General features: G+C 41.2%; 1 long non-coding RNA gene across 3 annotated transcripts, besides 5 other annotated features; it reads left to right on the top strand.

Annotated features, from left to right (window-relative positions):
• Window positions 7,997–8,046: an enhancer, noted in NCBI's record as "active region_26486". NCBI's record gives its function as "activates an Ori minimal core promoter by ATAC-STARR-seq in GM12878 lymphoblastoid cells {active_cell/tissue: GM12878}" and the evidence as "EXISTENCE:reporter gene assay evidence [ECO:0000049][PMID:35858748]".
• Window positions 8,155–37,091, top strand: CTB-30L5.1 (uncharacterized). 3 transcript variants are annotated; one of them, NR_187788.1, is made up of 4 exons: window positions 8,155–8,248; window positions 15,320–15,452; window positions 33,842–34,054; window positions 35,858–37,091. It is a non-coding gene; the product is annotated as an uncharacterized CTB-30L5.1 (long non-coding RNA). The 3 variants fall into 3 exon arrangements; NR_187786.1 differs by lacking the exon at window positions 15,320–15,452 and having other exon boundaries at window positions 33,842–34,038; NR_187787.1 differs by lacking the exon at window positions 15,320–15,452.
• Window positions 37,812–38,777: an enhancer, noted in NCBI's record as "NANOG-H3K27ac hESC enhancer chr7:106208671-106209636 (GRCh37/hg19 assembly coordinates)". NCBI's record gives its function as "activates a minimal SCP1, AML or CMV promoter by ChIP-STARR-seq in naive H9 embryonic stem cells {active_cell/tissue: H9 hESC(naive)}" and the evidence as "EXISTENCE:reporter gene assay evidence [ECO:0000049][PMID:30033119]".
• Window positions 38,778–39,743: an enhancer, noted in NCBI's record as "H3K27ac hESC enhancer chr7:106207705-106208670 (GRCh37/hg19 assembly coordinates)". NCBI's record gives its function as "activates a minimal SCP1, AML or CMV promoter by ChIP-STARR-seq in naive H9 embryonic stem cells {active_cell/tissue: H9 hESC(naive)}" and the evidence as "EXISTENCE:reporter gene assay evidence [ECO:0000049][PMID:30033119]".
• Window positions 39,744–40,709: an enhancer, noted in NCBI's record as "H3K27ac hESC enhancer chr7:106206739-106207704 (GRCh37/hg19 assembly coordinates)". NCBI's record gives its function as "activates a minimal SCP1, AML or CMV promoter by ChIP-STARR-seq in naive H9 embryonic stem cells {active_cell/tissue: H9 hESC(naive)}" and the evidence as "EXISTENCE:reporter gene assay evidence [ECO:0000049][PMID:30033119]".
• Window positions 53,832–54,131: an enhancer, noted in NCBI's record as "active region_26485". NCBI's record gives its function as "activates an Ori minimal core promoter by ATAC-STARR-seq in GM12878 lymphoblastoid cells {active_cell/tissue: GM12878}" and the evidence as "EXISTENCE:reporter gene assay evidence [ECO:0000049][PMID:35858748]".

The raw sequence follows: 62,911 nt of genomic DNA, 5'->3' as shown, positions 1-62,911 counted from the left end.
CGTGGTGGCATGCGCCTGTAGTCCCAGAAACTACTTGGAAGGCTGAGGTGGGAGGATTGCTTGAGCCTGGGAGGTGGAGGTTGCAGTGAACCAAGATCACACCACTGCCCTCCAGCCTGGGTGACAGAGTGATACCCCGTCTCAAAAAAAAAAAAAAAAAAAAAAAAAGGATAACACTAAGTTTTTTGGGCTGAGCCACAGGATGGGGCTAGTTTCCATTTACTGTTAGACATCATAGGAAGGTGAGTTTTAGGGAAAATATTAGGAGTTGGTGTTTTAACTTGGTGATTTTGAGATGCCTATCATACACATCTAAGCCCCATTTGGGTATACAGTTGGATATAGGAGTCTGGAGTTCAGAGGGGAGGTTTACATGGGAATCATCAGTGTTTTATGTGGTACTTAAGCTGTGAGCTTGAACGAAATCACCTATAGAGTGAGAGCAGTAGATGAGGAAGAGAAGTATAAGAACTGAGTCCTAGGAAAGATGCAGAGAAACCAGCCAAGGAAACTGGAGTAGGTGGAGAAACTCAAGGAGGAGGAGAAAGAGAACTATCAGGAGGGAATCAATTCCTGAAGTCAAGTGACAAACAAGTTTCAAGGAGAAAGGGATCAAATGGGTCAAAGGCTGATGGCAGGTCAAGTAGGATGAGGTCAAAGGAATGGCGATTGGGTTTCACAATGTAGAGATCATCAGCATGTGACAGAAGCAGTGTCAGCAGTGTTGAGGAAAAGCTTAATTGGAGTGAGTTCGACAGAGAATTGGAGACAGGCACTATATACGGTGGGCGAGACAATTCTTTCAAGGAGTTTTGCTAGAAAGTGAAGGAAAATGAGACAGTGGCAGGGGGTGGGGATGATAATGAGTTCAAGAAGGGAGTTTTTTAAGATTTGAGAAATAATAGCATTTTTATATGCTTAGGGAAATAATGATATGGGAGAGTGGGGAGATTGCTTGCAGCAATGGCCTTGAGAAGGCGAGAATGCCTCAAGTCTAGTGTTCAATGAAGAGTTAGCACAGAGAGGGATTCACCGGTCATCCGTATTAACCTCAGTGAGAGCAGAATACATGGGAATAGATGAGGTGGGATGGTAGATGTGCTGGTGGGTGATTTTGCAAGTTCTCTTCTCACTGATACAAATTTCTCAGTGAAATAGTAAGCAAAGGTATCAGATGCAGGCTAACGAAGGGGTTGGGAATATTTGGAAGCTTGCAGAGAAAGAAGTTGTAATATAGTAGTCTAGGGCTGTGGGTGAGTGAGTGAGTGGCTTAGTGACCTCACTTAAGGTCAGTGGCCTAGAAGTAAGGGAAATTTTTTTCCAATTGCATTTGGGTGTTGATACCGATGAAAGGGGAGTTAAATTGAACTTCTTACAGTTCCCCACTCCTTTACCTTTGCACAGGCTGATCCATGTGCCTAGAATGCCCTCTTAACCTTGATAATTCAACTTCTGACCCAACTGCCACTTACTTAAGTCTATCAGGCAGACTTAATTATTCCCTTCTTGGAACTAAGGAGGTACCGTGTGCATCCCTCTATTGTGGTAGTTGCCGCATTATAATAATTTGCTTTTCTGTCTCCCCAGTTAGTCTAGCCACTCCTTGGGGAGTGTTAATTTAATAACCTCAATTCTTAGCATGGTGTTTGGCCTGTGGCTGACATCCATTAATTGCCTATTGAATTTCATTGAATTGAATTCTATGCAGAGAATCAGCAGAAAGAGTTGGCAGGCGGGAGAAGTAGGATCCAGAGAAACAGCGAGGGTGACATTTAGAAGTAGGCTCGGCTGCTCTACAAGGAAGGGAGCTCCCATCCCTGCAGGTGAGTAGTATAAATGCTTACTCAGCTCTAATGGTGGAGTGAAATGGGCCCTGAACCTGAAGTCAGGCCTGTGTAAATTGGGTCAGTAATACTTCTTTGGAGTTTTCTTTGAGGATAAAAAGAATTCATAGACTTGGAAGAATTTTGTACAGTTAATGAAAATGTACTATACAATGTAAGATGGTATTTTTGTAACACTCTATGGTAAAATAACAGAAATGTGTTGGATTTGTATATTTTATTAGAGCACAGGCTATATAACACAGAAAGAGGAAAATGGGTTAAAGATAAAAAGAAAGATTATAGCTGTAACCTTCTTGTTGATATTTCTAGTCTTAAGTCTCTACAGAAGATGTTATCACAGTCTCTTTCAGTTAAAGCATGTTCCAGGGCCTGTCATTGTCTGAGCCAAGAGCCCTCTCTGACCTACTTTGTTAAGCCAGGTGGTATCATAGACAGACAAAAGTGCCAGCAGATTCTGCAGGAAGTGGAGGATGAGGAAACTGCTGATCTGACAGTTACCATATGACTGGCTGATGTCGTAATGCACAGGTTTGGGAAACTAATGCACAGGTTTGAGTACTCAGAAGAGACCAACCTTCTACAAGATTCCAATACTGAAAGGAACTTTTTAATGCATTGGCAATACTAACAATTCCAAAGCAACAGAATGTGGGATCCTTGATGTTGAAAGAAAGTAATATTGCTTTAACACAGGTTCTGACTTTTACTTGTTCATGTCTACTTGTCTTAGTTCTCTCTTAAGTTTTAAGTTTCTTAAGGACAGGGACCATATTTTATATGTGATATCCTCTATCCACACACCTACTACAGTATTTTAAGGGTACTCAATTACCATATGTTGTTGATGGGGTTGTTTTAGCAGATGTCAGGCAGCTTTCATGGTAGCCAGGTACAGTCAGATCATAAAGAGGAAGGCAAGAACAGAGATTTTCATTTTATTTTTTTGAGACAGGGTCTCGCTCTGTTGCCCAGGCTGGAGTGCAGTGGTGCAAACATGGCTCACTGCAGCCTCAACCTCCTGGATTCAAGTGATCCTCCTGCCTCAGCCTCCCATGTAGCTGGGACCACAGGCATGCACGGCCACACCCAACTAATTTTTTGTAGACATGGGTGTCTCACTTTGTTACCCAGTCTGGTCTTGAACTTCTGGGCTCAAGTGATCCTTCTGCCTCAGCCTCCCAAAGTGCTGGGATTACAGACATGAATCACCATGCCCAGCTAGAGCAGAGATGTTTTTAATGGTATAACCCACAAATTACTTAAACTGAAACTGGGAATATAGGCTTTCTTGCATGAATGACTGTCGGTTTAGGACACTTATTCTACTCTTTCTTCCCAACAATTCAAAATTATCTGTATTTCTGTTTATCTTTCACTCTTAACTTAAAACAATTTGCCTTTGAAATAACTGCTCATGTGGGATTTAAACTCATAAAAGAAGCAGCTCTAGAAAACACATGACTGTGTGCTTTGAGGTACACCAACAGGCTTCCTTATTTATTGACTTTGTAGGGTAGATTGGATTATGCCATCATTTATCTAGGAGGATCTTTCTAATGCAAATATATTTCTTCGGCATAGTAGCATGTTAGTTCATTATCATTGCTATGGCATGAATATTTGGCTTGGTTGTTTGGCCCCGCCAAGTCTCACATTGAAATTTGATCCCCAGTGTTGAAGATGGGGCCTGGCGGGAGGTGTTTGGATTGTGGGGGTGGATCCCTCAAGAATGGCTAGGTGCAGGAGTGAGTTTGTTCCCGTTCTTAGTTCCCATAAGAACTGGTTGTTGTAAAGAACCTGGCACCTCCCTCCCCTCTCTCTCTTGCTTCTGCTCTCCTGCCATGAGATCTCTGCACACAGTCCTGCCTTCACCTTTCTTTTACCTTCTGCCATGAGTGGAAGCAGTCTGAGGCCCTTGCCAGATGCAGATATTGGCACCATGCTTCTTGTAAGCCTGCAGATCCATGAGCCAAATAAGCCTCTTTTCTTTATAAATTACCCAGCAAGAATTTATAGCAAGAAAAATGGACCAAGGCAATTATCTAGTGGGAAATCTAGTTTATTCACAGCAGAGCTAATTATTAGTTTTTCATTAAGGAAATAAAAAACAGGACAGATATGTTGTAATGAGAAAAGGCATCATAGCATTCTGCGAGTGTGGAGTGATACCCACAGAAACACAAAAAATAAGAGCACAAGGCTAGGGACACAAATCAAGAGTCATCCTGGAAAGCTAAATCAAGGCACCAGAAGAAAGAGCAAAGATAAAGACTGCCTTGTTGGAGAGGGTGCTCCAGTATGAAGAAAACTCCAGAGTTAGGGAGAGGCCAGTTGGTATTCTACAGACTCCCCATCACCACTCCAGACCATTATCTTTCCAACTCTCATGCAAAATGCCTTTCCATTTTCCCTTGAGATTCCTGCCTCCATCTGCCTCACTCCATCTACTCAATCTCTGGGCACACCCATTGTTCACTGGAGTCTCTGCAACCCCATTCCTACTCTTCCTCTCACTCCATTCCTGCCTTTATTGTGGGTAACTTCAGAATCTTGATACAGTAAGTTCAATATGCAGCTTTAAAGTTATTTAACTTTTCTGATTCCTACAACCTTAACTTCCAGGTCCCTTTAGCAACCTACTTCCATGGCTGCACTAAAACCTAGGCTCTGACATCACCCCAAAAAAGAGGTCCAACTCAGGAATCTCAAAGTAAACACCCTAGTCTCTCAAAGGAGCCACACCTGACCACTACCTTACCCCACAATTTCTTTTCTTCAGCATGATGTAGACTTATAGTCTTTCATTTCCTCACTCTCATTTCTCTCAGTCTTGTCTCTTGTGGCTCCACCTCTCTTCCTAATCCAATCTATACCCATTTGTCACTCTGTGTCAGAGCTTCTTTGTCCTCTGCTGAATCCGCCTTGTGGATCTTGATGAGTTCCACTGTCAACCCCCTCCTTGTTCACACTCAGCCCACTGAACTGCTAGAGGGAATCATACAGACACTGGGGTCACTGCCATTATAATTTTATTATTGCCAATGTCAACCAGACCTTTTGGGCTCCTCCCCTTTTCACTCTCCACAGCAGCAATTCCAAATGCCCATCACTGTCCTCAACCCACCTTTCTCTTGGGGAATGACTCTTACTTCCTAGATGAGACTTAGACTGCAGATACCTTCAAACTCTCACTTAGCCCTTAATAACTACAACTTTTGACACCGTCCAATGGTTCTACCTAAGTCTAAGAAAAAGAAGTGTTTCTTCTCCCACTCAAAACTTATTCATTCATTCAACAATCACTGAGTGCCTATCACATCCTAATAAACACTGTGCTATATGCTGGGGAAACTAGAGAGGAAGACGTAGATCCTACCCATAAGGAGCTTAACATCATGTAGGGGAAACTGATCTGTAAAGGAAAAATAATTTGACGTGCATTAAGGTATAATGATAGAAATAAACACAGAACATTACCAGACTGTGGGAGGAAAAGCCACCTAACTCAGCCTTCATTGGAAGAAGACAAAATGTCATGAGGGACTTTCTGGATGGAAGGTTGCTTGAGCTAATTCTTAAAGAGGGAGTAGGCATTAATTAGGCAAAATTGTGGTAAGAAGGAGACGGGAGACTTGAGGATTGAAGAGCAGAGAAAAGAGAGATTGAGTATAGGAAGAGATTATAAGTGAAATCATGAAGTTGGAACTCACAAGTAACCTCAAGCTCCACACATTCTCCCCAGGCTTTTTCGTCCTTTATTCTTTATCCAAGTATATGGCACCCCTACCAATCTGGTCACTAGAAATATAGATTTCTTCAATTCCTCCTGTTTCCTCACCTCTGTCCTTCAACTAATAACTAACTTCTGCTGATTCTACTGCATCAACATTTCTTGTGTGCCTATCCTTTCTCCACCTTCACTCAGGATTAGTGCCACCGTCTCCTAATTGGCCTCACTTCCATACTCCTAGTAATCTCTCTAACATGCACAACTGATTACATCACTGCCCAGCCAAATACTGGCTGTTCCAGGATGATAGAAAAGACTTTTATCATACAGCCACTGCCCCCACCTCTGCAGCCTTATTATTCCCTTGCTATTTGTCATGCCTCAAGAACTATCAGCAATTTCCCCAGTGTGCTCTATTATTTCTTGCCTATGTGTCTTCCCCTCAAAAGGCACAAGAACATTTTGATGCAACATCTTAATATGCTCATATTTTAATGCAGTCTAAAGTAGTAATCAAACATTTAGCTAGTCTTTATTTTTCTTTCCTGAATAATGACTGTAATAGACATTCTTAACCCATTCTTCTACCCTTCCCTTTTGATTCTCTCCAGGATGATGATGACACCAATGACCTTCAGCTGATTGGCTCCCCGTTTTAATCTGCCATCAGTAGTCTTAAATTATCTTAAGTGTCCTGCTTCAAGTTACATTGTTTCTGCTACTTCAAATGCCCTCTATTTTGCTTGTCTTCAGAGGGCACCCCATTCTCCTTTTATTACCATTGCCACCACATTCCTCTCTCACCTCTCAGGAAATCCTTCCAGTTCTGCATTTTAGTCCCTGATTACAATCGACCACACCGTCTCTGTGCCCTGTCTCCAATTTCTATATTCACTCCTGTTGACACCTCTTACATTTTTATGTCCCTCCATAGGAAATAATCTCTCTGAGGACAGGGATCATTCATTTTCCTGGTTTCTAGCACTTCCTACAGCTTTGGAACAGAACATGTACTCCCTTAATTGACACCAATGCATAGGGAGAGCACAGTAAGGACCACAGTAGATCCAGGGGATGAGGTACTGCCCTTCATTAGAAGCGAGGGCCCTTGGTGTGCCCCCGTATGGGAGGAGGGTTTACGAGAGGGCAGACAGTGGTGGGGAGAGAAAATTGGAATCCGATTTATAGTAATGGAATCTCAAAGGAATGCTACTATCTTATTCGTATGCTTCCCTATTATATGTATCCTAAGGAAAATTAATATTTTTTTCTCTAAATAGTTTTTTAAGGTAATATATATGTAGTAAAAATTCATATAGTATAAAAGGATATTCAATGAAAGTAAAGCTCTTTCCTACCCTATTCTCCATTATTCTTTCCCAGAGGTGACCACCAGTCTCAGTTTCTAGTCTTTTCCTTAAAAACCTTTAAGTATAGAAATGCATATTACATATACATTTATAACACACCATGCAAATATATCTAAATCCAAACCTAACTGTACATCTATATCTATATTTTAATATACAGTTGGTAGCATCCTATCATCAAGAGCTCTCTATTTTAGCTCATAAAGACATTATTATTATTTTAGTGCAGTAGGAACACATAACTTGAGGTCTACCTTCTTAGCAAATTTTTAAGTGTACATGATAGTGCACCATTATTTATTAAACTGCTACATTATATTACTACTATAACTGCATGATATTTAATCAGTTCCCTATTGATAAATATTTAATTTGTTTTGGTCTATTACTATTTCAAGCACTGCTGTAATGAAAGTCCTTGCACGTATGTGTATGAATCAGGGTCCAGCAGAAGCAGATGGCACATCCCAAGCTTACCTGACGAGTTTAGTCATGGAGGTACTATTTACACAGGTGCTGGCAGGATGAATAGAACCAGCAATAAATGGCTAAACATTCAGGAACTCCCAACAGTGACAAGCCTTCACCACCCCAGGCATGAAGGGATAAGGGGAGGGAGCAGTGTTACTAGAAGCCAGTGAGACCATGGCTGTGGGAGAGAGGCCAGCCAAACGGAGCTACAGCCACATGGTGAGGAATGGAGCCAGTAGCCAAACTGCAGCCATCAGAGTAGGAGCAAGAGGAATAAATACCCTGACTGCTATCTCCTTTTGCTCTCTGGTTTTCTGCTGGTTCTTCCAGCTGCTGAATAGAAGTGGAAGTCAGAGGTTGGGGAAGCCCAGGTGATGCAGTCCATGGAGGTCAGTCTGCAAGGTACAGGGTAGGCAGGGAGAGGAAGGATAAATGGGGAATAATCAGTGTAATATGTTGTTACACAAATGTGCCATTAATCTAGTAGAAATTTTCCTAGAAGTTGAATTGTGGTGTCAGCAGGAAGGAAAGAGCTGGCCACATGTCCCTCAATCTCCCTTCTCCTCCTCTTCCATGGTAATACAATGCAAAGCTGTGCAAATGGCGGCCCAGAATTAAGACTACATTTCCCAGCCTCCTTTGCAGCTAGAGCAGTGGAACGGGAAGTGTCGCGTGACAGCTTCTGAAAAACTTCTCTGAGAGACAGATGACAAGTGCCTTCTGTCCTCTATTCTTTATTCGTTTTTGTACTTCACATGCTGCCTAGGGCCACACCCTTTTGGTGGTGAGTGGGGAGCTGGAAGGAGCCAGGTTCTTGAGGACTTTATAGGGTAAGAGCTGCCCTGCCAGTTCTAAGCTATATACCTCCAGATTTTATTTATTTGGGAGAGAAATTAACTTTTACCTCGTTTAAGCAACAGTTATTTTCTTTTCTATGTCAAGTACCTAAATCTAATCCTAATGAATATAATGGGTATAAAATTTTTGAATTTTTATGGGTGTTGTCAAGCTTGGTTTATTTAATTTAAAAATATCTAATTGACAGATAAAAAGTATATATATATTCAAGGTGTACAACATGTTGATGTGATACACATATATGTACACTGGATACTGATTACTACGATTACTACAGTCAAATTAATTAACACATCTATTACAACCCGTAGTTAACATGTGTGCGTGTGTGTGTGGTGGTGTGGTGTTTTAAGTTGAATTTTCCAGACTTTCTGGGTTTGAATCTCAGCTTCTCCATTTACTAGACATGTGATCTTGAACAAGTTTCTTAATCATTTTGTGCCTTAGTGTTCTCATAGTGATAGTGATAGAAACTACCTCATTTGGTTGTTATGAGGAGTAAATGAGTTAGAATATCTGAAACACATAGAACGTCTATCTGACATAGCTGATACTCAAAAAAAGTAAGCTATTTATATTATTATTACTAGTATCATTTTTAATTGTCCTCCAAAGAAGATGTACCAATTTGTCTATTCACTGTCTGGAAGTGTCTCTTTCTCTCCTTTCATCAATACTGTGCATTAGCAAAGATTTTTGTCCAGTAAATGAATAGTGATATTTCATTTTATTTTAAATTACCATCTAAAATTTTAAGGTTGAATATCTTTTTATATTTTTATGCCATTTATATTTATTTTCTGGTGAATTTTCTGTTTGTGTGCTCTGTTCATGATTTTTTTTTGAAATAACTCTCGAATGTATAATGAAAATTAGCCTTTTGCATGCTATGGGTGGGGCAAATATTTTCCCAAGTTTTTATTTGTCTTTGACATTATTTTTTCCATACATAAATTTTAACATAGTAAAAATGATCCTTCTTTTTCATTATAACATCTGAGCTTAATGAGAAAGGTCTTTCTCACTCTGGAGTATAAAAATAATTCCCCATGTTTTTTTCTGGAAGTTTATAGATTGGTTTATATCAAAATATTTTTCCATTTGGAATTTAATTTGGAGTAGACAGTGAAGAACGAGTTGAAGTAATTCTTCAGAAAGCTTGGTTGGAGGGTTGACAAAAATGAGCTATCTGACATATAAATCCTGCAGAAGTTATAGCTTACTGATCCGCACAATAGGTATATTTTAAACAAGTATGCCAGTACGCCCTGGCCATCGGGCATGCAGAAGTTTGCTGAGTTTGCCTCTTCAGCTTTCTCTTCTTTGTGGGAAACACATGGGTTGTTTGTGATCATATCTTGTGTTTCTAGAGTAAGGTCTTGCCAGGTCTAGCATAATTACTTAACCAGTTTGCAAAACTGCCTTTCACACATCATATCACCTGGTTCTCACGTCCAGGTAGTACACAATTTCTTCTCCTGCCAGCAGGGCCACCTTGCTATTCGTTCACAGGATAAATAATAATGCCACAGTATGTCATACCTGTGCTAACAATGACCCATCTGTGGACATGACAGTCAGGGACTACCTATGCTTCACAGCCAAGGAGGGATGGAGCCCAGCAAGCTGCACCAGGACCTGCCACTGGCCTTCATCTTTGTCTTTTTTCCAGGTAGTTTATGAGAACACAAGCTCTAGAGTAAAACCATTTGGCTTTGTACTTCCACTCTGCCGCTTTTGAACTATTGGTCCAAGCGCCAAGTTCACTTCGCCTTTTTGTGCTTTAGTTTCTCATCTGTAAAGTGGGGATTATAACATTGTGTGGGAATTAAATAAATAAATATATGTAAAGTGCTTAAAAATTGCTTGGCAACAAGTACTTAGTAAATATTAAAAGGGCTTTTCCCCAATCCAGAATATAAAATAATTCCTTTATTTTTTTCCTAGGACTTTACAGATTCATTTATATTAAAAAGTGCATAATATTTATAATAAATGTAACTATAATAAATGTATAATATTATAATAATAAAACATTGGTAAGAAAAAAGTGTTATAACTTTATGAATAGAATCACTATCATTTGAAGAATGCATTTGCTTCTAAATGTCACCTTTGTCATAACTGAATTTGCATATGTGTTTGAGTCTAGTTCTGGATTCTCTATCAATTCATTCATCTAGCTTAATCACAAATGCTTTATAATATGTTTTATTATCTAATAGGGCTTGCCTAATTCATTATGCTTCCTTTGTAGATTTTTTTTCTGGCTAAGCTTGAATTTTGATATTTATACAAAAGTCTTAGAACCAGCTGCTCTTATATTTAAAAAATCAATTAATATTTTATTGGGGTTGCAACAAATTTACATATTCATTTAGAAAGAATTGACAGTCTTACCATATTAGCTTTTCCTATTTCAATTAAAAATGCTCTTCATTTGTATTCAAGCTGATTTTGTTTTAAAATGTCTCTCGGAAAGTTTTTTGAAAGTCTTTTTTTTGTGTAGTTACTGCACATTTCTTAAGTTTACTCCCTCTCTCCTTCCTTCCCATCCTTTCTTTTTCTTCCTTCCCTTCTTCCCTTTTTCCTCCTCCTCTTCTTCCTCTTCCTTTTCCTCTTCTTCTTTTATGGTAAATAGCACCAATTCTTTTATTATGTTTTCTGATTACTTCTTGTTTGTATAGGGAAGAACTATCAATTGTGACTTTGTGAGTTTGTGTTCCACAACTGGATCAGAAAAATGAATGAAAATCATCTAACCTCACCTCCCTCGTTGCAATTACGTATAATCATATGTTGGAAGGAGATAAACTGAGTCAAGAAAATAGCTGTTTTAGAAGAGAGGCCCCAGAAGGGAGAGGCTAGAGAACAAGTAGGGAGGGAATAATTGTGACTGAGAAAAGGGCTGACTGTGAATGAAGTGATTGGAGCAACCCTCCACAAGCGCGTTGATGAGTAACAGTGCAGATCAAAAATGGTTGCATGTGCCCAAAAGTGTACATAGGCAATTCTATGGTGTTTGATGCTTCCTATTACTTTAAATGATTGAATTAAAACTAGATAAATGAAGCATTCTACTCAACAAGATAGATATATAAATCAGACATTATTTATAAAACTAATAGCATTAAGAGATAAATACTGGCTTGTTGGGGAAAAAATCCAAAACAAAATTAATAAAATCAAAACTAGGGTTTTTTTTTAAAGAAACAGAGAGAAAATTCAAATAAACAAAAGAAGTAAAAGGTGATTACAGTATAAAGCTTCTTATTATTTAAAAATATATGCCAATAAAATAGAAAATAAATGAGTTTTGAGAAAATGTACATAACAAATTTATTATGGAAAAGTAGAAAACTAATTTACAAAAAACCATGGAAGAAATCTGCTTAATCAAGGAATTTCCTCCAATAAAGATTCTGGGGTCAGCTATTCAAGTCATTTTCTTAATACCAGTATAACCCTGATGCCAAAGAGGCCATGTATAAGACCCGAGTGCCAGATGGCCTGGTTTGGTTCTATTTAACAAACACTTGATTTTGTTCTTACTCAGTGCCAGGCAAGGTTCTGAGATTTCACAAGTATTAATTTACACATTACTCCTAAAACCCTATGAGGGAGGGATAACTATTATCCTCATTTTACAGATGAGCAAACTGAAGAAGTGAGAGGCTAAAGAACTTGTTATTCAGTGTCACCCAGGTGACACATGATGGCATGGACAGGTGGCATGAAATAGTGCCCTAAAGCATGTCCTCCAGCACCAAACTACCTGAGTTCAAATCCTGGCTCTCCTATGTTCTAGTAGTATGACCAAGGGCAAGATATTTAATCCTTTTCTGCTTCAGTTTCCATAGATGAAAGACTGAGAAATAAATAAAATAATTATTTAAAGAACTTAGAACAGTATCTGGAACATAGCAAACATTTAATCCTTAAACATAATGCTAGTATTATTGTTATTATTACAGAGACTACATAAAAAGATATCATTACAAATTATAAATGCAAACTGAACTGAATAATGCAGTAAAGGAATTACCATGGCCATGGCCAAATTGAGTTTAACTGAGGAATACAAGGATGTTTTATTCATCACTTTAATATATCCAGTAAGAAAAAAATATATAAATATATAATGCAATCATCTCAACAGACCATTGTAACACTATTTCTAAAGCAAACAAATAACAAATCTTAGGCAACCAAGAACACCAAATTTTTCCTAAACATGATAAAGAATATCAATATTAAATAAGCCAACATCATATCCATGCTAAATTACCTGGAACTGAGGGGCGGGTCTCAATCTCTGAACATAAGCATCACCTTGGGAGTTTTTAAAAATTACTGTTGCTTGAGACCTACTCCAGACCAATTAAATCAGAATTTCAGGGGGTTGGGACTCTGGCAACAAAGTAGGAATAACTAGCCTAAAAGAAAGCTAATTAAAATCAAGAACTAAGTAGGATGGGTACCATGACAACTTTTATGTAACATTATTTTGGAAGTTCTTGGGCATACACCAAAACATGAAAAATTCTGACAAGGAGGAGAAAAAAAAAATCATCATTTGTATCCAGTGTGATCATGTACTTGGGAAATGCCAGTAAAATAGACTGAAAAACTTGGAAAAAATTTTAAGATAATTTACTCATCTATAAAGGTAGCTTTCCAATGTATCAACAATACAAGTTAGAAGATGTAATGATAAAGATTTCATTTAGATTAACAAAAAGAAAATAGAACTAACCAAAAATATGTGGAACTTAGATTAAAGTTATAGTAAAACTTAGTTTTAAGAATATATCCTGGGTCTGTGGTTTTCAAACTGTGCTTTTGGGAGTCCAGGGCAAAGGTGACTTGATGTGCAATGACAAATGGATCTAAGAGGACCACAGAACCCCTACCCCTGCTTTAATGGAAGCAGCTCTGTTTGTTTTTTTTTTCAGTGTTGACCTTCTGCATGCAATTGTACTTGAAGGAAAGTTTGGGCTATGAACAACAGCTTAATGTTTAAAAACCTTTAGCCTAAATAAAGTGTTTATTAAGAATATCTGGTTCCCTTTGGTATCCATTCAGTCACTTGTTCTATATTTACTGAAGATCTACAACATACAAAATTTACATTTGTTGAGTACCAGCTAGGAGCCATGACAGTGTTAGCTTCTTTATGTATTTTATCTCGTCTAATCTTTGCTGGTACCATGGGTGGAAGGTATTATTTCCATTTTGCAGCTAAGGAATAATGTTCAAAGTAAGGAACTTGCCCAAGTCTCACAAATAATGGTAACTACAGCTATAATTTGAAAGTATTTCAGCCTGGCTTTAGAGCTGTTTTTCTTTTCCCAACAGACCACACCATTTCTTAGCAAGTAGGAAATAGTGACGGCATTTCAGATCGTGGTAATAATTGCACTGGTGTTCATGACCCATTGAAACATTGATGAGGATGTTGATGTTGATGGCTGTGGAAAAGAAAATGAAGGAGATGTTGATATGAGTGAAGGTGATGCATATGGGATGTGTGTCATTCTGGTGGCAGAGGTGGAGCTGTTCTCTCTGATGGCTCATCTGTCTGTCATGGCAGGAGCCAGAATTGGCTTGGACTCCCTGGGCCAAACACCTTCTGTCCAGAAAAGTAGGTCTGACTGTGGGTCTGGAGAGTAAAGGACCTATTTGAGGGAGAGGTGTTAAAGAAGAGGAGATGTGGAGTGAGGAGACTCAGGTTGAAATTGAGTCACCTGCAAAGATTGCTTGGGCAGAGCAGGTAGCATGCCTAAAAATACTTTCTCCACCTGTGGCAGTTCTCAAAATTACCGAGTTCCTACACTGATTGCACTTGTGCCAGTAGACACACACCCTGCCATGTGCTTAAGTGGAAAGAATGAAAGCAGGTGGTATTCTGACCACTGATTGTATTAGTCTGAAACTTTGGAATTAGGTCAGACATGCTTTGCTTAGTGGACACAAATGTTCTTATTCAAATAGTATCTTTTGTTGTAATTACTGACATAGAGTTTGTGCCAAGGTCTGATCATTTAAAAAAATTATCCATTGAAGTTATAGGTTCACAGAACTGAGCCAATAAACCTTAGTCTGTAGTAACTGAACCAATGCAGAGGACCCCAGAGTATCCTCAGATCTTGCTTAAAGCAGCAAGTCCTCTTATCTTCACTACAATATGACACAAGCAAATTTATGGAACACCAACATGTTCTGATTAAACAACAATATGAAATAGAAAACATGATGTCATAGACTCCATGAAATAAAAGTTCTCATTTTTAATGAGATCTGTGACCATTTCAGACCTACATGAAGTTGAAATAAATATTATGGAAAACTGTAAGTAAGAACTAACCAATCATGGTGTGAGGAATCAGAGGTGACTAGATGATTTACTTGTATCTCAAGCAACATAATCCTAATTTAATAACTATTCACATACTCCAAGCAACAGAATAAATGCTTATTCTATGTGACATAGTGGTTTTTTCTATGCAAGTGAAAACGCAGCACACACACACAAATTTTGGACTGAAAATAGATTATTAGCATTATAATTTATGTAAATTATGCTCTATTCATGTGAAGAAAATTGGTATCTCTTAGTCTTATGCTAATTATTGCATAGATTATAAATAATTATGTAAGATAATTTCATTCTCTAGCTAAAACTCTATGTGTTTAAAGGTTTACTATTTTATATAAAACCTAAAAAGAATGACTCATATAAGTTCCAAAGCTTTGAAAATAAAAACCCTGCTTGGTGTTCTAAAACTTTTATTTCTTAGGGTTCGATAAGCCTAAGATATCATTAAAATCCAGAGCAGTAGTTTCCAACATTATTGGAATGTATTAAACGTGCTTGTCCTCGTGGTACTCCTCAGGAGGAAGAATGGGTATAAATATCTCAAATGTGAGTGTGCATCATGATCACCTGGGGAGCATGGTAAAACACAGATTGCTGGGCTCCACCCTCAGAGTTCCTGATTCAGTGGGTCTGAGCTAGGGGTCAGTAAATTCGCATTTCCCAGGTGATGCTGATGCACTTGGTTCCAGCGCCCTGCTTTGAGAAGCAAGACTCAAGAGAATGGGTATGGACTTGGATCTGGAGGTCTGGAAGAGAAACTGGATTCAACAGGCTTGAGGGGCCGTCTTCCTTGGACGGTGAGTGGGCACAGCCCATGTGGAGGGTCTCTGGTGCTTCGTCTTTGCTTTTTCCGGGTTTTTGTAGGGACCTTGCCAACCCGGGACTTCTTTCATGCTCCTTTATCCAATAGTTGTTTGCTTGCTCCAACCTGGGCAAGGGAAGGTCTGTGTTTATGAATTCCATAGGAACCTTTTGAATTCCAACCTGGACCCAGGCCAAGACAGGCAAGTTTCTATGCAGTCTTCCTGTGCCAGTGGATGGAATTTTTTCTAGTTGCCTCTTTCCACTCAAGTTGTACTTCTTCAAGGGTTCTAGCTTTAGATGCAAGTGTTTTGTTTTCTGTTAATTTCTGCTTTTTTTTGTCTTTTTTTTTTTTTGAGATGGAGTTTTGCCCTTGTCGCCCAGGCAGGAATGTAATGGTGTGATCTTGGCTCATTGCAACCTCTGCCTCCCAGGTTCAAGAGATTCTCCTGCTTCAGCCTCCCGAGTAGCTGGGATTACAGGCGCCCACCCAGCTAATTTTTTTGTATTTTTAGTAGAGACAGAGTTTCACCATGTTGGCCAGGCTGGTCTGGAACTCCTGACCTCAGTTGATCTGCCTGCCTTGGCCTCCCAAAGTGCTGGGATTACAGGCATGAGCCACCGTGCCCGGCCAATTTCTGTTCTTTATAACTTCCTTCACTCAACCTTCATTGGATTTCATTTGCTTTTCTTTATCCAATTTTTCAACATGAATGATCAGTGCTTTTTTTCAGCCTTGCTGCTTTTCCAATACATTTATGTTGGCATTTAAGTTTCAGCTTTCTAATTGGAGCTGGCTCAAGGCTTAGTCTTGTTTTTCTGAGTGGCTTTTAAAACCCAGCCTCCTTGGTTGGGATCAGTCAACTCGGTAGGCCAGACAAAGCTATTAGGGCTTATCTGACTTCCTTTGCCTTCAGCTTCTTCCTGTTGTTTTCACTCCTAGGAAATTCCTTCTCTTTCTCACCAGCTCAGATTTGCTTTTACAAGTCTGCTTGTTGTTCTTGATAAATCAGTTCTAGATGTTTTGCAGTAAGAGGCTTTTTGGGATATCCATTCTGTCATATTTCTAGAAATGGAAGTCTAGAGATGACAACACTGAGAGATTGTGAGAATAAAATAATGCCTGTAAAGCCCTTAGCTCAGTACTTGACACATAGGAAATTCTTGGTAAATTCTAGCTGCCCGTTATTACCATTATTATGTTTGCATACCTAGATCTCAATGGATTACCAGCAGCAGAGGTTAAAAAATTGAGTCCTAGGCCAGGGGCAGTGGCCCCTGCCTGTAATCCCAGCACTTTGGGAGGTCGAGATGGGTGAATCACTTGAGGTCAGGAGTTCAAGACCAGCCTGGCTAACATGGTAAAAATCTATCTCTACTGAAAATACAAAAAATTAGCTGGGCATGGTGGCACACACCTGTAGTCCCAGCTAATCAGGAGGCTGAGGTGGGAGAATTGCTTCAACCTGGGAGGTGGAGGTTGCATCGAGCCAAGATCATGCCACCACACTCCAGCCCAGGTGATGGAGCGAGTTAGGAGGCAAATCCTGCCAGGAGGACTAGTTAGTGATGGGAAGGGAAGGGATCATGATAAATTCAAATTTTAATGAAGATTGTGATAACTGGTTGAGGATATATTATGTTTTCCGAATAGACATAGAAAATAGACTCGATAAAATTCTTATGCAGACGGAATAATCCTGGAATCAAATTTGGAGCTACCATATACAGCTGCTGAGGCTCAGTGAGCACAACTCTAGAGGCACCATTCAATAGACCAAGATGTCACAGTGACTGTGACCAGACTGAGGACATGCTCCTCCAAAATGTGCTTGGGTATGCATTTTGGCAAAGTTAAAAAGGAAGCAAAGATGTGGAAATGAGCTAGACTTTTTTGTAAGGGAGTAATTAAGAGTGTTCTTGCTGCCTCACAGGTACACACCCTATGTTTAAAATAATGGCTGAAAAGGAATGCTTAGTGTAGTTTTCTGTTTGTTTCCCACTGACATTGCTTTATCTCAAAGCCCTAGGAGTCCCCTCATGAATCAGGTGGGTACAATCAAGTTGTATTCAGGCCATCAAAACCACGTGAGGCGGAAGAGCTAACTACGGGTTCCTGGCGCCATGTGGCTCCTCTCCTAGCTCTCCCCTTTGTCTCTTCTCTTGTTGCCTCTCTGCTGACCACTTTCTCTTGTCTCCAGCAGTGAACACCAGCCCCTTCCTGTACCATGTCATATGGCAGGCAGTTCTTGGAGCAGCTGTTCTCTTCAATTCTGGCTGGCCATAAGTCCTTTAGAGCTAGGCAGGCCCCCACCTTTTAGAACTAGGTATCAGGCAAATCATCAAGACGGGGGAACTAGGAAACAGGTTGAGCCTGTTCACCATCATGTGGAAGCCAGTTATCAAGATGAAGGCACAAGGCTCAAGTAGCAAGAACAAAGAAGCCGAGTCACTCTATCTGTTGTTGCATAGACTTCTTAGGTTTACCCTACCCAGGTGCGGGACTGTCCCATGCCTGAGCATGGTGACGGCGAGGAGGGGAGGGGTCTGGCTGCAGGAATAGGAGGGATGCAGACCTAGGAACTGGCAGCCATTCCCAGGGCTCTCTGGCTGGAGCATCATGATTCTCTCTTCTGCCCTGGACTGAGTTAAGCAAGGAGCAGAGGCCTCGATCTCTCCCCTTGAGCACCTCCTCTAACCAGAGTCAGAGGAAGCCCAGGAAGCTGGGAGGGAAAGCCCTATACAAACTGTCACCGTGGTTCTGCCGCACAGAGCTATGGGTCATCTGGGAGAGACTGAGTCTTCCTCTCCTGAGAACTTCAATGTGAAGCCTTTCAGTAAGGAAACAGCTTTTCTTTGAAGTCAGAGGACAGCTATCACCCAGTCATTTGTGAAGCAGATGAGAGCCACATGCTCCAAACCCTCTGGGCCTTTGCTATAGGAAAGGAGGAAAAGCGAAAGACTGATTAGCATACTTGAAGATGCCAGACCTGGCCCGCACTGCCACAGTTAGTCCATTATCTTTCTCCTTCTCAGTGCTACACAGAGTCAGCCAGTGAGACAGTTAGGTGACCAGGCTTGGAGCTCCATGTGACCTTGGAAACACAGGCCAAGCCAGGAGATAGCCCACAGAGGAATACACACGGCCATCCTGTGAAGACCTCACCCCCAGGATGGCGTTACTACAGTCTCACAGATAAAATACCCTCATTACTCACCTGTCCTGGTGCTGCTGCTTGCCTACCCGTTTGCCTTTTTCAGTAGACACTGGGAGTCTAGAAGTTTGAGAAAGAGGATGGGGCAGGTGCTGGGGTCCCTGGTAATTCTGTTCCAGTCTCTTGAGGTCCTACTAATAGCACATGAACTATGCAGGAAGAAAAGAGAAGGAAATGCATAGGCAGGCCCCATCCAGGGTCCTGGTCAATAAATACTGTGAATAAAGGTTTTTAAAAGGAGAAAGGAATTCTACAGTGTATTCAGGATCTAAAGATTATGTTCATCAACAAAGCAATCAGATTGCAAATTAGTTGTACTGTTAAGTTATACACAGGGTAATTAAAATTAATTTTTGTAGAGCATTTTAGCGAGCCACATACTGTATTTGATGCTCACAATAACTGCCATTTAGAAAGTGTTTACTGTGAACTCGGCCATTTATGCAAATGATCTCATTTAATTCTCACCATCTCTCTATGAAGAAGGCATTGTTATTATCCCCAACTTTATAGATGTAAGAACTGAGGCTTGTAAATGGCAAATAACTTGTCCAAGGTGACACACAGCAAGTAGTCAGAGGTGGAACTCTAATCCAGTTCTGAGTTTGCCATCCAAGCTTTTGACCACGATGCTAAACCACTGCACAGCAGACCTGGCAGGTGGAGACTAATAGCTGGATTTTCTTTCATGGGAATGGAGATCGTGGTTTATAGTAGGTTGAACTATATGAAGTGGCCGACGTTCTACCATTTTTGACTTACAAAAATGGCGATGTCACATGCTACAACTTAATAGATGTTAAGTGAATATCATCCCAGGCAATAAGTGTCCTCTTAAGACCCTAAACTCCTATTCTTTCTGCTCCTCCACTCATTCTAGGAGTAAATGTCTGGGAGTAAACAGCCCACTTAGTAGGGGTGGGTTGTTGTGACAGACACATGGTCCCATTTATAAAGAAGACCTCGAGAAGAGTCTTTTTGATTTTTAGATAAGGCTCTCTGAGATTGTAGAGAATATTCCTGGACAGATCAGGAAAGACTTCCAATCCAGACTCTAGACTGAGGGAGTAGCTCCCACAAAGTCACTGAGGTAAGGAAGAGCTGCGCCTTCAAGGGGCTTTAGGTCACTGGGCTTGGCTAGAGCATAGGACTTTGATTATAGCATGTGGGAACATTGTGGGGTACATCACAAAGTGCTTGGAATTATTAGAGGCTGGATTTTATTTCCTACAGGGCAGCATTTAGATATTGTAGGCGCTGTGGTGACACACTCAGATCTGTGCTGAGAAGACCCTCCCTGCATGTGTGTTCAGGATGGGTTAGAATGGGATACCTACAGCAGGGACACCAGTTATGAGAAATCCAGGCAAGGCAGGAAGAGTGCCTAACCAAAGAGGTAGAGGGGACAGAAGACAGAAATGATTTGGGACTATGTAGGAGGCAGAATTGAGAGACCCTGGTAACTGATTGGAAGCAAGGGATAATCTATAATTGATGGGCGTGTTTAGAAACTACAGATAGATCCTCAGCCTCGCCACATCTTATAAACACTGTCACTCAAACTCCCAGAAGAGCGAAGGATGAATCCTCTACAAGAACGAGCTCCAGGCCAGTAAGAGTTATGTCCTCTTTTTAAGAAAGATGGGAACACGGTAGGAATCTTCCAACCTGGACATTGATTACCAGAAGAAATCTTTCCACTCACGACATGGCCAACATTCTGCGGTATACACTGAGCTCACATAATGGCCAGCCTCCATTTTTATTGCGGATTGCCATGCTTTATAGGTTATCAAATATTTTGATCACCATCCCTGTGTTTGCACCAAGAGGACAAACTAATCGTATTGATGTGAGAAGTACTATGCAAGGATATGTACATTCTTAATCCTTAGTTACTCAGTGGAAAACATACGTTTGAATGTCCCTAAATCCTTGGGAGGAAAGGATGGTTAGGCACCGGAATCTAAGGGCAAGGTTTGCTGGATGATATAAAATGCCCAGGGAAAAGAGGAAAGTTCAAGAATAGCTCAGCAGGGTCTTGGTTCTTATTTGATTTCTGAAAGAGAAGACAGGTCTAGCTCTGCTGGAAACAGCCTAGACACTGTGCATGCCAGTTGCTGTGAGGCCCCTGTGTAAGGAGTCACCCTGGACCTGTGCAAACTGTTTCCAACCTTAAGTTAGTGTCTGCAGTATTCCAGCCTCCCCACAGGAAGTGGCAGGAGACTTTATGGATGGGTTTATCTCACTGCCCAACAATTTAGTGAAACACAACAGAAAAAGCTATTTTGTATATACCTAAAGGAAAGTTCTGGGGAACGTTTCTTGGGGTAGTCGAAATCAAAACCCAACCTCCTGAAAGAAACTTAGTCTGCTTATAAAATTAAACACACACAAAATTCGCCACATAGCCCTTCCCTATTTGAAAGTGAGTTAGAAGGAGGCTATGTTATCATTCGGCATGCCCTTTAGCCAGCTAGCAGAGCACATTCCTGAAAGGTAGACCAAAAAAGAATTCAAGCCCATTTAAAACCTATTCTTGGAAACCTGTATTTCTCTCCCTCATATGGCTTATATAGCCTAATACAAATTTTTAGAGAGCTTGAATATAGGAAGATGAATTTTTAACCAACTCTCTCAAGCAGCCTAGTAAAAAGGTTTCCAAGGCTGGGAAGACAGATGCATTAATCAATAGCTTTCAAAGTTGCAAGACTCCCAGCGATAATCAGAAAAGACATCTGTCAGCAATGGTAAACCGCTTGATGGGAGCGGGAAACAACGTCAACTACCAAATTAAATCATTTCAAAGATTTCTGTGTTGGAAATGCCTCATGGTCCATGTCCCCCATGATTTAGATGCCTATGAAATGACAGAATCTAAGTGCTTCTGAATTTTTCACATTTCACCCTGTCTCTGTCTTTGTCTTGCTCGGCTCTTCTGTTTCTTGGTATCTGTGTTTCTGGAGGTGTGGATGTGTTTATCACACACACAGGCAAGAATTCCTCAGGTAAGCCAATTGTGGACTTGGTTAAAGACTGGCCTTCATGGGAAGCCTTTGAATATAGTAAAACCTGGAACTGGGGAGGAGTGAAGCCAAAGGGTGGCTCCAGGTCCCAGGACAGCTCGACCTTGCCCTTCATGTGCCCTGTAAGTATATTTAGGGCTGTGTGGTCTATAGAAGTGCAGTCCCTCAACAAAGATAAGATGAGGTTAGAATGTGTCAGAATGTGATCTTGATCTGTCATCCCCCAGTGGGCCCTGTGTTCCCCAATTCAGAACCTTAGAATAGAATGACTAATGCCCTAGAAAAGAAGATTTATTTTCTTGGATGCAAATGTACGGCACCCTCATAGTCCCAAAGGGTCCCCTTTCTCTTCATTCTTTCCTGTTTTAGGAGGAACTTTCCTGCCCCTGAGATACATAATCTGTAGTCATTTGGAATGTATTTTTTTTCCCTTGGACTGATGGAATAAAGGATCATTGAGTAAAAATGAAAATTATATTTCAAGGACATTGTGGGCTAGAATAGGTTGTATTTATTGACCTAGGAAGATAGCCAGTCGAAATGTTTGTGAGAAATTGCTTTCCAGATTACAAACAGCCAATATATAAACATAATTGGGAACCGAACTCACTGGAAAGTTAAGATGTTACTACTGTCACATAGTAGAAACTTATCACATGATATTAAGCATTCTATGACAGAGATTGCTAGTTGTCTTCCAAATGCCATAGTAATTGAATTTAAGCTGAGCAAATGGCCTCAGAGATTCCGTTTCTGAGCCTTCCTTGCAGCTGGCTGTGTTAGCTAATTGGTTGAGGTGATAGCAGTAGCATTGCTTGCCTTTTCTTCCCCCTCCTTTCTTCCATCCTACTGTGTGGGATGCACATGCTGCTATCTTGGCTCATGGGATCAAGGCCACCTATGGCAATGCAACCAGATAGAAGGACCCTGGGCTTCTGGCATCAGGAGTCAACGGGTCTTAACATTCTTCCTAAACGTTGATGTAAGAGAAATCAACTACAACCCTGTTTGAGCTACTGTCATTTAGGTGATGGAGTGGAAATGGGGGGTGGGGAGGCTGTCTGTCACTCACAGCTGAACCTCATTCTAACTAACAAACATTGGGTCTGCCATTTTGGTATTAAGTCATGATATGGTTTGGCTCTGTGTCCCCACCCAAACCCCATGTTGAATTGTAAATCCCCAGTGATGGGGGAGGCACCTGGTGGGAGGTGATTGAATCATGGAGATGGATTTCCCCCTTGCTGTTCTCGTGATAGTGAGTTCTCATGAGATCTGATGGTTTAAAAGTGTGTGGCCCTTCCCTTTTCGCTCACTCACTCTCTTGCTCTGCTGTGATACAACATGCTTGCTTCCCCTTCCACCATGATTGTAAGTTTCCTGAGGCCTCCCAGCCATGCTTCCTGTTAAGCCTGTAGAACTGTGAGTCAATTAAACCTCTTTTCTTCATTATGCAGTCTCAGGTAGTTCTTCATAGCAGTGTGAGAACAGACTAATACAACTCACCACCTAGATTAAGTTCCTTTTGTTAGCCTTGCATATTTATGTGTGTGTATACTCTTTTTATATAAAGCAGTTTGGTGAAGTCTTTTATTAGCATGCATGTATAACACCCATATTTCTGTTATCAGTTGGTAGGAAGCCTGGAAAGAGTCAATTCTGCAAGTAGACTCATTCTTTTTTAGCGATTTTCAAAATCTGTGTCAAGAAAGGGATGAAGACTTGATTCATTTTCCCCTTTGGATATTCTCCAATATGAAAGTAATTGAGGGACTGGTTTGACTGAGGGTAGAATGTAACTGTCAAAGTTATTGACCAGAGTAGAAAAACAGCTTTTCAACATTCTGTGAGTATCAGCTATTTTGGGGGCTCTCTGGTCTAGGATGACGTCACATGTGTGGTGGTTGGCTGGCTGTCAGCTGAGTCAATGGGTGGCTAGACCATGTGTCTTTGATTATCCAGCAGGCTAGCCTGGGTTTGTATATATAATGGGGGCAAGGTTCTGAGTGAGAAATATGCAAGGTCTCTAGAGGCCTTAGCTCAGAACTAGCATGCTGTCGCTTGCATCACATTCTATGTCAAAGCAATTCACAAGGCTAGTCCAGATTCAGAAGGTGGGGAAATAGACTCCACTTCCTGATGGTAGGAGCCACAGAGTTACATTGTAATGGGTGTGGATACAGGGAGGGGTGGAGAAATGCAGCCATTTTTGTAACCAGTCTAACACTCTATGATTCTTGCATTAAAAACTCTTTGATCATGCGGATCAAACAAGACAGGATACTCCCAAGAAAGCACATCAATTCTTTTGTGGATTAATGAAGATACTAGAATAGTTGTGATTTCTTAGTTGAAAATCAGGGGATTACAGCTTCATTTCTCAGGTTCTCTATCAAATCACTATAATGTAACTCAGTTTCTAATTTAATCTCATTTTACCTTAAACCATACCAGCCAGATAATGACAATCACAGGATATGTGTGACAGTAGAAGTAGTCATTAAGTAGCCTTTACCGCTGAACCCTACTACTCATTCATTGATAAAATTCTAGGCTCTTTGCTAGGGGGTAGGGATGCAAAATGAGTAAGACTCAACTCCTCCTGGAGCCATTGTCTAGTTAGAGATGAAACCAACTTAGAAGAATACACTGCAGTAGGTAAAAATAACAGGTGCACATGGGGCAAGGATGACATAGGAGGGTTGTCTCTGGTGGCAGAATCAGGGATGACATTCCCAGTACCCGCCACTATGCTCACTTTCCTAACAGTCCCCATGGCCCCCCAGGGGCTCTCTCACACTAGGCCACATTGTGCTCCTAGTTGCTACTGAGACTGTAAACTCTGAATATCTGAGATGGGTCTCAGTTAATTTAGAAAGTTTATTTTGCCAAGGTTGAGGACACGGGCCCATGACACAGCCTCAGGAGGTCCTGATGACATGTGCCCATTGTGGTCAGAGCACAGTTTGGTTTTGTACATTTTAGGAAGAAATCAGACATCAATCAACATATGTAAGATGAACATTGGTTCGGTCTGGAAAGTTGGGACAACTTGAAGCAAAGGCAGGACAACTCAAAGCAGGGAGGTGGCTTCCAGGTCATAGGTCATACTAATTTGGGGGGCCCAAGATTTATTTTACTTTCACAAGAGCAAAGGCACCATGCGGTGCCTCTGTCTGGGCTACTCTGGCAGCTCCTGTGGCTGTTCATTCCCAGATAGCAGAGTTCTCTCTTTTCAGGGTTGTTTACGAGGCTTCCACCAGGATGGGCTTGTCTTCCAAGTGCCTTACAGCAAACCCGAGCTTTCAAGTTTTATTTTTTTTCTCCAAGACCTTTAGGTCTTTCATATTCACCTTTTTCTCAAGAAATGTGATAAAAAGGAAAAAGGATGTAAAGCTCCTCTGTGGATGGATAGCATTTGAAAGACCAAACAATACCACTCCTCAAAGTAATTCCTTTTCTTCTTTCCAGTTTTTATTTTAGGTTTGGGGGGTCCATATGCAGGTTAGTTATATGGGTAAATTGCATGTCATGAGAGTTTTGTGTACAGATTATTTCATCACCCAGGTAATAAGCATAATACCCGATAGGTAGTGTTTTGATCCTCTCCCTCCTCCCACCCTCCATCTTCAAGTAGACCAGTGTCTACTGTTCCCTTCTTTGCATCCATGTGTATGCAATGTTTAGCTCCAACTTATAAGTGAGAACATGCAGTATTTGGTTTTCCGTTCCTATGTTAATCCACTTACGATAATGGCCACCAACTCAATCCATGTTGCTGCAAAGGACATCGTCTCATTCTTTTTATGGCTATGTAGCATTCCATGGTGTTTATGTACCACATTTTCTTTATCCAGTCCTCCACTGATAGGCATTTAGGTTGATTGTGTGTCTTTGCTATTGTAAATAGTTCTGTGATGAACATATGCATACATGTGTCTCTATGGTAGAATGATTTATATTCCTTTGGATATATACCTAGTAATGAGTTTGCTGTGTCAAATTGTAGTTCTGTTTTAAGTTCTTTGAGAAATCTCCAAATTGCTTTCTACAGCTCCTAGATCTGATAAACAACTTCAGCAAAGCTTCAGGATACAAAATCAAGGTGCAAAAATCAGGAATTCTTATTAGCAAGCACTTGGTGACCCAGGATGAACGTAGCCTCAAGATGAGCTCTCCCCATGGTTGGTGATACCCTTTGTCATTTTCCCATTAAAGAGTCCTTGGCTGGCACAATAGACCTCTCCAAATCCTTTGAGCCATCTCTTCCAGAGACCACCCAGACTCTCATACAAATGCAGCCTGTGACCATTCTACATCTCCTGAGGTGGAAATGCTGATTGGGTATCCTGTTGTCACCCTCACCAAATTTCTCTTGTAGTTAGATTTCTCAGTGTTTATATGATAACAATTTTTAAAATGCAGTCTGCCTTTAGATGAGCCAGAAAATCTCACCTTTCTAAATAAAGGGTCATAGCTAAATATACTGCCTATAGTGGGGGTCGGCTTGGAGCTGCTGTCTTTTGATTCTGGAGACTGAAGTTAAAGCCAGTAGCATGGAGGTTCAAATAATTAGTAATACAATTTTTCTCTTATGGACAAAGCTTTTCAGGAAGATATTAAAGGATAGAATTAGGCTTTTTAATTAAAAGTTTTGAGGCAGCATCTTAACTCTGTCACCCAGGCAGGAGTGCAGTGGTGTGATCATGACTCACTGCAGTCTCAACCTCCTGGGCTCAAGCCATCCTCCTGCCTCAGCCTCCTGAGTAGCTTGGACTACAGGTGTACACCACCACACCCATCCACTCTTCCCCACCCCTTCCCTATAGAGACAGTGTCTTGCTGTGTTGCCCAGGCTGGCCTCAAATTCCTGGGCCCAAGAGATCTGCCTGCCTCGGCCTCCCCAAAGTGCTGGGATTACAGGTGTGAAACTACATTCTAGTGCATGCTCATTAAGCACTTACAGAGAGGCCTGCTGGACTCTACACTAAGTACCTTACCCACATTATCTTACTTAATCTTCACCACAATCATGCAAAGTAGAAACTATCATTATATAGGTGAGGATTTTTTTAAAAATTTTTTTGAGACAGAGTCTCTTGCTCTGTCACCCAGGCTGGAGTGCAGTGGCATGATCTTGGCTCACTATAACCTCCGCCTCACAGGCTCAAGCAATTCTCGTGCCTCAGCCCCCCAAGTAGCTGGGACTACAGGCATGCACTGCAACACTCAGCTAGTTTTTGTATTTTTAGTACAGATGGGGTTTCGCCATGTTGCCCAGGCTGGTCTTGAACTCTTGCTCTCATGTAATTGCCTGCCTCAGCCTCCCAAAGTGCTGGGATTACAGGCATGAGCCACCATGCTGGCCCAGATGAGGAAATTGAGGTCATGGAATCCTGAGTGGTGACGCAGGAATGTGAACCCAGGGAGTCTGATTCCAGGTCTGCTTTTCATCTCTTTGCTGAAAGTTCTGAATGGTGGCCAGCAGACAAAACTCGGCTTACAGAGGTTTTGGCTTTGGCTCACACCGATGTTTCACGAAAAAATAAATATGTATTTCTTGAAACTCTCTAGTTTGCCACAGTCCCCCCTATTTCCTATTCTTTCTAACCCAGCCTGCTTCTTTCATGGACCTGTCTGAAGGCATTTGGATTTTGATTTCTGTGCACTTTTAACACACCTTCCTCCTAGGGTAATTCCACACACCTTTCTCATTTCTCAGTTCCATTAACTGCACCTCAAGTAACTTCTCTATTGCAAGCAATTCCCTCACTCTTACTCTTTTTTCTCCTTCTTGTTTCTCTTTAATTTCCTGCAAAGTTACTTCAGTGTCTCTCAAACTTTCTTACTTTTTCTTTTTTATTTTTTGAGATGGTATTTTGCTCTTATTGCCCATGCTAGAGTGCAATGGCACGATCTCGGCTCACTGCAACCTCTGCCTCCCAGGTTCAAGCGATTCTCCTGTCTCAGCGTCCCGGGTAGCTGGGATTACAGCCATGCGCTGCTACGCCTGGCTAATTCTTTGTGTTTTTTTTAATAGAGATGGGGTTTCACCATGTTAGCCAGGCTGGTCTCAAATTCCTGACTTCAAGTGATCCACCTGCCTGGGCCTCCCAAAGTGCTGGGATTACAGATGCGAGCCACTGCGCCCGGCACCCCCCCGCCCGGCTTTTTTTTTTTTTTTTTGTGACGGGGTCTCACTTTGTTACCCAGGCTGGAGGGCAGTGGTGCAATCATGGCTCACTGCAGCCTTGACCTCCTAGGCTCAAGTGACCCTCCCACCTCAGCCTCCTAAGTAGCTGGGACTACAGGCATATACCACCACACCTGGGTAATTGTTTAAATTTTTGTAGAGATGGGGTCTCACCATGTTGCCCAGGCTGGTCTCGAACTTCTGGGCTCAAGCAATCCTCCTGCTTCAGCCTTCCAAAGTGCTGGGATTACCGGTGTGAGCCACTGCACCTGGCTTTCTTAATCTTCTGTTTTAGATTGCTGTCCTCCATTGGCTATGAATGTGGCTGATGTCCCTCCCCTAAGATTATTGGCAATAATACTATATGAATATAGCATGAAGAACAAAGAAGAACGTGAGCATGGACAGAATACAATAAGCTAATTCCCTTAAAGTCTAAAACATTTTTGAAAATCCAATATATGTTTTCAGCTCTCAGTTAAAACTAAACAGAGTGATTGGTTAAGCCTTCTGAGCTTTTCTTCTCCATTAAAATGGCATTAAGGAGAAATACCAAGTTTTGATGTGTTTGTATTTTCCTGTTTTGTTTTAACCTTAGTCTAATTTTGCCCGGGAAGCAAATCATAGTTTATAACGTTTTTATGAAAAAAAAATTCAAATTCCAAACAGTTGGCTGACAAATGCAATTTTGAAACAATTCATTTATGTCTTTCTGTGCAGAGTACTTTAGAAGTTGAACCTTCTTTTTTGTTGAACTATGAATTCCTTGACATCTTCCATTTAATATTCTGAAATCTCTGTGTGATATACAAATGCAGACATACCAGTTATAAATTCTTATTTTACTAATTGTACCTATCCTTTCTCCTAGTATTCCTGTAATAGCAGCCTCACTGAGGTGAGTTCGCCAAATAGTTGATGATAATTCTATTTCAAGCCATTCTAGGTAAATTCAAAGTACTACTTTCTTTTTATGTTAGACTAAGCGAGATGAAACAAGATGATCTTTTCCAGCTGCCAGTGTTAAAAAAAATATTCAAAGTAGCCACTAACCATATGTAGGTATTGAGAACTTAAAAGGTGACTAGTTCTAATTGAGATGTGCCATAAATGAAAATACATCCCAGATTACAAAGACTTAATAAAACATGTAAAATAGTTATAGCTTTATATTGATTGCTTGTTGAAATAGTTTTTTTATATGTTGGGTTAAATGAAAACATTAAAAAATTTAAGAAATTTGAACATGTTGGGCAGGTATTTGTAGATGAAGAGCAATGAAGGTAAATTCTTGACACAGTATGTACAATTGAGCATCTACTCAGCAAAGTAGATGAGTGGTTCTTTGGTTTGTCATAGAGTAAAATTGACAGGAGAGAAGGAATTTTGCTCTTTGAGCAGAACGCTTTTAAATTCAACCTTCGTGTTGTAATCATGAGAGAAGGCAAGAAAGAACAAACACTGATTGAGTCTCTCATGTTGCTAGTGCTGGGAGAGTAATGCACATCCCTAAGAAGGGGTGCTGATAGCACACTCCCCTTCCAAGAGGTGGGAGTAGGCAGCCCTTTCCAGGTTGCCATCCACAAAGGGTAGCTAGTGTGGCTGCAGAATACTTCCAGGTATACATTCCTTCTTTCCCTCCGTGTATTTTTTCCTCACCTCTATTCAAACAGTCAGTCCACTCCGTGTTCCTTGCCTCAGAAGGCATGAGGCAGATTGGAAAACAGAAGTGGTCTTGCTGACTTTTGTTTTCCAAAAGCCTAATTCCTAGTGGTCTGGGAAGAGGGAAGAGGCAGAACAAGATTTTCTGATATAAACAATATGTAGAAGAAGCCAATGTTAGATTGGAGCTTCACTCTGGATAAAGACCACCCCCTCCAGAGTTAGGGGGAGAAAAAGAGGACTGTGGGTCCAGAAACAGCAGGGATACCTTGAGGTAGCAGGACCCTAGAGGCGAGGCTGCATAGTGTGTCTAGGCAGAAGGGCTGTGGGCAGCCTGGCCAAAGAATTCTGTGGAACACCAGCAGTGGAGACCACCAGACTATGACGCCTTGTGGGCCTGGACAGCAGCTGCCTCAATGGTCACCTGGAGCACGTGGACACTCCCACGTCAGAGAAGTGGCACTTTGTAGGACCCCAGAACTGTGGCACATCATGGGGAAAAGGGAATGTACCCTAAAGTTAAATTTTCTACCACTACAGTGGAATGTGGCTTTAGCCAGAAATTAATTCAAATCAGAGACAATAGACAGCGATATTTATTTTGCAGTCTGTTTATAGACTTGAAGAATTGTCCCTACTACAATAGTGACGAAAACAGTTTGGAGCCATGAGCTCCTCTTCTCTCTGCCATGTATTTTCCCTGGATATCTCCTCTCAGTACATAAACATGTAGGGGTACAAGGTAAGATTAGATTGTCCTTTCTTTTGATGTTGTGAGTTTTGCATCTCTAGGAACTTGCCATTCACATTGCTTCACAGCTTCCCCTCAGCAGGGAATCTGGTGAGATTCCCCCCACTCCAGTATGGGTTAAGGGCCTGCATCCTGAAGGGATCATGCCCAGTGAACTAGGACATATTACTGCTTCAGACAGTTTTTCTTATGATAGTAAAATGATGTCTTTCTTTTTTAAAATTGTATTTAATTTCTTTAACATGTACATACTTATTTTTAAATGGACAGATAAAATTTTATACATTGTGTACAACAAGATGTTTGAAGCATATAGACATTGTAGATGTGTTTTCCTTTTTATAAGATATAGTTTTACAAATTGGAAAACCAGGGTGATTTTAAAAACTTACCTACATGCCACTTTAATGGGCAAAGCTCTTATTTAGGGAGACAATTATGCTCCATCCCTAGCACAGCTGATCAACTCACCCCTGTCTCTCTCTCCCTATGGTAAAAGTTCCTTCAGAATAGAAAATGCCAAGCTGGTGCCTTTAACTGTATTTGGGAACATTCTTATCTTCTCTGTCTTTCCTGCCATGTGTTGTGTTCCTGTGTTCTGCTTTTCTCTCCCAACCTTCCTTCCCTGTTCTAAGTTCAGTGGAGAAAAATGTTAAAATATTATTCTTTTTAAAAAATACATACTGCTATTTGCTTTCTATTAGAAGGAAGGAAAAGCAATAATCAATATTTAAACTCTTAATATCCAGACCTTAGAATGTGTCAGGAAATATGGGGAGATTAAAAAGTAGAGGGGAAGACAATAGAAGAATTTCCATTCCTTGGTTCAGGGAACAAATAAAACTTTCAATGTGTAAATGTTATATTGGCACATTAGTTATCAGTTGCCTTTGACAAATATAACATTGCTGGTGCTGAAGAGAATCTAGGTCTCATTAGCCTTTTCTAGCACTGCATCCATATGGCAAGTTCAGGGGCTGAGGTCCGAGTTCTTTGTTCATCCCAGGCCATGCATGTCTTGTGCCAGGCAGGCACTTAGTGAATGTTTGCTGATGTTGCGAACTATTCCCATCCTACCACAAGGGCAGGAATAGCCAATGCAGCATCCAAACCCAAATTACATAGAATAAAACAATCACAGAGCCATGGTATTCTCAAGTAGAAAGGGTCCTTGGAGACAGTCTGGTATAACCCCTTGATTTTACAAAGAAAGGGAGGCCAAATGAGGTCAACGGACATGTCCACAGTCTTATCACTGGTTAGTGCTAGAGTTAAGGGCCACAACTTCTGATACTCAGCCTTATGTTCTTGCTGTCCAATTAGTTAATAACTTGAATGACAACTATGGCTTAACCAAGCCACAGAAATGTAGCAGAACCGAGCACATCAAACCTAGTGGTGGACAATGAGAAGTTGTGGGCCTAATACGGGCAGTGCCTGTCCTGCCTGAAAACGTTCACATTTCCCTCTGTATGAGTTTCCTAGTGATGCCATAACAAATTACCCCAAACAATGGCTTAAAACAACACAAACCTATGATCTTACACTTCTGAAGGTCTGAAATCCAAAGAGGGTCTCACTGGGCTAAGGTTGAGGTGTTGGTGGGGCGACGTTCATTCTGACGGCTCTCAGGAGAGTTTGTTTTCAGCCTCTAGAGGCCATCTGCATTCCTGGGCTCACAGCTCTAGCTTCAAAGCTGCCATGGTCAGCAGTGACTCTCATGGTGCCATCCCTCTGGTTCTGACTCTTCTGCCCAGCACATGCCCTTTTAAAGGATTCTTGTAATTACACTGGGCCAAGCCAGACAACCCAGGATAATCTCACTATCAAGAAATCTTCAATTACCTCTGCAGAATCCCCTTTGCCGTATAAGGTAACATATTCACAGATTCTGGCGATTGGGATGTGGACATCTTTGGGGGCTGTGATTCTGCCTGCTATACTTTTTTTTTTCTTTTTTCTTTTTTTGAGACGGAGTCTCACTCTGTCGCCCAGGCTGGAGTGCAGTGGCGTGATCTCGGTTCACTGCAACCTCTGCCTCTTGGGTTCAAGTGATTTTTCTGACTTAGTCTCTCAAGTAGCTGGGACTACAGGTGCGTGCCACCACACTCGGCTAATTTTCATATTTTTAGTAGAGATGGGGTTTCACCACGTTGGCCAGGCTGGTCTTGAATTCCTGACCTCAGGTGATCTGCCCGTCTTGGCCTCCCAAGGTGCTAGGATTACAGGTGTGAGCCACTGCGCCTTGCTTGCCTGCTATACCCTTTATAAAAAGAGCCAAACTAAATACCCTTGCAAGCTGGATGTAGCCCATGAATGGACTGCCAGATCCTCAATTTACTGCCATGCTGAGTGTCATGAAGGCACATAAGAAATTTGAGAAAATCTCTAACCTGGAGGACAGTCAGGCTGGAGAATGAAGACTCACCCACAAAGCAACGAGGTGCTGTGTGCCAGGAAGGGAAGCGCCATCCTGCACGGAGGCTGTGAGTGCCACCAATGGCTTTCTCTGTCCTACTAAATGCCTAGAAGTCTTGCATCTCAAAATTTCAGTTGGGGAAGAAACCCAAGTTATGATTTATTCATCTTTGAGCAAACAGAAGCCTTTTGTGGGGAAATGACAGAGTGAGTGAGTGGCTGAACTGGGATTAGAGTTCTGGTATCCTAAGGCCCAGCTCGGTTCTCCTGCCACCCTACAGGTTGTTCACTACCAACACTCTTGCCTAACATTCAGTGACTCTGCTTTGCCAGCCACTGCTACCTTCTCCGATGACCCAAGATGACCTTTCTCTCACGTTACTCTCCTTATCATCCCAGGACAATGGCACCAAACTTGTTCCCACTGATATACCTATTCATCTACATCTTTGTTCATTTGTCACTCATATATTGAGCACCTTCTATTGCTAGACTTTGAAGCAAGCTCTGCAAACACAAAGGCAAATAAGATCCCATCCTCCCTCTTTAAGGGGCTTCAGGTCCGGTGCAGCAGTTCCCACCCTTGTTATGCCATGTACAAATGGTGGAGGACTGTTCACTCCTTTGTGAAGTGTGTGAGTGTGTTCACTCCTGCTGGCTATAATCCTGGGTACACTGCCTCCTTCCTTTCCCTCTTAGAGGAAACAGCAGAAAGAAGGCCAGTGGGTGAGAGCACTATTACTCAAGGGAAAACTTCCATCTTTTCTAAGTTATACACAATCATTAAAGTACCTTATCTGCAAATATATACAAGTAGCAAATGACTTGGGTCATGCTGCTATGACTTGCAGGTAGGAACCTCTAATTTAGTGGTTCATGTGGTTCTTCTTCCTTAGAATGCCCTTTTCTTTTTTTTCCCCCTCTCTTTTTAGCTTTTTATTTTTTTTCTAGAGATGGGATCTCACTATGTTGTCCAGGCTGGTCTCTGACTCACCTTAAGCAATCCTCCCACCTTGGCCTCCCCAAGTGCTAGGATTACAGGCATGAGCCACTGCATCCAGCCTTCTTTTTGTTTTAAGTGAGCACTGAGGAGTTCTAACTAGTTCTCATTTTCCCAAAGAGAAGAAAAGCAACTCGGAGATAAGAAACTCCACACCCTTTTGAGGAGAGAACTTGACATCTGAATTTTCATGTTTGTGTTCTTTGAACAAACATCATTAAAGCATACCAAATCTACACCCAGTAAAAGTTTTGGATGAAGACAGACAAAAATGTGAATGGACTACAATGGAAGATGCACAGACATATATTAACCAGGTACAGTAAGCTCGAGGTGAGTCAACAGTGGGCAGTGGTGGCCAAAAATGCCATGCCATCGCAGGCAGCATAAATGAATGACAGACTCTCCAGTTAGGGAGGGAATGGCCACACAGCACTCCAGAGCTCAGACCACAGCTGAATGCTGCATTTAGATTTAGGAAATACTCTCTGAAAGAGCTAAAGACAAACTTAATTATGTTTAGAGGAGTGTGCCCTGAAGAGACAGTGTGGGGTCCTGGTAAGAACATGAACTCTGGAGGCAGCAAGATGGGTTTGAATCCATCTGCCACTTACCTTATCAGGTAGTGACCTTGAGCAGTTTGCATACCTAACCCCTTCATGCACAATTTTTCCATCTGTGAAATGGTCAGAAAGTGAGGGTTGCATGAGTCCAAATGCTTAGAATAGTGCCTGAGACAGAGTAGGTCTGGGTGAAAGATACTTAAGAAAAGTGAAGGGCTGGGCATGGTGACTCACACCTGTAATCCCAGCACTTTGGGAGGCTGAGGTGGGTGGATCACCAGGTCAGGAGTTCAAGACCAGTCTGGCCAAGATGGCGTAACCCTGTCTCTACTAAAAATACAAAAATTAGCTGGGCACGGTGGCAGGCGCCTGTAATCCCAGCTACTCGGGTGGCTGAGGCAGGAGAATCGCTTGAACCCGGGCGGCAGAGGTTGCAGTGAGCCAAAATCGCAGCACTGCACTCCAGCCTGGGTGACAGAGTGAGACTCTGTCTAAACAAAAAAAAAAAAGAGAAGAAAAGAAAAGAAAAAAGAAAAAAAAATAAAGGAACTCAGCATCCGAGAAACTCCTGTGAAAAGTATTACAAGGAACTGGGAGTGTTAACCTGAAGAGGAGGAAGTTAGGGAAGCTGACAGAAGTCACCTGTCTAAGGGAAGAGACTTACTGTCAGTTCCAATGAGAGGAAGCTTCATGCAGGTATGTTTCACACTCAAACAGCTCAGCTCCCAAAGCAATGTGGTCAAAAGACCACTAGATGAATCAGGAAATGTTTGGTTACAAGGAACGGAACCTTAGGACAGATTAGAAAAAATAAAGGGAGAATTTATAACACAACCTCAGAAGCCAGGGCTAGAGTGACTTCAGTCACTCCTGGGTTCACATCATGGTTGTAGAAGTCCATCTCCATTCCTGGCCTCTGCATCCACTGCTGTCTTTCCCCATGGTGGGCTCTTAGAGGACAGGCATTGGGGATGCAAGCTCGGTGGCTCCAATTCACACTCCTACAGGTCACCCATTCACTAAGGTAGCACCCTCCAGGGATCGCCTTCCAATAAAACTCTGTGACCCAGGAGAATGATGCTGATTGGCTCAGCCTGAGTTCCATGTCACCCTGAACATGGGCAGGGGGGTGTAGGGGAAGGAGCCCCCTGCCTAAAGCTCATAGTCTGAGAATGAGGTGGTTCCCCAAAATAAAAACTCCAGCTGCTTAGCTGAAGAAGGGGGAATGAGGGATGGACAGGTGAACAGAGCAGATGTCCACTCAGACGCTGTCTATGCCACCAAGACAGGTCAGAATAAATAAAGCCCTTGGTTTTCTTGTTCCACACGAGGGCTATGCAGAAGTCTTCAGCAACTTCCTACCCTCTGTCATTCCCATGCCAGGGCTGCCCTCAGCACCATTCTCCCCAACCAAAGCATCCCTCTCCTCCGCCTTCCCACCTGTTTCTCTTATAGGAAACCTGAGAACTGTCCTGACAGGTAGGACTGGGGAGAGGACAGGCAAGAGTGTGTGTGGGGGGGAGTGTGGGGCGGGGGGAGGAGGGCTACTTGCAACTTTATTGCGTTATCTCAGCACATCAGGAAATAGAGTTCAACCAAGTTGGAAGGTCGGCCTTGGAAGACACTGAGTTCCTGACCCTGGAGGACAGGCTGTGTTCATTCAGGACCTGGAGGTTTTCAAACTCTCTCAATGCCCTGCTGCTGCATTTGAACTGTATACAAGTCCACTTCCTGTGTCTTTGAAGAGGAAATTTCTCATCTGCTATCAAGGGTGTTGCTAATAATTTAAAGATCGGGTTTTTTTTCTGCATTTTAGTCTGGCACATCTGGGACTCAAGTTTCAAGTGCTGAGTCTTGTAAGGACTGTTCTGCAGCCAAAAACCAGGAAAGGGGAAACAGAAGCAAAAAACCAATCACAAGTGAAAAAACTCAGCCAGCCTAATTAAATATTTGGAATCAAAAATTGTTGGCCACCTGGAAGGGGAAACACCCTTTTCATCCTGTCATTCATTTCTTAGCTAAATAATGGGTTCAATATACATAATTCCAAAACCAAAATTAGAATTTTTGGAAGACGCCCCCAATATTTAGGCATTTTATCTCCTGACCAGTTTGTCTTGGAAGGTATTCCAGGCCAGGAAATTCTAATGTATTTCTCTATGTTAAAAGACATATAGGAGATTTTTATTTATTGGTCAAGGTGGATACGTGGGAACACCTGCTTTAAAATGCTCAAGACTGGGATTATGACTCTGATCAAGTAAAACTCTAGAGCCTCAAGATCTGTTGAAATGGAGAAGATAAAAACTGCTGGGTCCCTGCTTGCCCTTCCCCACCCAAAATTTCTTGGCCCTGACCCTGATCCTCCTCCCTCAGACCACCTGTAGATGAAGGTGGAGTAGCCTTCCACTGAGACATCATGAGGCTCTCTGGCTGTCATAAGGAGGGCATCAACCGACTGTGGAAATATAGTTTTGTATTTCATCAGCATCATAGAATATCATCTCAAACTCACTGAGGGCCAACAGTGTTTATAGACTCAGTTATGAAGAATTCTGTTTTAAGGAGAATTACCTGAAAGAGATGTAATCCTGATACTTTAAAATTTATCTTTGGGTTTGTAGACCCTCAGCGAGCAGCCTACATGGGCCACTCAGTTCTGGCTCCCCACTGACTTACTGAGCCCAGCTTTGGCATTCTGCTATTTGCACACTTGGGTGGGGGGTGGGGGGAGTAGAAAGCTGTGCCAAGAAATGTGATGTTGTACTTACTCTAATTGTTATAAAGTTTTGGTGCCGCAAAAGAAATAGCACGCGAATATAAAATTTTATTTTTAATTCTCAGCAAGGCAAGTTACTTCTACAGAAGAGTGTGCCCTTACAGATGGAGCAATGATGAGCGCACACTTGGACAAGGGAAAGGAAGGGGTTCTTGTCCCTGATGGGCACGTGGCCCCTCTGCTGTGTCGTTCCTCTATTGGCTAGGGTTAGACAGCACAGGCTAAACTAATTCCGATTGGCTAACTTAAAGAGAGTGGCGGGGGTGAGTGGTTTGGCGGGAAAAATGGTTATGACAGAGCAGGTAATCAGAATGAGTCAGGGTGGAGAATGTAATCGGAAAAGGTTGCTTTATGAGGAAGTTTAAAAGTAGAAGACAAATAATTGAACATACTGACATATTCTTTGAAATTTAGAACTCATATCTAACATAAGCAGGCTTGGGGAAACCATTCACTACTGTTTTAGGGTTCCTCCGGCATGAACTGGAATCCCAGTATGTACTTTTATTTGCAGCAGACACTAGTTCCTGCAAATCCCAGGCCTTCAAGGGGACTGTAGAAGGTTTTGGCTAATACTCATACTTTGACCTTCCCTAAGGTAATGTGCAAGGTGGAAAAGGCTGGGAGCCTGTGCAGGTCACCTTGGGCTGTGCTGCTAGGTGGCCATTTTGCGCTGGGAAGGGACCCTGCTACTTGTTATTTTAGGCAGCAGATGGCTGTGACTCTGCAAATTTCCTCCAGGGGCTTCAATGGGGCCAATGCACTGTTTACAGTTTTAGAGCTTTAACTGACCCTTATCACTTAAGGACAGATGCTGTGCCCTGGAGCTATGGGATCTGGTCACTTTTACATAATTTGAATGTGCTCTGTAATCATCCAAGTACCGTTTTAAGCATTTAAATTCTTGCCAGCAATTAGGCTGCTGCTGAACATGGGAGATGATTGCATCACTTCACTAGTTTCAAACAGCACACTCAACCTTAGTATTTATTGCATCAGCTCAGGGCAACCTGCTCTTCCAATCAATTAAACTCCTTGTGCTTGAATATGCAATGCCTGCCAATCACACATTAAATCACCACCTCATGCTTATTTCACAATGAGCTTACTGAATGAAATGACTTCCCAAAACTTAATCAGTCCCCACCTCCGGCAAGCTGGCATTTAAAGAGATTTTCCAGTGTCTCTGGGAACAACCCTATTACATTTCTCCCTGAGGGTAAAATCTTCTCAGGTCTCCATTCCAGGAATAGCAATGCTGCTGCTGGTAGTTGCTGGCTTGTATTTGTCCCGGGACAGACACTATGAATGATGAAACTAATTGTGTTTACTGGTCCTCCCCCTGCCCCCCACCATCCATTTATTTTTGTAACACCAATAATGCATGTTTATTATGGAAAAAAACCATACAGCAAAGCAATGAAGAATAATTACCTAAATTCTCAACACCTCAAAATTACAATGGCTAAAATGTTGGTTACCCTTCCAGGCATTTGTGTTTCCTCTTTACAGTGGCTGCTAGAAATAGCCAGATACAAATCCCAGTATAAATGAGACTTTAATATAAAACAATGGGGAAAAGATGTATGATAGATGGCACTGGCCCAACTGGCTCTCCATTTGGAAGAAAATAAATATGGACTCCTTATGCCGCATGGAAAAATCCATTTCAGATTAAAATTTTAAATGTAAAAAATATAACAAGGTATTGTTTAAAAATCTGGCAGGCTATGTGTATATTCTAGGGGTGGGAGAGACCTTTTAAACTGTGACTAGAAGCTATAAAAGAAGGAAAGGAAAGACTTTTAAAATTATAAAGTCAACAGGTTAATACAAAATAAGAAAAGTACATTTGTAATGCAAGTGACAGTTTATGCCTATGATAAAAGCTCTTAAATTTGATGAGAAAAGGGCAAAATGATGAGATAAAGATGCACAAAGGATAAACACTTCACAGACATTGAAACGGCTAGCCCACATGCTCATATTCACTAGTGGTCAGAAAAAAGCAAATGGAAGTTAACAATAGAACACCATTTTACACTTAGACTGGAGAAAAGAGCTATAATATCATATGCTAGTGTTGGAGATAGGAATTGTGACATGCGTCCGTGTGAAGAGAGTCCATCAAACAGGCTTTGTGTGAGCAACAAGGCTGTTTTTTTCACCTGGGTGCAGGCGGGCTGAGTCTGAAAAAGGAGTCAGCAAAGGGTGGTGGGATTATCATTAGTTCTTATAGGTTTGGGATAGGCGGTGGAGTTAGGAGCAATTTTTGTGGGCAGGGGGTGGATCTTACAAAGTACATTCTCAAGGATGGGAAGAATATTACAAAGTACCTTCTTAAGGGTGGGGGAGAATATTACAAAGTACATTCTCGAGGGCGGCGGAATATCACAAAGTACGTTATCGCAAGGGCGGGGAGGGTGTATTGTCACAAAGTCAATTGATCAGTTAGGGTGGGGCAGGAACAGATCACAATGGTGGAATGTTATCTTTTGTGGATCTTCAGTTGCTTCAGGCCATCTGGATGTATATGTGCAGGTCACCGGGGATATGACGGCTTAGCTTGGGCTCAGAGTCCTGACAGGAATGTACTCTGATACTCTGCTGGTGAACTGTGATGTGCTAAAATCTTTTGGGAAATACATTTGACAATATCTATTAAAATTAAAAGGACACGTACCCCTCGTTCCAGCAATTGCACTCTTTGGAGTGTAGCCCAGTAGAAATAAAAGGGTAGTGTTAAGGACATACGAACACAGAGGTTTGCTGCAGCATTGTTCAGAGAGTAAAAACAGGAAAAAAGAGAATGCTCATCAACCAAGCAGTGGCTTAATAATTTATAATATTTCTCAAACAAAGTAATATTTTTAATGAATAAAAATATGAATTACAGTTAAACCAAATGATTTGGAGGGATTCCCATAAGATACTACTGAAGGAAAAAAGAGCACATATATCCTATTGAGGGAAAAAATGATAAACTCTGTGTGTGTACATCTGTATGGGATTATCTAAGTACAGAGAGCTGGACAGAGGATGCATATTAGGTTGTTGAGATTGGTTGCCATGGTCGGGGAGGAGGGAAGGCTGCTGACGTTGAAAGAGGGAGAAGAAGGGAAGGACAGAGCTCAGTTAAAAGAAGTTTAAAAAGTCACTAAAAATAAATGAAAATGTATGCATATGGCCATATTTAGGCCTCTACATAAAATTATCTGTAGATGTATGTTTTATGGGTTGAATTATGTCCCCTCAGAAAAGATATGTTGAAGTCCCAGCCCCTAGTCCCTCAGAAGGGGACTGGATTTGGAAATAGGGTCTTCACAGAGATAAGAAAGTTACAATGAGGTCATTAGGGCAGGCCCTAATCTGGTATGACTGGTAGCCTTGTGAAAAAAGAAATTTGGACACAGAATCAGACACACAGGGAAGATGATGTGAAGATGCTCGGAGAGAATGCTGTGTGAAGATGAAAGGTTGGAATCATGCATCTGCCAGCCAAGCAGCGCCAAGGATTGCTGGAAACCAGCAGAGGCCAGGAAGAGGCAGAGGATTCCCCTGTCGGTTTCAGAGGGAATGTGGGTCGGCCAACAGCATGACTTCAGACTTCCAGCCTCTGAAACTGTGAGACAAAAAATTTCTATTTTAAACAGTTTACGGTATTGTTATAGCATCGCTAGGTTGTGAATACAATGTGTGTGTGTGTGTGTGTGTGTGTGTGTGTATGTCTATATATAAAGAATAGTAGATTTTTTAAAAATCAACACAAATTTATTCTTTTATAGTTCTAGAGGTCAGAAGTTTGAAATGAAGCTTACTGGGCTAAAACCAAGGCATTCACAGGGCTGGTTCCTTCTGGGGGCTCCAGAAGAGGGTCTGTTTCCTCACATTTCCTGGCTTAGAAGCTAGGAAAACTCTAGAAGTTTTCTTGAGGAAGACTCCAGAGACAGAGAGTCTGCCCATCTTATTTGACTTGTGACCCTTTCAGTTTTCAAAGCCATCAGCATAGCATCTTCTCTGACTCTGCCTCTCTTGTCGCATGGCTTTCTTATCTAAGACAAAAAAACCTATGAAATTCAGAGTCATATTTACACCTCAATCCTAATAAGTACCATTGCAGTGTTTATTTTAGTCTCATTTTATCTCTCACAAACATCTTATGCAAACATCTTGATGCTAATCTTAAATTATTTTTGTAATATGGAGCCATGGGGTTATCTAGATCCTATAGATGTGGAGCTGGTGGCAAGTTGGGCCACACACACTAAAAGTGACCAAAGTGAGAGGAGTTGGAAACAGTCATCTCCATTTGTGAAGATGAGGTAACCAGTCATCCCTGATAATCAGTAGGAGAGACAGACTATCCAACCACTCAGAAATGCAAAGAACAGGTTTAGGAACCACCTCCAAATTCTAGTTCCGGTTCTTTTGTGGTCAAGTCATATTTCTGTAAGAGGTAACCTCCTGAGATTTCTCCCTTTTTACTTAAGCAATTTGAGTGGAGGTCTGATTATTGTAACCAAACTTAAGGAAAGAACCATAAGAAATTCACAGTGGCTAGAGGAAAAATTGTTGGATGACAAATTCTTAAAGAGTTTAGTTGTATAGTGAAAAGTTGAATCCCTCTTGTCTTCACTTAATACAGCACTGACAGTTGTGTGAGGGGTCCCATATTATGTAACAGAAAATTTTGATCTATGTTTTGACACAAAGATAATTAAAAGAGAGCAAAGTAAGAAGAACTTGGAAACAGGCCGGGTATGGTGGTTCACGCCTGTAATCCCAGCACTTTGGGGGGCTGAGGCGGGCAGATGGCTTCTCAGTTCAAGACCAGCCTGGGCAACATGGCAAGACCTCATCTCTACAAAAAATAGAAAAAAATTTAGCTATGCTTGGTAACATGTGCCTGTAGTCCTGGCTATTCAGGAGGCTGAGGTGGTAGGATCGCTTGAGCCAGGGAGGCGGAGGCTGCAGTGAGCCATGATCATGCCACTGCACTCCATCCTGGGCAACAGAGCAAGACCCTGTCTCAAAAAAAGAGTTAAATAAAATATAAAAAGGAATTTAGAAAGTTATCCTCTGAGATTGAAATGAAGAAGAACCACCATATAAAAGATTTAATAATCAAAGATTATTAATGTCACCTCCCAGAAAAAATAGGTGACTGAAAGGACATAGGACTAAGGTAGCTAAGGTCAAATTGCATGAGCAAGAAGGTCAAGACAAGTGAATTGCACTATAGAAGACTGGTGTCCCATGGAGTCCTGTGTGAAGGGTCAAAGATAGCATGTGTCAGTGTACCTTTAACACCAAGCCAGGAGAAGCCCTGATGCTCCAGGTCCCTTGAGTTTGTGAGAATGTGCCCAGAGCGGAAAGGGAGGCAGCAGTCTGCCTGACAAAATTTGAGAGCACTCATCATTCCTCCCATGGAGGAATGCAAAACTGCATCAGGGGCCACCAAACAAAATTATTCATTGTTGGATTTGGCTACAATGAGATGGACCAAGCGGGCCAACCAAATAAAATGTATTTTCCCCCAGACTAACACCCTCTCTGTTGGCTAAGATCGGATTTGTACATTCGTTTATATGAAGTTTCCCTAAATAGATAAAATCCAAATCTCCTGAGCTATACCCACTGCTGGGAAATCAAAAGCCTGGATTATAGCTTAATTAAGCTTAATCATTTAATTAAGTTTAATTGGTTCATTCATGTACCAAAAGCCATGAGCACTTGCTACATGACATGCAGGGGTGACATGCTTGGCACACACACCCAACTCCTCAGTCCCCAGCTCTTGATCTCATTCAATAACCAAAGTCAGCCTGCTCTTGGATGACACTGATGAGGCTCTCTGTGCCTGAGTCTTCCTAGTCTGCTCTGTGCGTTGTGGTTATGCCAACACAAGGGTAGTTTCTGCTCTCTTAACACCATCTTTCTCCACTATATACCAGAATCTGGGCTGGATTCTCCTCTTTTTAGAAATTTTTCAGAGCCTCTGGGGTGAGTCATGTGCTTTTAACTCTTGGCTGCTATTCTCTTAAGTGGGTTCTCTGCTTCTCCCTAAGGAATGCAGGGTAGCAACTACTACCCTTTGGGTCCAAATATGGTGGATCTCATTATGAGCCTCAAAGTTCTCCTCAAAGGACCCAGAGGAAGATGGGTTTAAGAGTTCTTGTGAAAATGGTCTGGGCAAGTGTCCAAATTAGATCCAACCTGTAACCTTAAATAAACAGTAGAAAGAGGAGACTAGTTGCACCCAGTGTGTGGAAAGCCTTAGGCTTGATGTTGAATCTCTACAGGCTGAGTGTTGTTCTCAGAGATGCTGGCATCGTGCCAGTGGGCAAATGAAGTCAATACGTCTTATTTCTGGTGATGCTAACTTTGATTACTCCCTTAAGGTTGTGTCTGCCAGGCTTCTCCACTGTAAAATTGATATTTTCCTCCTTGTAATTAACAAATACTTGCACAAAGATACGTTGAAACTATCTAAACGTTCTGTTTCTTATACTCTTACCCATTAATTTTAGCATCCATGGATAGATTTTACCTGTGACAAGTATTACATTGGTGTTTATTTCTAATAATAAATGTCTAAAAAAATCTAAAATAACTTTCTTCAATTTTCTATTTGATCATTCTACAAGAAAGATTTTGTACTTTCTGTGTCCTCTCTTTTAAGCACTAGATGTGATGATTTGAGGTCTGGCTGATTGCCTTCTTTAACTGATTTGCGTCACTTCAGCAGCTGTGCTTATCACACAGGTTCTACCCCAAAAGAGTGAGTTTGTGTTCTTGTGCCATTGACTTTTATCTCCCTTCAGCTTTCAGAGGACTCCAAATAATAATTGAGGCCGGCTGGCCTGCCTGCCTGCCTGCCTTCTTTCCTTCCTTCCTTCCTTCCTTCCTTCCTTCCTCTTTTCCTCCCTCTCTCTCTCCCTCACTCCCTCCCCTCCCTCACTCCCTCCCTCCCCTCCCCCCTCTCTCCCCTCCCTCCCTTCCTTTCCTTCCTTTTGACAAGGTCTCACTCTGTCTCTCAGGCTGGAGTGCAGTGCAGTGGTATGATCACAGCTCACTTCAGCCTTGACCTCCTGGGCTCAAGTGATCCTCCTGCTTTAGCCTCCCAAAGTGCTGGGATTAAAGGCTCAATTGGGTTTCGAATGAGAAATTGTCACATTTTTAGCCCAGTAGCCCACTGTCTAGCTGTGTGTCAATATGAACAGGAGCAGTCTCAGGGGTCTTGAGTTCAGTTAGAAACCTGAACACACATGAAGGGTGCTTTAGGATCCTGGAGGGTGGTCAGCAAGTCGTGGAGAAGTACAAAATGCTGCAGGCTGCAAAACTGGCTTGGAAGTGCCAGGGCACTTGAATTTCCCTCTGAGTTTTTCAGGATCTATTCCTTAGCCAAGATGGGAGTACAGTAAATGCTGGCCTATCTATCCACAACTTGAGACTTCTATGTGGATGTTTCCTTAGGCTTGAGATGAATGAAGAGAACCAACCAATCTCTAGCCTGGAGATAGTTCTTGTATTAGGGTTTTCTAGAGACACACAGACCAGTAAGATATATTTATATATCTAGAAAGAGATTTAGTATAAGGAATTGGCTCACGCCATCAATGGAGGCTAAGTCCCAGGATCTGCTGCCTGCAAGCTGGAGGCCCAGGAAGGCCTGAGGGGGTAGTTCCAGTCTGAGTCCGAAGGCCTGGGAACCAGAAATGCTGACTGTGTAAGTCCCAGTCTGAGGGCAAGAGAAGACTGATGTCCCAGCTCAAGCAGTTCATCAGAGGGAGGGAATTCTCCCTTCCTTCCTTCACCTTTTTGTTCTATTTGGATCCTCAATAGATTGAATGATACCCACACACATTGGGGAGGGCCATTTGCTTTACTCAGTTTACTCAGTCTACCTATTCAGACATTCATCTCTTCTGGAAACACCCTCACAGACACACCTAGAAATAATGTTGAGCCAAATCTGGGCACCCATTTCCCAGTCAAATTGATACCAAGTTAACCATTGCGGTTCCCAAGTTTGTGTGCTGTTCCTGTTATATACTCTGGTAACTATATCAATTTCTAGAAGAGACATAGCTCAAACAGGCCCATTACTCAGATGGGCACCAGGGAAAGGCCTGCCTAAATCACAGGAAACTGAGATGAGCACCCAGGAAATGTGGCTAAGACACTGCTTTTCAATTTGAATGTGCTCAGGAATTTCCTAGCGATCCTAGTAAAGTGAATATTTTTATTCAGCAGGTCTGGGTTGGGACCTGAAATTTTGCATTTCTACAGAGTTTTCACATGACGCTCGTGCTTCTGGTCTGAGGACCACACTTTGAGTAGATAGAATTAAAGGACATGGAGAAGTCTGAATGTTAAAAAATATGTTATCCAAAAAGTATCTGAAGCACCACTATCCACCACTATCTTTCTTTCTAGAATTTTTGTACCCATAAGAACAGGGAGAATTCCATCACTTTTGGCAGGAAGAAAGGTTGGGGATCAGGCTCAATGCACATTGTGATTTCATTGCAGAATATAGTAAAATGGGGCAAGCCAGCAGAACAGGGCTTAGATGACTCAGTGGGTCTTTCCAGCTTGCCCCATATTCATCAAGAACCTGCTTGTGTAAAGGTATTAAACAAGTGTGGAGACTTCCTAGGAAAGCTTTGTACTTATCTACTTTTTTCTGCAACAAAATATGAATGAGTGTTCACACAGATGATACCCCCATGGTCATGTGCAAGGGTTAAACACAATTTCCCATACAGTGGCCATAAATGCACCCCTTTCTCTCCCACTTAAAAGGAAAGTCAATATACAAATGAATGAGATAAATAATGTTGAATATCCTCTTTAAATATTTGCAATTGTTGGTACCTTAAACCATTAGTAACACATTATAGCATACCTCAGAACTGATTGTGGCACATCAATGTGTCACTTCAAAATGGGTGAGAAGCACTGGCCTAGAACTTACCTGGTGTGCCTGGCAAAGCCACCTGTGCTGGACACAGATTCTGGAACATGAGCCTGGGCCTCATGGCTGCCTTTATCCACCTTCGGAATAGCCTATAATGGTAATGGTATAGGTTCTATGCTGTCCAGTATGGTAGCCACTGCCTATAATTGCAATGAGGGTCACATATCACATAATGCCATTTTTTTTTCCAGTTGTGTGAGTCACTTGAGATTATGGCAGTTGTTGATAGACCACAAAATCAACCATGCCCTTCTTCACCTCAGCCAGCCAGCTAAAGTGAAAAAGGGCATGGCTACTGAGCATTTGAAAGGTGACTAGTCCAAAGTGAGATGCACTGTCAGTATAAAATAACACGAATTTCCAAAACGTAGTATGGCTTCCAAGATGGCTGAATAGGAACAGCTCCAGTCTGCAGCTCCCAGGGAGATCGATGCGGAAGATGAGTGATTTCTGCATTTCCAGCTGAGGTACCTGGTTCATCTTGTTGGGACTGGTTGAACAGTAGGTGCAGCCCATGGAGGGCGAGCTGAAGCAGGATGGGGCATCACCTCACCCAGGAAGCACAAGGGGTTGGGGGAGGGATTTCCCTTTTCTAGCCAAGGGAAGCTGTGACAGACTGTACCTGGAGAAACAGTACACTGCTGACCAAATACTGTGCTTTTCCCACAGTCTTAGCAACCTGCAGACCAGGAGATACCCTCCTGTGCCTGACTTGGTGGGTCCCACGCCCACAGAGCCTTGCTCACTGCTAGCACAGCAGTCTGAGATCGACCTGCGATGCTGCTGCTTGATGCAGTGAGGGGCGTCCACCATTGCTGAGGCTTGAGTAGCTCACAGTGTAAACAAAGAGGCCAGGAAGTGCAAACTGGGTAGAGCCCACCACAGCTCAGCAAGGCCTACTGCCTCTATAGATGCCATCTCTGGGGGCAGGGCATAGTAGAACAAAAGACAGAAAACAACTTCTGCAGACTTAAACGTCCCTGTCTGACAGTTCTGAAGAGAGCAGTGGTTCTCTTAGCATGGTGTTCAAGCTCCAAGAACAGATAGACTGCCTCAAGTGGGTCCCTGACTACCGTATAACCTGACTGGGAAACACCTCCCAGTAGGAGCCGACAGACACCTCAAACAGGAGGGTACCCCTCTGGGATGAAGCTTCCAGAGGAAGGATCAGGCAGCAATATTTGCTGTTCTGCAGTCTCCACTGGTGATATCAAGGCAAACAGGGTCTTCCAGCAAACTCCAACAGACCTGCAGCTGAGGGGTCTCTTAGAAGGAAAACTAACAAACAGAAATGAATCGCATCAACATCAACAAAAAAGATGTGCACTCACAGACCCCATCTGAAGGTCACCAACATCAAAGACCAAAGATAGATAAAACCACAAAGATGGGGAGAAACTAGAGCAGAAAAACTGACAATTCCAAAAAACAGGGTCTTTTCCTCCAAAGGATCACAGCTCCTTGCCAGCAAGGGAACAAAACTGGACAGAGAATGAGTCTGATGAGTTGACAGAAGTAGGCTTCAGAAGGTCGGTAATAACAAACTTCTCTGAGCTAAAGGAGTGTGTTCTAACCCATCGCAAAGAAGATGAAAAACCTTGAAAAAAGGTTAGACGAATGGCTAACTAGAATAAACAGTGTAGAGAAGACCTTAAATGACCTGATGGAGCTGAAAACCACAGCATGAGAACTTTGTGACGCATGCACAAGCTTCAACAGCCAATTCAATCAAGTGGAAGATCAGTGATTGAAGATCAAATTAATGAAATAAAGCAAGAAGACAAGATTAAAGAAAAAAAGCATGAAAATAAACGAACAAAGCCTCCAAGAAATATGGGACTATGTGAAAAGACCAAATCTACGTTTGATTGCTGTACCGGAAAGTGACAGGGAGAATGGAACCAAGCTGGAAAACACTCTTAAGGATATTATCCAGGAGAACTTCCCTAACCTAGCAAGGCAAGCCAACATTAAATTCAGGAAATTACAGAGAACACAAAGATACTCCTTGAGAAGAGCAACCCCAAGACACATAATTGTCAGATTCACCAAGTTTGAATGAAGGAAAAAAGGACAGCCAGAGAGAAAGGTCAGGTTACCCACAAAGGGAAATCCATCACACTAACAGCGGATCTCTCGGCAGAAACCCTACAAGCCAGAAGAGACTGGGGGCCAATATTTAGCATTCTTAAAGAAAGGAATTTTCAACCCAGAATCTCATATCCAGCCAAACTAAGCTTCATAAATGAAGGAGAAATAAAATCCTTTACAGACAAGCAAATGCTGAGAGTTTTTGTCACCACCAGGACGGCCTTACAAGAGCTCCTTAAGGAAGCACTAAACATAGAAAGGAATAACCAGTACCAGCCACTGCAAAAACATGCCAAATGGTAAAGACCATCGTTGCTATGAAGAAACTGCATCAATTAATGGGCAAAATAACCAGCTAACATCATAATGATAGGATCAAATTCAAACATAACAATATTAACCTTAAATGTAAATGGGCTAAATGCCCCAGTTGAAAGACAAAGACTCGCAAATTGGATAAAGAGTCAAGACCTATCAGTGTGCTGTGTTCAGGAGACCAATCTCATGTGCAAAGATGTACATAATCTCAAAATAAAGGGATGGAGGAAGATCTGCCAAGCAAATGGAAAGTGAAAAAAAATTAAAAAAAAAAAGCAGGGGTTGCAATCCTAGTCTCTGATAAAACAGACTTTAAACCAACAAAGATCAAAAGAGACCAAGAAGGCCACTACATAATGATAAAGGGATCAATTCACCAAGAAGAGCTAAGTATTCTAAATATATATGTACCCAATACAGGAGCACCCGGATTCATAAAGCAAGTTCCTAGAGACCTACAAGGAGACTTAGACTCCCACACAATAATAATGGGAGCCTTTAACACTCCACTGTCACTAGTAGATCAATGAGAAAGAAGGTTAACAAGGAAATCCAGGACTTGAACTCTGCTCTGGACAAAGCAGACCTAATAGGTACGTACAGAACTCTACATCCCAAATCATCAGAATATACATTCTTCTCAGCACCACATTGAACTTATTCTAAAATTGACCACATAATTGGTAGTAAAACACTCCTCAGCAAATATAAAAGAAATCACAGCAAACTGTCTCTCAGACCACAGTGCAATCAAATTAGAACTCAGGATTAACAAACTCACTCAAAACTGCACAACTACATGGAAACTGAACAACCTGCTCCTGAATGACTACTGGGTACATAACAAAATGAAGGCAGAAATAAAGATGATCTTTGAAACCAATGAGAACAATGACACAATGTACCAGAATCTCTGGGACACATTTAAAGCAGTGTGTAGAGGGAAATTTATAGCACTACATGCCCACAAGAGAAAGCAGGAAAGATCTAAAATTGACACCCTAACATCACAATTAAAAGAACTAGAGAAGCAAGAGCAAACAAATTCAAAAGCTAGCAGTAGGCAAGAAATAACTAAGATCAGAGAAGAACTGGAGGAGATAGAGACACAGAAAACCCTTCAAAAAATCAATGAATCCAGAAGCTGGTTTTCTGAAAAGATCAACAAAATGGATAGTCCACTAGCAAGACCAGTAAAGAAAAGAGAGAAAAATAAATTCAATAAAAAATGATAAAGGGGTTATCACCACTGATCCCACAGAAATACCACCGTGAGAGAATACTATAAACACCTCTATGCAAATAAACAAGAAAATCTAGAAGAAGTGGATAAATTCCTTGACACATACACCCTCCCAAGACTAAGCAAGGAAGAATTTGAATCTCTGAATAGACCAATAACAGGTTCTGAAATTGAGGCAATAATTAATAGCCTACCAACCAAAAAAAGGAACAGGACCAGACAGTTTCACAGCCCAATTCTACCAGAGGTACAAAGAGGAGCTAGTACCATTCCTTCCAAAACTATTTCAATCAATAGAAAAAGAGGGAATCCTGCCTAACTCATTTTATTAGGCTAGTATCATCCTGATACCAAAGCCTGGTAAAGACACAACAAAAAAGAATTTTAGGCCAATATCCCTGATGAACATCAATGTGAAAATCCTCTATAAAATACTGGCAAACTGAATGCAGTAGCACATCAAAAAGCTTATCCACCACAATCAAGTCAGCTTCATCCCTGGGATGAAAGGCTGGTTCAACATGCAAATCAATAAATGTAATCCATCACATAAACAGAACTATCGGCAAAAACCACATGATTATCTCAATAGATGCAGAAAAGGCCTTCAACAAAATTTAACACCCCTTCATGCTAAAAACTCTCAATAAACTAGGTATTGATTGAATGTACCTCAAAATAAGAAGAGCTATTTATGAAAACCCACAGCCAATATCATCTGAATGGGCAAAAACTGGAAGCATTCCCTTTGAAAACCAGCACAAGACGAGGATGCCCTCTCTCACCACTGCTATTCAACATAACGTTGGAAGTTCTGGCTAGGGCAATCAGGCAAGAGAAAGAAAGAAAGGGTATTCAAGTAGGAAAAGAGGAAGTCAAATTGTCCCTGTTTGCAGATGACATGATTGTATATTTAGAAAACCCCATTGCCTCAGTCCAAAATCTCCTTAAGCTGATAAGCAACTTCAGCAAAGTCTCAGGATACAAAATCAATATGCAAAAATCACAAGCATCCCTATACACCAATAACAGACAAACAGAGAGCCAAATCATGAGTGAACTCCCATTCACAATTGCTTCAAAGGGAATAAAATACCTAGAAATCCAACTTACAAGGGATTTGAAGGACCTCTTCAAGGAGAGCTACAAACCACTGCTCAACAAAGTAAAAGAGGACACAAACAAATGGAATAACCTTCCATGCTCATGGATAGGAAGAATCAATATCGTGAAATGCCATCCCCATCAAGCTACCACTGACTTTCTTCACAGTATTGGAAAAAACTACTTTAAATTTCATATGGAACCAAAAAAGAGTCCTCACAGCCAAGATAATCCTAAGCCAAAAGAACAAAGCTGGAGGCATCACACTACCTGACTTCAAACTATACTACAAGCCTACAGTAACCAAAACAGCATGGTAGTGGTACCAAAACAGATATATAGACCAATGGAACAGAACAGAGGCCTCAGAAATAACACCACACATCTACAACCATCTGATATTTGAAAAACCTGACAAAAATAAGCAATGGGGAAAGGATTCCCTATTTAATAAATGGTGTTGGGAAAACTGGCTAGCCAAATGTAGAAAGCTGAAACTGGATCCTTTCCTTACACCTTATACAAAAATTAACTGAAGATGGATTAAAGACTTAAACGTAAGACCTAAAACCATAAAAACCCTAGATGAAAACCTAGGCAATACCATTCAGGACATAGGCATGGGCAAGGACTTCATGACTGAAACACCAAAAGCAATGGCATCAAAAGCCAAAATAGATAAATGCGATCTGATTAAAGAGCTTCTGCACAGCAAAAGAAACTATCATCAGAGTGAACAGGAAACCTACAGAATTGGAGAAAATTTTTGCAATCTACCCATCTGACAAAGGGCTAATATCAAGAATCTACAAAGAACTTAAACAAATTTACAGGGAAAAAAACCATCAAAAAGTGGGCAGAGGATATGAACAGACACTTCTGAAAAGAAGAGATTCATGCAGCCAACAGACATATGAAAAAATGCTAATCATCACTGGTCATCAGAGAAATGCAAATCAAAACCACAGTGAGATACCATCTCACGCCAGTTAGAATGGTGATCATTAAAAAGTCAAGAAATAATAGATGCTGGAGAGGATGTGGAGAAATAGGAATGCTTTTACACTGTTGGGAGTGTAAATTAGTTCAACCATTGTGGAAGACAGTGTGGTGATTCCTCAAGGATCTAGAACTAGAAATACCATTTGACCCAGTGATCGCATTACTGGGTATATATCCAAAGGATTATAAATCATGCTACTATAAAGACACATGCACATGTATGTTTATTGCAGCACTGTTCACAATAGCAAAGACTTGGAACTAACCCAAATGTTTACCAATGATAGATTGGATTAAGAAAATGTGGCACATATACACCATGGAATACTATGCAGCCATAAAAAAGGATGAGTTCATGTCCTTTGTAGGGACATGGATGAAGCTGGAAACCATTCTAAGCAAACTATCACAAGGACATAAACCAAACACTGCATGTTCTTACTCATAGGTGGGAGTTGAACGAGAACACATGGACACAGGGCAGGGAACATCACACACTGGGGCCTGTTGTGGGGTGGGGAGCTAGGGCAGGGATAACATTAGGAGAAATACTTAATGTAAATGACAAGTTGATGGGTGCAACAAACCAACATGGCACATGTATACATATGTAACAAGGCTACACATTGTGCACGTGTACCTTAGAACTTTAATAATAATAAAATGTATGAAAATAATGTAAGATAACTCATTAATAATTTTGGTTTGGGATACATGTTGAAATATTTTGATATATAGGTGAAAATACTTTTAAATTAATATTTCTCTTGCTTTTTTAATGTGTTTACTAGAAAATTAAAATTTCCTCTACGTGGCTGCCATTATGTTTCTACTGGATAGTGCTGGTCTTAGAGCATATGTGTTCCTCCCCCTACCAGCTTCTCTTTCTGGTATACCTACTTCTGAGAAGTTGACACCTGTGCCCATCCTGGGCCTCTGCCAAAATCCCAACTCCTCTGTGAGGAGTGAGGAGTGCCTTGGCGGCTACTCTGACTTTTCTTCATGTAAAGGGATTTGAGACCCATCCCATGTATGGCCTACTTTCATCAGCTTCTGAATTTCAAATGCAGATGTGTATGTGTTGTGACTTTGTGTATGTACAATTCCTGAAACGTCTAGTTTACTAGGAGAGCTCAATAAAGTTAATAACACTGATAATACCCTAAACTATGGGAGGTCTTAGAGTAAGATGACAACTATAGACATGGAAATCAATCACCTTTTTATCTTTTAACCATCCCCAAATTTGGTTTGCCCCTATGCCAACTTAAATGACTCAGGGAGGGGAACATACAGTGATTCCTAGCTAGGTAGGGTTTAGGGGACCTGACTTGACTTTGAATTTTTCTAAGCTATGTACTGAGCAGGACCTCATCAAAGTGCAGTGGTAGACAGAGTTCATCCTGGCTCTATGGTGTCTTTTATCTTTCCATTCTCCCTTTCAGTGAGCCTCCAAACGTCCACTCCTAGTACTCAGGGATCTGACTGTCAAAGACTTATCTTTTACCTCTTGCTGTCCTCCCCTGGCGTGTTCTCACCCCTCCTCTATTCCTTCAGAGCCCTGCTCTCTAAGATTCAGCTGATTTGATTGGTGTGGTAATGGAAGAGCAACCCACAGTCTTAGGCAAGAGTCTTAAATTTGAAGGTTCCAATGAAGTAGACCCAAGTTATCCCTTTCCAACAGAAGACGTCAGTTGATGGATTTTGAGGATATTTGATTTCATGTGAGATGGTGCCACTGAGCAAATGGTAGATGCCCCAAAGCAGCAGATGAAGAATTAAAGAGGACTGCCCTTAGTGACATCTTGGAATGATTTGGGGGTGTGGGAAACCTCTCCTGCCCTCCAAACTCCTCCTTTCTCCCAGAATATCAAATTACTTTTTCAGAGAAAGTAATGGGAGGGGAGGGGTTTATGAGACAGGAAATGTTGAAGAAGCGCTGGACTCATCAGCCCCAAAGATTAAGGATGGCCTTCTCCTCCCTCCAGATAGGAACATAGCTGGACACCTTGGGGGCAGCTTCTTGAGGACAGAACTGACCTGTGCCTCTTGAAGGCAAAGGCATTATAGGTTCTCAATACATATTGAATGCTCAACTGACTGGCTGAGGTGAAGAAGGAGATGGTTGATTTTGCAGTCTATTAATAACAGCCATAATCTCAAGTGACTCACAGACCTTGAAAAAAGATGATGTGGCCTTCATTGCAGTTTTGCAGAAGTGAAAATCGCCATTGCATGAAACTGTTGAAAGGGGATCTTCAGAATGACTTTGGTGAAATGTTTAGCGACTCTCTTGTAAACCGCAAAGCTGTACAAGGCAACAATGCTCATGATATCCCAGAGCAATGTGGGCAATGGCCACACAAGAGATCCTCAAGGGAGTTCTCTGAGTTTAGGGGACATGTATTGCAGGAGTCAGCCATAAAGGATGGGAAGCGTGCATGGGGCCCTGTGCAAGGCCCTTTGTGAAGCAAGTAAAACACATCATCCCTTTGGCAATTTTCCACTGAGACCACACAAAGAATAAAATATTTAAACATAAACAAATTATGTGTTTCTTCAAAATGTCTTCTTATCTAATTTCCCTCTTTTTTACTACTGTTCCCTCCTAACTTCTCTGTCAGGCTCTAAAAATTCTCTTTCTTTCATCTCTCTGTCCTGGACCATAAATGGCCTTTATGCGGGCTCCTCTCTCTTTCTCTCATGCAGAAGGCAGCTGAATTGCTTTTCCACTTAATTCCAGGCCTAATGAAAGTATCTAGGCCTTGAACCACCCAACCATTCAGCTTTTGCTTATGTTTTTTTCCTCTCTTTCCTTCCAACTCTCTAGTTTACCCCTTCATTCTGGTTAATTGTATTAACTTGTTTTCCTGTATGAATCCTCCTTTAGATTACTTGGATTGTCCTGGAATGGGCTTGAGAGAGTTTATCATTCTTTGTCCACCATTCTTAATGTGGCTCCCTACCACCTGGGCCTGGCTCAAGAGAAGAGGCAGACAGGGTTCTGTGTAAGTGGGCAGACACCAAATGAGGAATGGTGGGATGTCTGGGGTTCCTCGTGTCCTGTATCAGCAGTGAGTCAGCTAGCAGGAACAAGCCTTTGACAAAGTCTTTCAAGTAAGGAAAAACCTTGTTGTGGTTCTAGGATGTGTCTAAATTAGGGTTTGGAACTGGGCATGTCTTGGCCCAAAGCTCATGGTCTACCTGCTATAACTACTGGTGTTGAAACCCCAGGTGATGCTGCCTAAGAAGTCATGGTTGTGTGAGGACTTGCTGCTTCCTTCATTTGTCATTCTGACAAGGTGTCAGGAAATTTAGCCAATAGCAATAACAATCAATGTGCTCTTCTCTACCATACTGAATGAATGCCATGGCAGCTGATCAACAAGAGAATGCCATATTGAAGAGTCTCATTATAAGTCATGTATAACAGAGATGTAGGTATTCTATGACAGGGGAGTGAACTATAGTACCTTGCAAAGACCAGTGTTTGTGGGTTAAAAAAAAAAAGACTGATGCTCAGGTGTAGACATGAGACTCCAGAATGATTTCTGTTTTGCCTTGTAAGCTATCAGTTAATCTGATGGGGATAGAAAAGGCAAAATCTCAGCATGTCAGCATGTCAGTAATTCAACATAACTGACTCTTGTTAAGCTTGTATTCTTTGGCTGAGTGGTGAGAAGCCTACCCAAGTCTTATTTACCCCCATAATCGACCTCAGGAGATATTTAGTTTTTTTCATTGATCTTTTCCCTACAAGTGATGAATGTGAATGGTTAGGTTCCCTTCTATCCATAAGTTTCTTAAACAGGACAGATGGATATGCAGACCACTGTAAGAAACAATAGTGTCTAGTAATTATGTCTGGTAAACTATTAATTTTTTCATTTAGCTCTTTGACAGCTATTTTCTGAGGGCGCCTGATGATATGCTAGGAATTACAGATGCAATGGTGACTGAAGTAAAGATGGTCCTTGCTTCGATGAAACATGCACCTTAACAACAAATGCAGAAAAGTCAAGGAAATTACATGATAAAAATATTAATCCATAATAAGTACTTTTTATATTTAATTTTATTTTTAAATATTTAAGTCATTGATCCATTCAGAACTTATTTTGGCAAAGGAATGATACAGAAATCCAAATGTTTTACCCTAAAACACTAGCCAGTTTTCACAATATCATTTATTAAAGGGACCATGTTTTCTCTACAGATTTGAAATGATACCCTTATTATATACCAAATTCTCATATTTATAGGACTGTTTTGGCATTGTATTCTGTTACATTGATTTGTCTCCCTGCTTTTGGCTCAGTGATGGTTTTTAATTTCTGTAACTTTATAATAATGTTTTTCTAGTTGGCAAACAAGTCTTCTTTATTTCCTTCTCCTTTACCTTTTCCTCCTCCTTTCCAGGTCATTCCATGTATGTATTTTTTTCAGATGACATTTAGAATAATTTTAAGTTCCTGATCTCCCCAAATTCTTTTTTAAAAACCCTGGGTCGGCAAGGCTATTTAAAGTCCTGTTGATGAGGTATCTATTGCAAGTGTTCCTCTGCCAAAATAATTCTAGAAATTCAATATATATGTTAAACTAAGATTCCTAGTTATTGCTCATGGGGAAACATTCTTTGGTGGGCTGTGTTAAGTAGTAAAGCCTATAAAAGATATCCCTTTAGAGTATTTTAAAACAGCAATTCCAGACGTAACTTCTAATCAATGACTTCATGCAAACAGTTTCTCAATGTGTTTTGTATAAAATGAATAAGGTAAATTAGGAGCTGCCTGCTGAAATTTATAAGAAAAATTTCCTTATAATAGGTACCCTTTATAGGAAGATAATTCATCCTGCAAGCTGGAAAACAATTTGATTTGTTCCTTTCACACACATTCAGTAACTATAGATCTGTTACAGAATCTTAGAGTACTTTTCGATCAACCCAGAGTGGTGAATTAATGAAATATAACATCAAAATTTTCAGTGGAAGCAATACAATATATTCTGGTATATGTAGTGGCAGCTGATTCAAGGCATCATATTAGGTCTTTCTTTTCCAAGCTTGTAGTCAAACTATGTAATCACAAACATAAGGCAGAATACACCAGGGCAGAATCCATGGTGACATAATTAAGGACATAGGCTTATCTTAAGTAGAGTCCCAAAGGAGGTTGAAGATCATTAAAGACATACAGAAAACATGGAACTTCTTATCTCACACAGTAACAAGCAAATAACAAGGATTTCTTTATCAATATGAAATGGAAAGATTAGTATATTAAATATTGGAATCATCTTTGGTTTGAATCCATTATGCACCAGTTAATATGACCACGACCTCAGGAAATTTACTTAACCTCTCAGAATATTAATGTGAGTAAAAACTCTCTTGTGTAAATCCTAGGGCTCATGACGATGTACCAACAGAGACTGAAAAGCCATCTTCTTCATGCTCTGGACGGCACTGTTATACTGAAGTTCTAAAACCAATCAACTATGATAATAAAAGCTTCCTGATTACTGCCTTTTATGGAAGAAAAATATTAAGAAAATGTACTGCCCCAAGAAAAGATTTAAGATTGTTCTTTTAAATCTATTTTATCCAACCAAATAAAAAGCTTTAAACATTTTTAAAGTAGTTTCAGCTTAGATTGCACTACTTTGCCTTGAGTGGAGTAAATATTCATGTCAGGGCATGGGACAGCTTGCATTACTGTTCCCAATTATTTGAGAGGCATAAGCTTCCTCTCCCACTGGCATCAAGATGCTCCCTACTCCACATCAGGCCCTCTGACTGGCTTTGGCCAATGTGGGTGAGAGTGACACATGGCATTTTAGTGAAAGATATTAAGAGCCTTCATGAGGTTCTAACATTTTCTTTCTTTTTCCCCTTCACCACTTGAGATTTATATCCCAAGATGTGAAAGGGCTGGTACTCCAACTTGGTCCTAGGTTGAAAATGGAGAGCAGAATCATAGCTAATGCAGCTGACATCTACTGTGACCAAAAAATATTTGGTTGCTGTTGTAAGCCTTTGAGATTTGGGGGCTGTCATCAATCTAGGCTAAGCTGACTAATACAAAGCATCATTCCAAAATGGTAGTTATAATGTCACATTTCTACTTCTTCATGTGGATACCCAATTTCTAAAAGAAGTGTAAGATTCTCTATATTTTCATGGGTTCATCCTCTGTTGATTCCATGATTATGATATCACTGAAATAATGCCTAGGGATTTTAGACAGTTGCATTTTTATTGAAAAATCCCAAAGGTAACACAAATTCATGTGGAAAAATATTGAATTCTGACAATTAATCATTTTAAAGCATGGTTCAGTGGCTTTATAAACAATAAGCTGTTGATAAACTTTGTGAAAACAAATTTGACAAAGGCCTCTTTCACTCCTATACAATAAATACTCTACCAGTTGTACCCTTGGCCAAATCATGTGCCAGGAAACTGAGGATGGAAGTGGAAGTGGCACCTTTCACTATTACTCCTCATGATAGACTCATAAAATATTGCTTCTTATCCCCATGACACTGGCCCCTGCTGGGGTAGATAGAGCACAAGTGCCCAAAGAAGGGATGCTTCCACCAGGGCATGTGACAGTGGTTCTGCTGAATTGGAGGTAAGACAGCTACCCAGACATCTTGACCTCCTAATGTCATTGGATAAACAGGCAAAAAATAAAAAAGAATTAACCAGGGTGAGCTCTTAATGACTAAGGAAAAATAGTGTACTTTATACACAATGGGGCAGGTCTGACGTGGTTAGTTTTCCTGCTATTAATATTATGTTGGCTCCCCTGTAGTACCCCCAGTACCCCATATCTTGTAGTAAAAGTTTTTGGAAGACCACTGCAATCTCTCATAGGCAGGACTAGCCAGAGTTCAATCCTTGAGAAAAGATGACGTGAGTCAAACTACCAAGAGAAGAACCCCAACCACCCGAGGTGCTGACTGAGGACAAAGAATATGGAATGGGTAGTGGAGGACAGAAGTCATAAATATCAGCCACAGCCTTGTGAACAGATGCAGAAAAGAGGATTATTGTATCTACCCATATTTTTTTCTTACTGTATCATTTAAATATGTATATATTTTAAATAATTTTCCATTTTTCCTCTTTTTTAAAATAGGATGTATTGGTTAACTTTATGGTTTAGTTTATTGGATTCAGAATACAGATATAACAGAATTAGAGGAGAGATGTATATCACCTGTAGATTCTGGACTTAAAGCCAGATTTAGGCATAAAACATTATCTTCTCTATCTTTAAGGAGGGGACAAGTGTGCTTTTGTTTGTAACAATGGAGAGCTGGGTTATATTGACATGACCATTTTGTTTTTAGTGTTGATAGTGTAGTTATAATCTGGAAGTTTGAGTGTGGAGGAGAGTGAAATAAATGATGGGCCATAATGGATGTGTCATGTTTTCATCATCTACCAGCTTATTTGACCATCATTCTTACTTTCAGTAATTTCCCATGTTATGAATCCAGTCTTCCCAAGGAAGAAATCTTTGCCACCTTTACCTGATACTAAATGTGACCCAGTTCTCGTATCAGGTATACCCAAATAAAGCTTCATTTTGAGGGACAGTGATGTAAAGAAAAAATCACTATCTAAAGTATGCTTTGGAAATAGTGGCTATCCCTGTGTTCTGCTATGGGAGTTGTGCTGGTTAATTTTATGGAATTTGACTGGGCTAAGGGATGCCCAGGTAGCTGGTAGGACATTTATCCTGGGTGTGTTTGTGAGGGCATTTCTGGAAGAGGTTTGCATTTCAATCAGTAGACTGAGTAAAAAAACATCTACTCTCACCAATGTCGGTGGACATCATCCAATCTGTTGAAGGCCTGGATAAAACCAAAAGGGAAAGGAAATGCAAATCCACTGTGTATTGGAGCTAGGATGTTCATCTTCTCCTGCCCTTGGAGATCAGTGTTCCTGGTTCTTGGGCCTTTGAACTTGGACTGAATTTCAGTTTCCTGGTTTTCCAGCAGGAGATGACAGATTGTGGATTGTGGGACTACTTGGCCTCCATAATCATATGAGCCAATTCCTATGAGAAATGAGTAGATGAAAACATACACACACACGCACACACATGCACACACACACACACCCTATTGATTCTGTTTCTTTGGACAACCCTGACTAAGGGGAGAGCAGCAGGTGAGCCTATAGCATCCAGGGCACAGTGTCATTGGTACAAGCTGCTTTATTTGTCCTTGGGAAACAGGGTTTTTGCTGGAGTTGTCTTTTGGTATGTTCTAGATGTTCTAGCTGAGTAGCCTCCAAGTATAATTCTCTAGGCCTACTGGAGACTCTATGAGCTATCTAACATCTGTTAACCTATTTATTTTTTCCTACATGAATTAGAGTAGGTTTTGCTATTTCCAACAAATGAAAAGCCTTTTCAAAATTTTACAGAAGGACCATGTCACCCACCTCTCAAGCAAGATTTTCTTCAGCATGCTAAATAGAAGCTGTTTATGTATTGTATTTACAAAGCATTGTTTAGTAGACCTCAGTAGAGTAGCTGTTTATTTGATAAAACGTGAGGTGTTGCTAGGTTGATAAATTGTTAAATGCCTTTTATACCTGTCTGGCCTATTGCCCTTTTCTATGATCATTCATCAAATACTCAATCTTTTTATTCAGCAAATGTTTATTGAGATCCTACTGTGTGCCAAGCAGTGTAATAGTTGCTGCAACTACAGCAGTACCTGATACAGACAAGGTCCTTGTCCTCGCACAGTTTATAATCAAATGGAAGAGTCAGGCAATTAACAAACCAATAAATAACGAAGCTAATAAAATGTGATAAGTGTTTTAAAGGAAATATACTAAGTGAGGCAAAGTCAAACTATAGCTGGAGGAGATACTATCTTTGGAAGGATGGTGATAAAAGGTGGCTGGTAGACATTTAAAGTTAAACTTTAATTTTATATTAACATGTACATCTGTTGTTCCCATCCTCATCAAGTGAGGCATTATGATAGGAATTCTATTCACAAAGAAATCTTGGCCTAATTCTCTTTAAAAATAAGGTGTCCTTACTGTGTTATAAGATTCTCTAAAAAGCACTGTCTTCAGTACCAATGAGGATAGCCCACTAGGTATGTAGTACCAGTTAGTTAGAGAGCTCTGTGTTTCAATAAGTGATTCAGTTCTTTTCAACTACCATTTTCAAGCCAGTTGATATAATGTCTAGGTTCTGGTGAAATGACTATGGCTTTTCTTGTAGATTCCTAAATACATGTAAATCCAAAATACAGAAGATAACATCCCATTCTAGGGGTATGACTAGACACTGAGCATCTACTATATACCGGATGCTGTACATAGTGGAAAAAAAAGACAAACATTGACTTTATGTGATTACCATATCTGTTACATCAAGTATTGCTATCTTGTAGAACATCACCTATCTTGTAGAAAGGATACCTATCTTAAAAACCTTGACAAACGCCCTAGAAAGGAAAATGTCTCAAGAAACTTTTCTTTAATTATTGCTACATCCAATCTCACATTCAAAATCTCAGAGGTCATTATTTATACCTCTGTTTCCTTCGCTTTTCACATGTAATACATCAGCAAGTTCTGCTGACTTCACCTTTAAATCTATGTGAAACTGTGTCACTGTCAGATCACCACTGCTACCATCCTCGTTTTCATGGCCACTATCTCTCACACAGACTGCTGTCATGATGCTGGTCTTCCTGTTTCAGTGGTGGATGGTAAACATTCCCCTTGCTGTCTAAGAGGAAAAGCCCTACTTTGTAGTCTTCACCAGTTTCTGTGGTGTAAACACTTCCACCACGGCCATTTCAAACTACCAACATGATGTCAATGAACAGAGAGTTGGGAAGAGAGGCACAGATAAAAAGATGTAAGTAACCTCCAGTGCATCAATAATGGTGAATGTAGTAAAATAATTAGAAAGTGATTTTTAAAAATTATTTACAATTGATACAGGAGCTAGAAATTGTTTAGGCAGACAGTAAGGGTAAGAAAGTCCTCCATAAGGTTTTCTTTTCGGTGAAAAGCAGCCCCCAAATCATTTCTTTTCTAACAAAGAGCAGCCTGTAAAATCAAGCTGCAAACAGAGATAATAAGCAAGCTGGAAGCTTGCACAGGTGAATGCTGGCAGCTGTGCCAATAGGAAAAGGCTACCTAGGGGCTAGACATGTTCAACATGGCGGCTCCATCTTCCCTTTTCTTTGTCAACCTCGTGTGCAGTAAGGAGCAGACAACATGGCATCAGCCAGGTAGAAAACCCATTTGCATAATAAAAGGTTAGGGTGGGATGGCCAGCTTCTTCCCACGCTATATAAATGTCACACCTGGTACAACCAATCTTTGGGCCTTATGTAAATCAGACACCACCTCTCAAGCCAGTCTATGAAACCCTGTGCATTTTACCACAGAAGTGGAAGACCCACTTGGGCGCTGCTCTCTCTCTCTCTCTGCAAGAGAGAGAGCTATCCTCTTTTCTCTTTCTTTCACCGATTAAACCTTTGCTCTTAAGCTCACTCCTTGTGCGTCCGCTTCCTCTATTTCCCTGGTATGAGATGACGAACCTCAGGAATCACCCCAGACAAATGATGCCATTTCACAATCTTTTTTAATATCACTTATTTGTGAGTTTATATAATTTAATTTTCAATAATTGTTGTGTTTAACAATTGGTTCACAAATTCCTGAAAATTTAATAGCTCTTGTGCCTCCAGCACACCACTGCTTCCTCTCTTAAGCCCCTACAGTCCAGGGGCCAATTCCCTACACTGCAGTCCGATTCCCTACAGCCAGACCCTGTGACCAGAGTGATCTTTAAAAAACCCATATCTGATAGGCCAGGCACGGTGGCTCACGCCTGTAATCCCAGCACTTTGGGAGGCCGAGGCGGGCGGATCACGAGGTCAGGAGATCAAGACCATTCTGGCTAACACGGTGAAACCCCGTCTCTACTAAAAATACAAAAAATTAGCCGGGCGTAGTGGTGGGCGCCTGTAGTCCCAGCTACTCGGGAGGCTGAGGCAGGAGAATGGCGTGAACCCGGGAGGCGGAGGTTGCAGTGAGCCGGGATAGCGC

The sequence above is a fragment of the Homo sapiens genome, chromosome 7, assembly GCF_000001405.40.
Source record: "Homo sapiens chromosome 7, GRCh38.p14 Primary Assembly".
NCBI lineage: Eukaryota > Metazoa > Chordata > Mammalia > Primates > Hominidae > Homo > Homo sapiens.
Note: the sequence above shows the minus strand (reverse complement) of the source record. Positions and strands in the feature narration are given on the sequence as shown.